We start from the raw sequence: 62,683 nt of genomic DNA on the forward strand, positions 1-62,683 counted from the left end.
TGTAAATTTCACGTGCAATGCCAATCCCAGATTATTTTCATCATGACCGTTCTGTTACATAACAGGAGAAAAAGGGGAATCTGTATAAGGCCTTCAACTTTCAATGTGAGACAGCCCTTAACCACACCCATTCATGTTCGCTCATGTACGTATCCAATCTTATACTCAAAGCTTTCAGAAGTATTTGTTTTAATATGATCTCGTAATTAATTTGATCTTTGCATGGTACAACCCTGTTTCCAAATTAACACTACGTATTTCCTTTTTAGCTCGCTTGGTGAGGTGCTGTCATTACTTAGCGTCTGTCGTTGTCTTTTCAACTTTTCACATTTTAATCTTTTTCCCAGAAACCAATGGATCAATTGAAGTTTTTTTTTTTTTTTGAAATCATTGATAATAGAATATCTGTATCAGTAATTTCTTACCAATTCAACATCTGAGATATGGCTGCTTGAAAAGATTATATTCACTGTTTGGCAGATTTTTTTTTATCGATAACCACTTAGATCATTATATCAGAACTTAGCGAGAAATTATCAAAATTCGTTTGGATTGCCCGAAATGTAGATAATCTAGTCAGATTCATAGTACGTTGAGTAAAGCAGAACTTCACACCTAGGAGTAAATGGATAGCATGTCTTTGTTTCTAATTGGCAGAAAGTAAATAAAAAAAAAAAACGAGTCTTAAGAAAAGCTGGGCTAGTGTATCTTAACATTGATAGCAAAGATCAGATAGTCTTTTTAACTTTTTTTTCTTCTATCCAGCATCTAATATGGCCACAGTGGGTCTTTTTTTTTTCACTTTTTCTCTTTGATCCAGCATTTCTAGTATGGCCACCATTGGGTGACAGTGGTCAGTAGCCAAAATTTAGAAAATCCTCTTTGAAGGCGATTTTTTCTTTTTCTTTTTAGAAATGGTCCTCTGTCAAGTTTCCTCATTAGGGCCCAGTGAAAATTAAAGTTTTAAGGTGCCCATGAGAAAACTTTCTCGTCTGTCTGGTCTGTCCATTCACAGTTCATTTCCACAGGATTGAAGCAGAACCCATTGAAAAGATTTTTTTCTTTGAAGAATTGGGATGGAGATACTCTGGAGGAAAACAAAGAATACTCGTCTTAGGGGTGTGATAAGGTCACTGCTGCATTTATGAATTGCATTGTTGTGGGTGTTGTATTCCTTATATCAGTAGCCATTATGTGGCAGCATAGATATCTACCTTGCCACAGGTTACTTTCAGCCTTAACACTTCAGAGTTTGCTTTGGTATTTAATTTACCTCATATAATGTTGAAGGAATACTACAAATTTGTTATTTATTTATCCAAAAGCTTGCCGAAGATTTAAGGTATAATCTAAAATATTTATGTTCTTAAAAACTTATAATTTAGAATATTTATGATCCTAAGAAGTTGTAAAGCCTTGCAGATATAATTTGAAATACATATGTTCTTAAAAAGTTCTGAAGCCCTGCATAATATGAAATATTTATGTTCTCAAAGTTATAAAGCCTTGTAGGGGTCACAAACATAACATATGAAAGCCTAACTCATCCTTGTAAGGTGATTGAGACTCATAATTATTTGTATTATGGTGTTGAATATACCCCAAAACTATTTTTATTTCTTTTTCGAACGAGACTTGCCTGGCCAGTGGTAATTCTTCATGTATTTCTTATTTCACATAGAAACTTTGTATAATTCTTACTGGGAGAAAACAAGATCAGTGTCTTAAGCCATTCTTTCATTTTGCGCAATATGCCTATCAGTATAGTTTCTCTTGCTATGCACACAGATTTTGGATGTTAGAGGTAATTCTAGTTAAACTTTACCTTGGAGACCTCCTATCCGCATCAAACACTATACCATCAACACATAACAGATTCAGATCTCTTTAAGATTTTATAAGTAAAGATCAAAGTGTAGATTCAATCATAATTCACAAGTAAAGCTCAACTAAGGACCCACTAACAGTCACAGTACCCAAGAAAACTTTTGTGAGAATAGCTTTCCCGTTAGGTTGAATTAGGATGGGTAAAATACATGATTATTTTTTAATGTAGCTGATCAATTTTCTTACTGAAAATATTGAGAACAAAATAGAAGTCCTGGCCTAATCTTCAGTATGCAGATTCTGATTAGGGGCACTCACATGTAATTGATATTCAAAGTGGTTACAACTGATTTTATCTTGTGAGAAATCTACCTTGTTGATATGTTTACTTTAGTGTGAGGGTGTGGTAACCTGGGGAATCACAGGGCAGAATAGAAGCCAAACAATTGACTCCTGACAAATCAGGATTTATAAAATTTGTTTCTTTAAAAAAAAGAATCTGCCTCAGTTCATAGCATAGTCTTCACTTAGACCAACCTTTTCCTTCTGGGAGCTCCAGGCTGTCTCTTTTGGGAACCTCGACTTCAAACTTTTCCCAAAGCTTCGAGCTCTAAGAAGACCTGGGGGCATACTTTCTAGAAAAATTTGAAAATTTATAGTGTATGGGACAGCATTCCCTGCCTTGTGAAGGCTGTCATATGATAGTTGCTTTCTAAGGGCTGCCATATAATAGTTGGGGCAAGGGGGACCCTTATCTGTCAGAGTTGTAAGGAGCAGCCCTGGTCCTCACAACTCAATAAAAAGGAAATCTTTTTTTTTTTAAAGAGATAGACTACCCCTTTCTTACTGCTTATATTAACTCTTCTTATATCTATCATAACATTCAAAATATCCTGGAAAAATTTCTTTATTCAAGTAATTGGGATTTGATATGACATTACTCTTTCTTTACCATGATAACTTAGTGAATTTCAATGTGATTACTTAGTAAATTTCAATGCGAGTACTTTACTTACACAAAACTTACCTTTTAACCCCAGGCAGTGATGGCAGGTGACTACATTCTCTCAGTTGCTGCCACCATGCTTGCCAGGATACGAAATGAGGAGGTCATTGTTGTACTCTCCCAGGTAAGTACTCCATCAGTCTTATCTGTTTCAGGTTTGTATTATTCACTCCCAAGTCATTGCCTTCTGAATCCTGAGCAGTGCTATTTACCCTGAAATACTGTCCTGTTCTTATGCCAGTATCATTTATTGTTAGGTCACTTCCATTCATCTGTGGTCATTGTTAGATTCTCTACAAGTATCATTCACTCTGAGATCCATACCATCCACATCAGTTCAGAAGCCTCAGCTGAGAGTTATCCATCCTGGTTGATTTTAAAGTACTCATAGTAAGTGTGAAACACCTCATTCACTTCAGGTCACTGTTAAGAAGCCCAGGTCCTTTATTCATCCAAGGCTAGTATTTTCGTTCCCTATATGAATAACATTAATTGTAAAATCACTCGCATAACCCAAGTCTGTACCATGAAATTTCAGATCTGCCATGCACTCCAGCACATTCCTAGATTACTATAACACACTCCAAAGTTAGTATTTGCCAACCATTATCTTCCACTCTAAGGTTACAGTTGTTATATGCAGCAAGGCATATATAAACCTGGATACCCACACATACACAAAAAAGTTTTCCATTTGTGTCATCCATCATCATCTGAGTTATTAATTCCTCTATGAGCAGTATGTAATCCTGGATTGGATCATCAGCTTTCAGTTATTTCACCCATTTGAAATTGATTTCATCCACCCAGACCTACATCATTCACACTTAACTGGATTATATAGAATATTTGAATGAATAAATGTCATCCATTCAGTCTAAATTATCCTTAAGGTGCTGTGGTGAATTTAACTTTTATTTGCCAAGTCACTTGAGCTGTTCTCTTTATTGATCTTCACCATGTAATTTAAATGTTATACTATGGTATATGTGGAAAAGTGAAAAAAATGGGATAATGCTTGCTTGCAAGTTTTTATATACATTACAACAGTGTGGTTTGAACAGCCAAACACCAGCACCAGTATGGTTTTGAGATATACTGTTAGTGTTATTCTATGATAGAATTTTGCAAAATAATTTAAAAAAGGTTAGGACCATTTTGCCCAGATTATGAGTTTACTTACACTCCCAGCCTGATTTGTATCTGTATTTAATCAGCATGCATCAAAAGTGGATTGTGCTGCTTTTATGGCAACTTTCTGGACATCTTCAGTCTCACTTCTTCCTTTCATTATACTTTTGTGTACTAGCATTATTCTTACACTACAGTACTCTTTTCAATCATCATTGTTGCAGTTCTTATATTTGTTACTCTTGTTTAACTATAATTCATTCAATTTACATTTACTACTACATGCTGTCAGAAGTAAACTCTCATTTGAATCTTTCAGCAACATTGAACAAGTAATATTTTGCGTATATTACATCCAAACCTGACCTCATTTTTAACCATAGTGCTACTCATGAGAGCTTTGTGATCGCTCATGAATTAGGATTGCATCTCACCCATCATACATTTTGAGCACATTTCTTAAACCTCTCATTTTCAAACAGTTAACCAACTAATGTAATTACAGGTACTTGCTGATTTAGTGCAGGGTGAATTCATGCAGCTTGGGTCCAAGGAAAATGAAAACGAGAGATTTGCACACTACCTCAAAAAGACATTCAAGAAGACTGCTTCGCTCCTGGCATATAGCTGCAAGGCTGTATGTACCTGAAGTTAAAGTCTTATAATTTTTTCAGAAATTATATAGTTATTATTACAACTGTTATCTGATTATTGTTAGGGTTTTATTCATAGTGAATCTTTTCTGAGGAATACAGTAGCAATTTTATCATTACTTGTATAGTACATGAGACAGAACTCAAAACATTTTATAAGAAAACTTGTGCTTGAAATTCATGTATATCTCAAGAGTTTGCAGATGTATTACTAGTAGAAATCCTCCTCAAAAATTGAATTCTTGAATTCTAATCTTAAGGAAATGAGAATTGACTTATCCTTTTCGTGGGATTTGCCAATCACTCGCTGATTTCCTGGGGCTACAAATCGGATCCAGTGAATGATGGCTGAAATTTACATATCAGTCTCTGATGGTCATGGCTGGAAGGTACAAATAAGCCATATCTGATTGCTATAGGGTAAAGATTATCCACAGGTGATGATATCAGGCTAGCAAGTACACAGTGAATCCAGTTGTTGATACAGATAGCTAGTAGGTAAAGATTAGCCTCCAACCAAAGATTAACCTCATGAAATGATGATTAGCTCAAGGACCCTGCTGTGGTTGATACATATTTATGGGTTACATGTAGTCTGTTGATCATGTTTGAATATAAGATCCTGAATTGCTTTTGGCAAAATAGCTACTTTACTTGGGGTCAGAGCAAGTTTAATTCGTGTATGTATTTTTCAGTAAAACATCTTGTAAACTGAATTTTAGAAGTGGATGTTAACCTTTTGCAGACTTTATCATATTTGTCTGTTTTAGAATTTATGATGTCAATTTTTAATAGAACCTATCAATTAACATTACGTATGAATCTTATAACCTAGTGTTATCAGGGTTTGTAGTAATAGTATGTATTTGAATGTCATTTCAAGTTTCTACATTCTTGAAAATAGATATTAGATTTGCTATTATTTTTTTATTAAAATGAGGATAGAAACATTAGTCGTACACCTATGAAATACTCATGTGATCATTATTAACAGCTCATTTTTCATTACTTCATATAAGGTATGAATTAACAGCTAGAAATTATGAGCTGTAAAGGCATTGATTACCTTTTTTCCCTTCATTTATCAGCAATCAAGAATCTAAGCCTTCTGGAAAAAAACATAGGAAAATGTGTGAACTATAACCGTCCAATTTGGATTAAGAGAAGGCTGATGGTAAAGTTTAAGTACATGAAGGAGAATTATGTTAAACTATGTCAAAATGAAAAAACTTCAAGTGTTGGTATACTAATAGTCTCTATTCAGTATCTTTCAGTATAATAATTGATTAACATATTGTGAGCAAATTGTTGCTTTGTTGCCAGAAGCTAGTGACAGAGAAATGTATCATCCACGAGAAACTGCATCCAGATTGGCTTGACATTGGCAACTTATTTTTATTGATTATTATCAATCCCTCTTTTAGATATTCTGTAGTTTAACACTTCTGTTATGAAGTGTTCTTCATTCACAAAATAACTCATTTGTCATTATATTGTGCTAATAATTGGTGTGCATTCATATGTTCCGTAGTGTGTTCATATGCACTAACTTTATTTCAACATACATAAATGATGAATTGATTGTATTTGAAAAAAGAATTAAACTGGTCTCTGCTCATTAATTGTGGTAAAGAAATTATATGTTCCAGGCTACAACACAGTAGAGTCCTGTATGGGATGCATCCAATATCCTTAAGTAATAAGTGCAGTATTAAGAAATACTTAGAAAAGCAAATGGATTTGTATGTAGCATTTATGGATCTGGAGAAGGCATATGATAGAGTTGATAGAGATGCTCTGTGGAAGGTACTAAGAATATATGGTGTGGGAGGCAAGTTGTTAGAAGCAGTGAAAAGTTTTTATCGAGTATGTAAGGCATGTGCACGTGTAGGAAGAAAGTGATTGGTTCTCAGTGAATGTAGGTTTGCGGCAGGGGTGTGTGATGTCTCCATGGTTGTTTAATTTGTTTATGGATGGGGTTGGTAGGGAGGTAAATGCAGGAGTTTTGGAAAGAGGGGCAAGTATGAAGTCTGTTGTGGATGAGAGAGCTTGGGAAGTGAGTCAGTTGTTGTTCGCTGATGATACAGCGTTGGTGGCTGATTCATGTGAGAAACTGCAGAAGCTGGTGACTGAGTTTGGTAAAGTGTGTGGAAGAAGGAAGTTAAGAGTAAATGTGAATAAGAGCAAGGTTATTAGGTACAGTAGGGTTGAGGGTCAAGTCAATTGAGAGGTAAGTTTGAATGGAGAAAAACTGGAGGAAGTAAAGTGTTTTAGATATCTGGGAGTGGATCTGGCAGCGGATGGAACCATGGAAGCGGAAGTGAATCATAGGGTGGGGGAGGGGGCGAAAATCCTGGGAGCCTTGAAGAATGTGTGGAAGTCGAGAACATTATCTCCGAAAGCAAAAATGGGTATGTTTGAAGAAATAGTGGTTCCAACAATGTTGTATGGTTGCGAGGCGTGGGCTATGGATAGAGTTGTGCGCAGGAGGGTGGATGTGCTGGAAATGAGATGTTTGAGGACAATATGTGGTGTGAGGTGGTTTGATCGCGTAAGTAATGTAAGGGTAAGAGAGATATGTGGAAATAAAAAGAGCATGGTTGAGAGAGCAGAAGAGGGTGTTTTGAAATGGTTTGGGCACATGGAGAGAATGAGCGAGGAAAGATTGACCAAGAGGATATATGTGTCGGAGGTGGAGGGAACGAGGAGAAGTGGGAGACCAAATTGGAGGTGGAAAGATGGAGTGAAAAAGATTTTGAGTGATCGGGGCCTGAACATGCAGGAGGGTGAATGGTGGGCAAGGAATAGAGTGAATTGGATCGATGTGGTATACCGGGGTCGACGTGCTGTCAGTGGATTGAATCAGGGCATGTGAAGCGTCTGGGGTAAACCATGGAAAGTTCTTTGGGGCCTGGATGTTGAAAGGGAGCTGTGGTTTCGGGTATTATTGCATGACAGCTAGAGACTGAGTGTGAACGAATGAGGCCTTTGTTGTCTTTTCCTAGCGCTACCTCGCACACATGAGGGGGGAGGGGGATGTTATTCCATGTGTGGCAAGGTGGCGATGGGAATGAATAAAGGCAGACAGTGTGAATTGTGTGCATGTGTATATATGTAGGTGTCTGTGTGTGTATATATATGTGTACATTGAGATGTATGGGTATGTATATTTGCATGTGTGGACGTGTATGTATATACATTGTGTATGGGGGTGGGTTGGGCCATTTCTTTCGTCTGTTTCCTTGCGCTACCTTGCAAACGCGGGAGACAGCGACAAAGTAAAATAATAAAAATAAAATAATAATAATAATTAAGTTTTAACATTTTGCCGGTTTGCAGCATTTGTAGTGAAAGTATGTTTTATCTTAAGAAAATAATCCATGAAAGGAATTACCTTGAAAAGGATAAAAGTGCAAGTATACCTAAAGGAAATGGTAGATATATCACCTTAAAATTGCATTGAAAATTCATGACATGTCATGTGGGCACTACACAAATATATATCTAATGATGATTAATGGCATGATGTTCATGTTGACTTTTTTGTCCTTCAGATGTATATCAAAACTACATAGAATTTGATTCCATTATATCAGTGTATGAATTAAATTGATATACATCAATATATTGATTCATCGTTGGTCCCCAGAGTATGCGTGAGAAAGGATGCATAGAAAATTTGTATGTCCAGTGGAAATATGTGGGTAGAATTTGTATGGTTTGTCATACGGAAAGGTAAAGGTATTGGCTTTTTGGAATATAGCTTGATAGGATTGGAAAATGAGACTTTTTGTAAATGAGTTAATTCAGATAGATAAGATTTTCTGGTTATTTTAGCTTTAAGAGTGCATAATTCGCAGGTGGCAATTTTATCTGGTGCTGACGAAAATGTGCAAGAAACAGCCTTCCAGTATGGACGTAATGTTGGTATAGCCCTCCAGATTGTTGATGACTTGCTAGACTTTGTATCTTCATCGAATATGATGGGGAAACCAACTGGCACCGATTTAAAACTAGGTCTTGCCACAGCACCTGTTCTTTTCGCATGTGAAAAGGTATGCAGTCCTTATTCTTTTAAGATATTACTTTTGCACATAATTTTAATAAAGAGAATATAATTTGTACTGGCAAGAATTGCTGACCATGAGTCATGTACAGGCCTGCCAGGGGTTGAATCCTGAGTGCAGTGGTTGACTCGCAGCCAGCCCAGCCATTTATCATCCCATCAGGACTGGTTTGATAAATGAGTACCTGGCTTCAGCTGGGGTAATCTATATTTCATACTCGATCACCATTTCCTGCATTAGCGTGGCAGCACCAAGGGCAGATGAATCCACTCACATTTATTTGTAGTTTTCTTGGGTGATGCACCAGAACCACAATCAAGCCCCACTGAACTTACCATGGTTTCCCCAGATGCTTCACATGCCTTGGTTTAAGTCCATTGACAGCACATTGACTCCAGTTTATCACATTATTTTAATTCACTCTATCCCATGCATGTCTTTCACTCTCCTGCATGTTCAGCCCCATTCACTCAAAAAAATTCACTCCATCCTTCCCTCTCCTATTTGGTTTTCCTGTTCACCTCGTTCCCTCCACTTCTGCTGACACATATATCTTTATCAACCCTTCCTCCCTCATTATCTCCATATATCCAAACCATTTCAGCATAACTTCCATAGCTATTTCAACCACACTCTTTTTATAAACACACATCTCTCATACCCTTTCATGATTTATTAATCAGACGACCTCACACACACACACACACATGCACACGCACACACACACACACACACACAAAGCATAGACTATGCCAGGTACCCATTCTGTTGACCAGCCCTAGGAAGGATGAACAGTTGGGCGGACTATGGACCAGCTGCCACGACCAAGATTTGAATCTAGATAGGTTGATTCAGTTTGCCTGTGTGTGTGTAGCATATGTGGTGGCAATTTAGCTGAGTTTGGAAAAGTGTGTGAAAGGAGGAAGTTGAGAGTAAATATGATTAAGAGCAAGGTTATTAGGAACAGTTAGGTGAAGGGACAAGTTAAGTTGGATAAATGAATGGAGAAAAATTGGAGGAAGTGAAGCGTTTTAGATATCTGGGAGTGGATTCAGCAGTGGATGGAACCATGGAAGCTGAAGAGAGTCACAGGGTAAGGGAGAGGGTGAAGGTTCTGGGAGCGATGAAGAATGTGTCACACAGGAAGGAGAGAACTTTATCTCAGAGAGCAAAAATGGGTATGTTTGAAGGAATAATAGTTGCAACAATATTGTATGGTTGCAAGGCATATATATATGAAGCTGTATTATATTATATTATTATATATTATATGAATTATATGAATTCGGATTAATTTTGAACTTGATGATCTTTTGCAGTTCCCGGAGCTAAATCCTATGATAATGCGAAGATTCCAGGAACCAGGAGATGTCCAGAAAGCCTTTGAATTTGTGCACAAAAGTGATGGTTTGGAACAAACACAGTTCTTGGCCCGTCAACACTGCCAGGAGGCTATAAGGGTCATTAGTTCCCTTAAAACCTCTAGTGAACAGAAAGCTCTTATCTCCATAACAGACAAAGTGCTCAATCGCATGAAATAGTGCTTATCCTGTGCTGCCCATAGGACTAATGCTGCTGGTCTGGTCTACAATATATAAAAGGTGGCAGCTGTAAGCTCAGGATGTCAAAAGTCTCTTGAACACTTCGTCACATGGTGCTGATGATGCTGTTGGTTGTAGGATGTAGTGCTGCCAAGAATCATGAACCGTGAAACAGGAATGATAACTAAGGAAAGCAAAACAAACACTGCAGCTGTAATAGATCACATAACATTGATTGACCATCCTCATTTGGTTGGAATTTACTCCATTTGTTCAAAAAATATTTCAGTAATGCAAATTACTACAAAGGCAAGATTTTAGAAATTTCTTCATGTGGGTATCTTACATGAAAAAAGAATGTGTGTTTGTGTATGTTCTATTCAGAAATTATGGTTTTCATTGTGACCCAGGTCAAAAATCTTTTCACGATGGTTAACACCCTTTTTATTTTGATTTAGGCTTTCACTGTATTGTTGTGTTACTATATGTAAAATAGGGCAAAAATTGACAGTTTTTAGATAGCACAAAATTTAAATAACTTCTTTAACAATGAGCACTTCTTTTACCCAGTTTGTTCCAATTTAGTCCCTCTACAGTATTTCTTCATCTCGTGTAACATGGATGATATGGAAAACATTTGCTGGTACAGGATCTGTTTGAGACTGAAGCAATTTCCATTTCTTTGAACACTTCTCTGGTTGTCTTTATTCTGTTTTAGGTTTCCATTGCAGTATTATGGCACAGTATGTAACATAGGAAACATAAGAAAATTAGTCACTTATGTAGCTAATTTATCACTGGTTTTAGTGGTCCAACAGATGCATTCACCATGTTCTAAAGCTCAGCTACTGTAAATTGCATCCTTAACTGCAGAGACAGAGAATAGTTATTTCTTACTGTACTGCAGTAGCTATACTAAGGCAGGCCCATGTGAATAAGGTCACCATACACAATTACCTTGTAGACCACTGACTATTTTAATATTTATTGTTTTACTGCATAATAGGGCTAAGGACATGTAGGGAGATGAGGCTCCTATATTTTGTTAGAGCTTTACTTTCCTTCACATCCCTTTTATGGGGCTTGCTTATTACCCCTGTTACCTCCAGTTTGGGGTCCATTACCTGCTTGTCTTATTGACCCTGTTATATACTGTAATTATGTGAGAACAAGGTGTAAATACTTTTGTTATTTTATACACATGACTAGTAATGACATAAGTTTATGTTTAATGTGCATTTTATATATACATAAAGGATAGTAAACAATGTTGGGATTTTAGCATATTGTGATGTGTGTGGGTCTGTGAGTGGGGTTCCTGTGCCTTAACGGCAGCAGCCAATGGTGCTGCTGCCAAATGTGGCTTGTCATACAACTTGATACTGGAGACTAACAGGCCTTTAACAAAACCACTTTCAAGAAGTAGCCATTAAGACTGGTATGTCTATTACTTTGTACCAAAGATACTGTAAGGAAGATAGGATATAATCAGGGATCAATCCAAATTGAATAACTGTCCGCTCATATTTTATCTAATGTATTGTTTCCCACTATCCGCTATGGTGGTTTATGATAAGGATCTTTTGTGCATATCTCTATGCAGTTTCATACCCCTCTACATGAAATAGCTATCTTACCATCATCCTCCCTCTTTCTTTCCACCCCACTCTTGGTTTCCATTTTTTGCCCTACTTACCTTCACGTCATTTTTATACACCTGTATCACCCTTTCAGTATCTATCTTTTCCATGTGATCTCCAACCTCACTTTTTAGAACCACTCCCTTTTCTGTTATATGATTCCCACTCACACAATCTGCTCTTGCTACCCAGAGTTCAGGTTTTAGGAAATTTATAACTGATCATTGCACTATTTTTCTCATTTCACCATTAAATACTCACATTCTTAACTATACACCAAAGTAGTTAGAATTATTCTTTTAGATATGCTGTTCCTTATCTGCTAACCATTGTTTTTAATTACATAGAGCTCCAGTCACTTCATCTATCTTTCAGTATTTCTGATGTTTTAGTATCCATTCCTCCGTCTCCAGTAAACATACTCCCCAGATATTTGAATTCAGTAGCTCTTTCCAGTCTCAAATTAAATCTCCTCGTAGACACAACCACTCTGCCTTTTACTGTTTTACCTTCTCTGGCAATGTCCATCAACTCTGCAGTTTCACCCAAAAGCATATATCAGCATTCAGGGGCTTCCATCTTTTTCCTATGTTACACTCCTCAAATTATATTACCTGTTTTAACCTTCCTTAATTTTATTTATTTTATTAATGATTGCCCCAAGACTAATTTCTATGAAATAGTTTTGGTATATTACCCAGGACATTTCTAAAGGCTCTTATAATAAGCCTAAGGCTGTGCTACTTTCATTAGCAGGGAAATTTAGACTTGTTTTTTGGAGAGAGGGTCTTCGATAAGACTTTACTTCTAGTGATACAGTAACACCACCTCCCTTAATACTTGAGTCATATGGATGTTGAACAATTATGGCCTATGTCTTAACCATGCTTCATCTCTAAACTACTCATTCATAACTACATAGTCTTGACATACATCTTACACTGTATCATAATCCTTCAGTGTTTTGAGATGATTCATAAGTTTCATATGTCCACAACACATTTTATTAAAACTTTCTGTGAACTCTATATCAAATGCTTTTCCAGAACCCTGCAAATGTATATATATTTTTTCATTATGGTATGTTCTTAACTATGAATCTCATGATAAAAATTTGATAAGTACACATAAAATGAAAAACAGTAGAACTTCATTATGCCACATAATCCAATAGTACAAAACAAGAAGGCAGTAGAGGTAATTATATTGTCATTTGCTATACAGTTTACATTTTCAGGACCATTTTTGTCTTGAGCATATTATTCTGGAAAGCACCATCGGTTCTTATGAATACATTCAGGCAAATGATACTTTCATTAATGTTTTTATAAGTCTAAGTAAATTAGAGAATGCGATATTTTAAGTAAACTTAGAGCATTACTAGTTCTTGAAATAATGGGACATTAGAATGTTCTTTCTTTTAATATTTTCCCTATTTACGTGGGGTTTTATTTTCATGTCTTTTTTCAAATATTTTTTTCTAATACCAGATATTTAGTGTGAAAATATTTTAATCATTATGCTTCCTCAGATGTACTGTACCATTGCCTGATAGGGGCTACTCAGAGCTTTATGAGGAGGTATTAAACAGATGTAAGTTTTTCTCAAGATTTTTACTATGTGGAGGAATGTTTCTATATCTTTACTTATTGAATTCAAAATGAATTTAAGATAGGATCATAAACCATTTCCATTAGAGATGGGGTCATTAAGTGTATGCCCTTTTCCCATTATATGCAGATAGATGATTACAAATTAATTTATGTCCTATATCGCAATAATGATTGGAAAAGTATAGTTAAGCACACTCTTGATGAAGTAACTAATGATTAGAAGAAAACTGTGCTTGTTATATGATACAGAAATATGTCAGCAATAACAGACTAATTGAGGAGAACCATCTTCCTTGTAAATTCGTTAACTACTCAAAATATAGTAACTAACGAAAAAAATATCTGAACAGATTATGTTTGTGTGTACCCAGTGGAAATCTGTCTGATTTTTATGTAAATGATTAACATAACTGTATCTTATACTTAGCCATTCAGAGATTCTACAGTTACTGAACTGAATTGAATAGTCTAATGTCAACACAGGTAAATGATTTTGCTGTAACTGGTAGTTCACAGATGGTGCTTGAAGATATGCTTATAATGGAAAAGAAAATGCAAATTACCTTTTCTGAGCCTGTAGATTATTCATTTATTGTGAATGTGGTTTCCCATCTCCAAAACTGTATCTTTGGTTTGTAATTTTAACACAGTATTTTGTATGATTCTGTGAAAAAGAAACATTTTCAATTTATTTTTACCAATCCATGTAATTAGTAAAATTTAGTGATTGTTTGCTTAAAGTGAATAGGTGGGTAAAGTCTGCTAGTTTCCACATGGTGTGCCTGCCACCTGCTGTCCTTTGTTGCTCAAAGTAGATGTGACTTGTGGCAACGCTCAGCTTTTTCATTATGTCCTTTGGTGACTGTATATATTATGTTGTCTGCTGCAACTAGTTAGATGTAGTTTATTATTTATTTCTTATTTATCCCGGGTAAAGATTAACCGGTGTGTAAAAAGCCACTAGCTCACTGATTTGTACTTTAAAGTATTTCATATGGATTAACTTATTCAGTTAATGTCCCAATTTAATGCTTATGAAAATCATTAAAGGACAAAATAGTGTTCCTATTAAAAGCTTGTGTGCATATGAACATGTCAGCTGTGCGCAGCCTCAAATCATTACCCACTCATTTGCCTCACTACCCCACACCAATTGTTGTTTTGGTACTCTCAAAATTGTTGCCAATTGATCGATAATATACATATACATTCATCAGCAGCAGCAGTGGACCAATAATTATTTGCAAGTCGTGTTTCAGGCAGGAGTTGATGTTATTGGTTCATAGTGTCCTGTTCTTTCTTCAGACAGTTACCTTATATGTTGAAAAATTTTACATTTGAATACTATTTTAACTTACTAAAATGGTACTTAATTACTCGCAATCTCAGCATTCCAGACAACAATAGGCAACAATCTTGTACGGTATCTTCATTTATTCATCAGAGTTTATTTTCATAGAATTGTCTAGGTAGAGGTTGTGGGACTAATGTATACTTGTGTAACAGGCACAGAGCTTGGGCTGGTCAGTACATTTCCAAAGAGAATTTCACAAGAGCTTGGCACTGATTGCAGATTGCTATACCATGGAAATAGTCCGTTTGAGTGCTTTACTGTCACTCTTATCTCTCCTGTATTTCTCATTATGTTTGAGATGAATTGTGCAAACCCTCTACTTTTGAAATAAGGTATTGTTACTGCCTGTTATGAAATGACAGTAAGATATGTCACAAACTTAGATGGGTGCTTTCACTAACAAAGCTTCTGTAAGTAAACTAAAAGTGTTCAGATGTCGCACACATTTTGTTAATACTGCAACAAATTCATATTATATTTTTCTCATTTCATATATTTATGTAAGGTTAAGGCCCAGTATTTACATTGTAAAATATTTGTTTTCTCAAGTATTAAAGTTTATTTACAGGTCAATAGACCCAAGTTATGTAAGGGTAAAAGTGAGTCCACAAAACCTGTTACAAGTAAAATGTCAGTCTTTTGTCTTTGATACAATGCCTACTATGTTTATTTGTGATTTTTTTTATAGCTTCTCTTTTCCAGTGGATTATGCTTTGAATGAAGAAGTCTCCAGTACTTGGTTCCATGAGTACGAGTGAAGTTCATCATAAAGATATGTTAGTTTTTAGGCAAATTTGAACTTTGTAGCAATTTTTCTTGTAACAAATTGTATTCTTCAACAAATGTTCCTTTTATAACGATGTTGATTTATGGGATGAGTTTGTACTCATGGTGCTTTTTGTATGACTTTTTATTCACTTCAATTTAAATATATGAAACAAAGTATACTAATATTTTTGAGGAAATTGCTGTAGGATAGAAACAGAAAGGTAAATCCTGTTTTTATACTTTAATATAGTTTAAATTGTAGCTGATATAGATTTAATGTCATGAAATATTAGTTTTGTTACAATTTTCCTTCAGTACACACAGGTTTAGAGGATATTTATGCTGAAAATTATCTTAAAGCTCAATAGGAGGGATAGAAGTGACCACAAGCTACATGCATGTAAGGAATTGGATCTATATGTCGGGGTGGTGGCTCAGGGTGCTGCTGCTTTATGCCACTGCATCTTCCAAGTATGTGGATAGTTGGTTGTGAATATAAAAATCTTCCACTCTTAAATATATAGAATATTATTGTACATTTAGAAAAGAATATATTCCCTTGTACAGTCAACAGCAAAAGTCTTTCCTTAGTCTTAGCAATATTTGACAAGTATCTGTTTAATATAAACAGTACAAGTAGTTGGTATACCTTTTAAGTAGCTTCCTCGCATTTACTGATAAACATATCAGACTCCATTTTCTGAGATATGCATCAAGCTGTGGATCAAAATAACCTGATGTCATCCAGAATCAGATAATGTTAGAATCTCTGTTCCTGTCAGTAGTTTGCTGAATCTTGCACATCAAAGTCTACTAACTATTCTGAAAGCATGAGAAATACTTGTCTGTGATCTTAGTCGTCTTTCATGGATGGAAAGGGGAAACATGTATGCCGTTGATTGAACCTTCATAGCTGATAACTACAAATTCCCTTAATTTTTGCCTCGGCATATTTCTTAATTCCCTCTGTCACCATTTTGTTTTTATCCTTTGCAGTATATCTTCAGTTAAAAACTGTAGGCAGGAAATGTTGTTTAGGAAAATGTCATACTTTAAAAGTATTGTTTAGTCAATTTTCTCAGTAGCAGCGACAATTAGTATGCCTGATGACTGGCATCCTCAATACTGTATTGTAATTACCTGTGATGTAAAGATATTACTTTGGACAATAGCTTTTGCAAATAAAAGAAAGTTGCTGAAGACAGTATGTAAATATGTTAGTTGTAATATGCCTTAAAATAATTCATCTCATGAGAACGGACTGAATCCTTTTTGCTTTCTTTGTCTTCTTTAATAACTTCCTGTTTATTGCTTCTTGAGTACAGATCAATTCTAGTGCATGTATTGATTGTTAAATTATTAACTTTTAATTTGTAGCCATACACATCTGTAGGTAGGTAGGTAGGAATTTTTCACTTGAAACTAAAAACTTGTTCATCATATGTTCATTAGATTAAATATGAATTCACTGGATAACTTGTGTTTAAGATTTTATAAATAAATTTGCTACCAGGTTCTTTAATTTGCTAATCTGACATGTGGACTGCTTCATTATTCTAAACTTGGCCAGCCAAGCCCTGTGCAACAGTATGAACATTGTTAATAAAATAATATTCTTTTATATATCATAGTCCTTCTTAACCATTACATAAAATTTTCAAATTGATATGCTTAACACCTAATTACATTCTATGTATCCAAGGTTTTTGCAGTTAGGCAAGTAGTAAAGTTTTAAGCAGGTTACACACAATCAGTATTACTGTCAATATCAATAAACATTATTTTTGGTATTGTTAGTACTTTGAACACACTTTTATTAGTAAGTATAATCATCAGTGACCCCTTGTGCAGACATCGCTTGGTTTTCTCAGTGATTATTAAAGTGAAATGGAAAACAAGGACAAAGCTTTTATTGCAAATATTTTGGCATGTTCACTGAAGGAAAGATGGGTTAAAGACTAGATTGCAAAATGTAGAACTTTCACTCATTTAAACCTCTTGAAGGAAATAAAATTAACAGATATGAGACTATTTATGGTTGAATGAAGAAACAAGAATTTTTTTTCATCTCTTCTCATATAACTATCACTATGCACATGCCACAACTCTATAAATCTCTGTTTGAAGCAATAAATTGTTGCAATAAACTTTTCCGTCTTGTTTCTCCAAATTAGCTGCCAATGCAACTATTCTGTGTTTCACATGGTTGTGACAGTAGAGCAAACAGACGATCAGTAATTAGTCATTCCATAGGCCCTGCCCACATACTGATGCCTGGATTTCAAAATGTTTGAAAATCCATGGGTGCAAATTTTCAGTGTTGACAGTACATCAGTACAACACGCTCACCATCAGTAATACTGACAGTTCAGAAAATAGACTAATACTGATTGTGTATACCCTGCTTTAGAAAGAAAGTGTGCACTGCATTTATGTACTTTAAAAGGGTACATTGTAAAAGTATATGAAACCTCTGTAGGAAGTCATGACTGTACTTGGTGTTTCAGGAAGGCTTCTGAAAGTAGTACATGTAGTGGTAGTACGAGTGATTGCCAGTGAAATGAAAACGGAAATGTGTTAACATTATGTGATTTTACCATGATTAGGTAATTTCATAAATGGACCATTATGTAAGACTGAATGACTGTGGTATAATTTGTACCATAGATGGCGTATGTAGGATGAGGATGCAAATAACATGTTCGTTTTGGAATGAGATGGGCACTTGCAGTGCATTATCAGTTTGTGTGGGGAAATTCTGGAAGTTGTTTTTGCATTAAAGTATTTGGGATTAGATATTAGAATAGTAATATGATGGCTGAAGTAGAGTCAATCAAGAAAAAAATTGCAGCACTGAGATCTTTGGGGAATAGGGAATAAAAATTAAACGTGCAAGACGCGTACAATGGAGTACCTTTCACAACTCTGATACATGGAAGTGAAATCCAAGTCTTTAATGTCTTTGGGGCCCTATATCACTTATCAAAGCAGTGAGTGAAGAAAAACACAGAGCCTTGTGAGAAAATAAGTACAATCTGTGTAACAGGTTCCTCACCTCTATTGGCCAGCAAGGTTGGGGTTTGGACCTCAGTTCAAAAACATTCTATGAAAAATTGCAAGTGTAAGCTCTTCATCCACCCTATGGAAAAGGAAATGCAATGTTATGAAAAACAAATTATAAAATACAGAAATAATTGATGCATAACTAATTCTTTTGCAACTTGGGAACATGTTGGACCAGGACTTTTGCAATATGGCTTCCTTCTCAATTTGGGAATTTGAGGCACCATTTTTCAATACACTTACTTAATTTACATTGAATTTTGAGACAATAATTGAGGATAATTAAGCCAATCACAAACGTTGATTCACCTTCTGCTAGCTCAAACACTTGTGTGTCAGTTAAGGATCTTTCTGAACATAAAAGGGAAAGCTACACAACAATGACACTTTAGAATATCTTTGCATTCCTCAACTTGAAGCCTAAAACCTGTGTTATGGGTAACCAATAAAAAACATATATGAATACTTTTTATCTTGCAACACTGCTTCTGTAAGAGTAATTTTAATAAATGCAAAAGCTCAATTTTAGTATAAATGACTGTTTATTCAAATAAATAAAAACCTACACACTAATTCAACCTCACCTGCCTGGTTGTCCATCCTCTCAAAAGCAAATGTAGCAAAGCTGCAAACCATGTGAAATCGAACACTCAATAAAACCTTTTTTGTCTAGAAACTACAAACACTCAACACTTGTCTGAAAATAATCCCACATTAATGTGCTCCGCACTCATTTCTTAGCACCAGTACGAGATACCTCTCACCCAAATCACTTCAAAACTAATCTCTAACCCCTAAATGGTACTAAAAAGCTTATCCATCTCTTACACTTCAGCAACCTATGTTACAGATCCCCCAACCCTAACAAGAAAACAAAAAAACATATACATCAAAATGATCCAAACACCACACAATCTCCCTCTTAACTGTCTTAACTCCGCTCCATCAACATGCAGCTACCTAAAACCACAATCCCAAGACATACACGACACTTTCTCAGCTATGCTCAGGACATTACTCTCCCTAAAACACTATTAACACCAATTCACCATACCTGAACAATCACAATGAAGACACCAAATACTTACTGCTCACTTGCCGAGCTCTCTCCACACATACAACACACAATATTTCATGACCTGTGTACTGCCTGATGGATGTGGCAAGCTTCCTGAGTACTGCAGGAGTCCTATATAAAATAAAAGGGACTCCTGGGGCAGGAATTAGGTACTACCACATATGTACAATGGGGCAAACTTACAAAGTTTATTTACAGTGTTCAAGTTTATTCTTAGCAGATCTACAACTAAAATTAATTTCATATATCATTTCAGTAGGTAAGCTGCCTACCAAAGGTACATGGAAACAGTTAAAAAGCAATTTAACAATAATATATAAAGTTATTCAGTTCCAAGGGAACCTCATTTAAAATTAAATTGTAGCAAATTTTTTAATAAAACTTTTCTTGCTATAATTTTATCTGAATAACAATATCCGATTTTTAATTTTCCAGGAAAAATAAATACCACCATAAAGCAGCAAGTACAAAATAACCGTAAGTAGATATCATTTGGGAATAAAACGTGTTTTGACACTAGCTAATAATGAAAGTAGATACTTAGAATAAAGCTCAGTTAATGAATTCATGAGTATTAGCAACTAGGTTATCATAATGCAAGTCTGATTCCATGTTGGCTTAATTTTCAAGAAAGGATTCTGTGAAGAATTACTTGATCATTAAGAAACTTTCAAGTCTTCATTATACTAGTTTGGATATCTAGCTGCCCAACGTTTTTGCACTTACAGGAAAGTACATCAATAAAATGCTTGCATCTCATGTATATCTTTTGGCTGCATATTTCATACACATCTATAACATTAACAACTCATGAAATAGTAAGAAGCCCTTCAAAGTTTATTTTTTTCTTTTTTTTTACAAAACTCTAAGTTTTACTAATCTCTTGCTTCATAATGATATGGCTGCTACTTAATACTTGCAAGTCCTAACAGTACACTGGGCTAGATAGTATCCGTGTAAAACTCATTCATTAGGCCCAGCTGTTAGGTGGCAGTCAGTTTGATATCTACACCTAATGACAGCATAGAAAATAAAAACCAGGGAATAAACAACTGAACTACCTCCCTGTGACATAAAAGAGTTCAAGATATTGTACATATAGATCACACCAGCTACTGGCATAAGCATCCACCATTTCTGTCACACTAGAAACTCATCAATTGATATCCATGACTTAATAATCAAAACATGATCGCAAATTGTAAGCCGTTCTAACAATTATTCCTGGGAGAAGAAATAGACATTCATTGAAAAATATGTTTGAAGGGTAGCTCTCCTGAACATCTAAGGAGAAGCACGACATTTTACAAACAAGATGCAATTTTGGTAAATTATTTGAAAAAGATTCATTTATGCTGTTACCTCTTAAATCACACACTTTTTTTTTTTTTTGAGGCTTTGTGGCAGTATTCTTACTGGTATCTAGTCAAACATATCACTTTAAATTAACATGACAGAACCATCTTCCTTTTTATTATTCATTACAAAGACAGGGGATACATTCATCAAAATGATAAGGCTGTTCAAGTATTTACAGAATCAATGATAACACAAAACTTACAGACGAGGTGGGGATAAACTTATCTATAACATTTTATGCAAAATCATAAAAGTTTATTAAAGCCACATGAAATAAATATCGGAGGAAAATTTCCAAAATAAACTGGATAGAATAATCACCTCCTGAAGGGCAAACTGGATAGAAATAATCACCTGAAGGGCAAGCTGGATAAAATAATCACCTCCTGAAGGGCATACAGCAGTGATGATTCATAGGTTTTTGCCTGCAATAGCTTTCCTTTCTTTGGAAACATGAAATCTAGTTAAAAAGCTTTTCTAGTCATTCAATAAAACAGTTGATACGCCAGTGCAAGTTAAGGCTATTTTTCATAAAAACATAATGATTGTAGATGTGAAGGTCAAAGAGTGGTCATTACTTTTTCTTTCAGTCATTAATTGGCAATACCAATATCTTGGTCTCTAACTACAGTCTATCAGATATTTCATATTTATTCATCATACTTGACCGCCATTTCCCGCATCAGCTAGGTAGTGCCAGGAAAGACAAAGATCGGCCCATCCACTCATATATAATAAATGCCTACATACGCACATATATTCATAAACATAACATATATACATACACAGACATATACATATATATTCATGTACATATTCATACTTGTTTGCTTTCATCCATTCCTGGACCTACCCCGCCCAAGAGAAAACGGCATCACTACCCCCTGCTTCAGTGAGGTAGTGCCAGGGGGGGGGAAAAAAAAAAAAGGCCACATTTGTTCACACTCGGTCTCTAGCTCTCATGTGTAATACCTAACAATATTTCTTCCACCAAAGTTTTCTCAATAGTAACTACCCGTACTGGCATCTGGACAAATTGGTGAGAAGTTAACTGTAAGTTACGTCTTTTTCCCTAAAGGTCCATACTGTCTGCGTATTGCTTTTTCTAAGTGCATGTAACTGCATGCATGAGCTCTATAATATACCGTAACACATCTCAAAATTCAACCTAAAATTTTACATGAACAAATTATACTGCAAAAATACTCAAAAAAAAAAAGCTATAAACTAAATACCTTTCATCAACTACCAAATGAGTAGTCAGTACTGTAACTCAACTGCCAAAGAGTGCATTTGCTCATCGTGATTCACTGATGTTCAAAACATTTCACGGTAATTTTGAAATACATGATAATCCATTTGAAAAGCACAAGGAAACTTTCAACACATGTAACATGCAGAATTCCAGAAACAGATTCAGCCGATTCTTTCTGTAAAGAAAAGCCAAAGCCATTTATTGAGCAAAATTCACCTCTGCCACTTACATTCTACTTGCCAGCCCATTACACTACCATACATTTCATTACCCTTTTCTTTCCAGTAACCATGTCGGCATCATATAATTTACACTCACCTTTAATTACTATTTTCAGTGGAAAGGCAAGATGCGTTAACATTCTCATTTCTAAATGTACTTCCTAATTAATCAAAATTAGAGCCCACTCCTGCTCATAATTAAAAGAATTTTTGAAAACTATTGTAACCTTACATTATACAAATAATTCTTATTAGGAAACCCATCTTATTCCCTTTCTTCTCTGATCCACATCTAAATGTAATTTTGTCTTCAATGTAAAATTGCATAGCCAGCAAACTCCTATCAAATATTTCTATACTTGTTTCAAATAAACCTTTAAATTTAATTACTTTCCTTTCCATCACAAGACAGATTTCCCATCTATGTTTTTACTCCACTTTATTTAACTGTAAACTTACTTTTTTCCAATTCAGCTTCTTTTATACCAATTCTCACAATTTGGTTCACTCGTCAAACTTACTACCTTTTACTTACTACTCCAATCCGGAGTATTTTATAAATGTACATGATGCTCCACCATGGATCACCTCTCTCCATTCTGTAAGGTCCTTACGTCATACAAAACCACATTCCATTCTGTCCTCATTCCTTCATGTTCCCCAAGTATAAAACCCTTATATTTACTCTCAATACCACCTACCACATAATTTCCTTTTGTTTCCGAGTTTTTCCTTATATTATCTTCATCCTCATAAACTTACCTTAATAGAAGCTGGAAAATAATATATACAGATACATTTTCTTTTTTCCTACTTGTTTGCCGCTTTCCGTGTTAGAAAGGTGTTTGTGTGTTTACCCCATACAAGAGTGTACAGAGGAGGGTGAATGCACTGGAAATTAATAATATATGTGTTGTGAGGTGGTTTGATTAAATAAGTAGTGAAAGGGTGAGAAAGATGTGTAATAATAAAAAAAAAAGTGTGGTTGGCAGAGCTGAAGATGGTGTGCTGAAACAGTTTGTACATACGAAGCTAATGATTGAGAAAAGGTTGACAAAGAGGATGTGTCAAAAGGGGAGGGAACAAGGACAACAGGGAGACCAAATAGGAGAGTGTAAAAGATTTTGAGTGATCAGGGCCCGAACATGCAGAAGGGTGAAAAGCATACATGGTACATAGCGAATTGGAATGATATAGTATATCAGAGTCAACATTCTGCCAATGGACTAAACCTGGACATGTGAAGTGACCACAGTAAATCATGGATGGTATTGCAGTAGAAGTTATTAAGGGGTTGACTGTGCTGTTGATTGATTGGCAAGGATACTCAGTGTATATATGGATCATGGTGAAGTGCCTGAGGATTGGCAGAATGCATGCATATTGCCACTGTACAACGGCAAAGGGACTAAGGGTGTGTTCAAACAACAGAGGCACAAGTTTGTAGAGTATAACTGGGAAATTATATGGGAGGGTATTGATTGAGAGGGTGAAGGCATATATAGAGCATCAGATTAGGGAAGAGCAGTATGGTTTCAGAAGTGGTAGAGGATGTGGATCAGGTGTTTGCTTTGAATGAGAAATTGAAAAACATGGATTTGTAAGTAGCATTCACGGATCTGGAGAAGGAATATGATAGGGGAGATAGAGATGCTTTGTGGAAGGTCTTAAGAGTATATGGGGTGGGAGGTAAAATGCTAGAAGCAGTGAAAAGTTTTCACTGGGGATTTAAGGCATGTGAGCAAATGAAGAGGGGAGAGCGATTAGTTCCCAGTGAATGTCAGTCTGCAGCAGAAGTGTATGATGTCCACATGGCTGTTTAATTTGTTTATGGGTAAGGTGATTAGGGAGGTAAATACAAGAGTTTTCGAGAGATGGAAGAGTATGCAGTCTGTTGGGATGTGAGGGCCTGGGAAGAGAGTCAGTTGTTGTTCGCCGATGAAACAGCTCTGGTGGCTGATTCGAGTGAGAAACTGCAGAAGTTGGTGACTGAGTTTGGAAGTGTGTGCAAGGAGAAAATTGAGAGTAAATAAGAACAAGAGCAAGGTTATTAGGTTCAGTAGGGTTGAGGGTCAAGTTGACTGGGATGCAAGGTTGAATGGAGAAAAATTGGAAGTGAAGTGTTTTAGATATCTGGGAGTGGGCTTAGCAGTGAATGGAACCATGGAAGCGAGTCACAGGGTGGGGGAGGGGGCAAAGCTCCTGGGAGCGATGAAGAATGTGTGGAAGGAGAGAATGTTATTTCAGAGAGCAAAAATGGATATGTTTGAAGGAATAGTAGTTCCAACAATATTGTATGGTTGTGAAGCATGGGCTATAAATGGGATTGTGCGGAGGGTGGATGTGTTGGAAATGAAATATTTAAGGACAATATGTGGTGCGAGGTGGTTTGATCGAGTAAATAATGAAAGGGTAAGAGATGTGTGGAAATAAAAAGTGTGTGGGTGAGAGATCAGAAAAGGGTGTGCTGAAATGCTCTGGACATATGGAGAGAATACGTGAGGAAAGATTAACAAAGGATATATGTGAATAAGTGAGGACTGACAAAGAGGATATATGTGGCAGAGGTGGAGGGAACAAGGAGAAACGGGAGACCAAACTGGAGGTGGAAGGATGGAGTGAAGAAGATTTCAAGCGATCAGGGTGAGAGGCATGCAAGGAACAGTGAATTGGAATGATGTGGTATGCCGGGGTTGATGTGCTGTCAATGGACTGACCCAGGGCATGAGAAAACATCTGAGGAAAACCATGGATGTGGACAGGGAGCTGTGGTTTCAGTGCATCACACGACAGCCAGAGACTGTGAATGAATGTAGCCTTTTTTGTCCGTCTTCCTGATGCTACCTCGCTGAAGCAGGGGGTAGTGATGATGTTTCCTGTGGGGTGGGGTAGTTCCAGGAATGGATGAAACCAAGCAAGTATAAATATGTACATGTGTATATATGTATATGTCTGTGTATTTGTGTGTATCTGTCGATATGTATATGTGCGTGTACGGGCGTATGTATATATGTGCGTATGCGTGGATGGACCATTCTTTGTCTGTTTCCTATGACAGACATTTCACATGCCCCTTGGGATTAGGGAGAAAGAATACTGCCCATGTATTCCCTGCATGTCGTAGAAGGCAACTAAAATTTGTGGGGGTGGGGGGACTGGAAATCCTCCCCTCCTGTTCTACTTTTCCAAAAGAAGGGACAGAGTGGGAGGCTAAGCGAGGATTTTACTCTTAAACCCTCAGTCAGCTGTTCCTTAGGCTACCTTGCTAATGCAGGAAATGGCAAATATGTATGAATATAAAAAGATTTTTCCAAAAGGAGCAGAGAAAGGGGCCAAGTAACAGATATTCCCTCAAAGGCTCAGTCCTCTGTTCTTAATGCAGGAAATGGCAAACATATATATATATATATATATATATATATATATATATATATATATATATATATATATATTGCGAGGTAGCGCAAGGAAACAGACGAAAGAAATGGCCCAACCCACCCCCATACACATGTATATACATACGTCCACACACGCAAATATACATACCTACACAGCTTTCCATGGTTTACCCCAGACGCTTCACATGCCGATTCAATCCATTGACAGCACATCAACCCCGGTATACCACATCGATCCAATTCACTCTATTCCTTGCCCTCCTTTCACCCTCCTGCATGTTCAGGCCCCGATCACATAAAATCTTTTTCACTCCATCTTTACACCTCCAATTTGGTCTCCCACTTCTCGTTCCCTCCACCTCCGACACATATATCCTCTTGGTCAATCTTTCCTCACTCATTCTCTCCATGTGCCCAAACCATTTCAAAACACCCTCTTCTGCTCTCTCAACCACGCTCTTTTTATTTCCACACATCTCTCTTACTCGATCAAACCACCTCACACCACACATTGTCCTCAAACATCTCATTTCCAGCACATCCATCCTCCTGCGCACAACTCTATCCATAGCCCACGCCTCGCAACCATACAACATTGTTGGAACCACTATAGATATACATATATATATATATATATATATATATATATATATATATATATATATATATATATATCTTTTCTTTCTTTTAAACTATTCGCCATTTCCCGCGTTAGCGAGGTAGCGTTAAGAACAGAGGACTGGGCCTTTTTTGGAATATCCTCACCTGGCCCCCTCTGTTCCTTCTTTTGGAGAAAAAAAAAAAAAAAAAAAAAAAAAAAAAAAAAAAACGAGAGGGGAGGATTCCAGCCCCCCCGCTCCCTCCCCTTTTAGTCGCCTTCTACGACACACAGGGAATACGTGGGAAGTATTCTTAATCCCCTATCCCCAGGGATAATATATATATATATATATATATATATATATATATATATATATATACAGTATAGACAGTATGAATTATGTACATGTGTATATATGTATATGTCTGTGTGTGTATATATAGGTGTACATCGAGATGTATAGGTATGTATATTTGCGTGTGTGGACGTGTATGTATATACATGTGTATGTGGGCGGGTTGGGCCATTCTTTCGTCTGTTTCCTTGCGCTACCTCGCTAACGCGGGAGACAGCGACAAAGCAAAACAAATAAAATATAAATAAATATATCTGGGGATAGGGGAGAAAGAATACTTCCCACGTATTCCCTGCGTGTCGTAGAAGGCGAATAAAAGGGAAGGGAGCGGGGGGCTGGAAATCCTCCCCTCTCATTTTTTTTTAATTTTCTAAAAGAAGGAACAGAGAAGGGGGCCACATGAGGATATTCTCTCAAAGGCCCAGTCTTCTGTTCTAAATGCTACCTCGCTAATGCGGGAAATGGCGAATAGTATTAAAAAAATGTATATATATATATATATATATATATATATATATATATATATATATAATCCCTGGGGATAGGGGAGAAAGAATACTTCCCACGTATTCCCTGCGTGTCGTAGAAGGCGACTAAAAGGGAAGGGAGCGGGGGGCTGGAAATCCTCCCCTCTGGGTTTTTTTTTAATTCTCCAAAAGAAGGAACAGAGAAGGGGGCCAGGTGAGGATATTCCCTCAAAGGCCCAGTCCTCTGTTCTTATCGCTACCTCGCTATTGCGGGAAATGGTGAATAGTATTAATAAAAAAAAAAAAAAATATATATATATATTTTTTTTTCCATACTATTCGCCATTTCCCGCGATAGCGAGGTAGCGTTAAGAACAGAGGACTGGGCCTTTGGGGGAATATCCTCACCTGGCCCCCTTCTCTGTTCCTTCTTTTGGGAAAAAAAAAAAAAAAAAAAAAAAAAAAAAAATTATTTTTATATATCCTCCCCTCCATTCTACTTTTCCAAAAGAAGGAACAGAAAAGGTGGCCAAGTGAAGATTTTTTCCCTCAAACGTTCAGTCATCTGTTCCTTACGCTCCCTTGCTGTCACGGGAAATGGTGAATACATATATGAAAAAAATATACATACACACACACACACACACATATATATATATTTTATCCCTGGGGATAGGGGAGAATGAATACTTCCCATGTATTCCCTGCGTGTCGTAGAAGGCGACTAAAAGGGAAGGGAGTGGGGAGCTGGAAATCCTCCCCCTTTTTTTTTTTTTCCAAAAGAAAGAACAGAGAAGGGGGCCAGGTGAGGATATTCCCTCAAAGGCCCAGTCCTCTGTTCTTAACGCTACCTCGCTAATGCGGGAAATGGCGAATAGTATGAAAAAAAAAAATATTATATATATATATATATCACTTCAACCACATTTACAACACAGTCCTTTTTTCAAAACTCATTATTTTTCAAACCCTCAAGTCAGGTACCCCTTCCAAATTTAGTCTCTCTGCCTCTTGTATCTCTGTAACTTGGTATCTTTCTTACACAGATTACTTCACCTAAGGCAGGCAACTACATCTCATCAAACATCAGAAAGTTTCTTTTAATATAACATTTGCTTCATGTTTAATATTTATAAAATAATATTTCAAAAAGTTTCAAGATTTGATGAAGGGTTTTAAACACCAATAAATGAGCTTTTGGAGATTTCATGTATCGTTTTCAAGATAATGAATTTCTAATGAGATGATTTATAATCATATGTTTTGTGTACAGTTAACATCATCAGCAGTTTCCTACTGGGAACATATAAATGATAAATTGTAGGAAACTTGTTGCTCTCATGTTTAAATACCTTCAATCAATACTATGTGCTGGGCAATGCTGGCAGGTGTTGATAATTAAGGTACACTAAGAGCTGGTCACTCATTTCCAGACAATGCTAATTATTTCTTGGCCATAAGGATGCCATTTCACAATGAACAGTAGCATGACCTGAAGGTAGCTTGGATCTTTTTTTATAAAAAAAACATTTCATCCACTGGTCAGTTCTGAAGAGATATGATGTCACAAAAGTCATATTTAAACCATATTACAATACTCTGTGCAACTCAAAGGAAAGTAAAAGAACTTATTGTGTTATCCTTTAACCTGGAATGACTTACATATGAAAGCATACAGATGTCAAAATAAGTTGGACAACTTGCATATCCCAATGATGGAAAGCTGTGCAAAAAGTGACCAGCAGTTTTAGCATATAAGTACAGTACAAAAACAATATGACATGCTAGCCAGATTAAATACCAAATGATAGACCCACTGATCAAGTTACAATAACTTCTCAAGTATGCTAACCCAAAGTGAAAATTGAGCGATGCAAGTAGTTGCAACAGTGTTTGTCAATATGTGTTGTGTGACATATGAGCTGCAACTTGGTGCAAGTCATACATGATAATATTAAAGAATATTTACCACACAACATTTTTTTTTTTTATTTCACTCATGATTTTGTCCTCCCATGATCATGTCAAGATTCTCTCAAAATAGTGTGATCTCTTGCCCTCTGCCTTATGCCCAAGATAACCTGATATGCCTAAACTGGACTATACATGTATACATAAGGTTTAGACTGAGGAATGTGATAACACAGGGTTCAAGGTCACATACATACCAGATTTGACTTTAAATATTTCATAACCATAAAAATCCTTACAAAACAATTGTCTAATTTCTTTAGCTACTCTTCATAATCCTGACTGCCATGATTTTGTTTTTTCGACCAGCATTACAAGTATAAACATCAATAAAAAATCCTCAAATACCTCTCACTGCCATCTACTGCACACAGATAATGCCAACCAAGAAAGCAGTCGTGGCAGCCACTCTCATAACGCTTCCAGGGGAAGGTAACAAGCAGTGAACTAACAATATCAAAGCAGCCTTAAATCATTACAATTCACTAATCAGCCTTTTCTACACTGTATAGTGTATATTCACAACATTAATTACAAATCTCTCCAAATGCAATAAAAAAATTAATCAAATAACTCATTACTTTGGTATAAACACATGAAAAAAATCCTGATGATTGTGTACATGACTTCTTCATGAAGCATCTGAGAGCTAGCTCTAAGATCACAATCTGGAGGTCCCACTGCCAGCCAGTTTAGTAAGGAATGCAGCATTCACACTGGTAATGGTGATGACTTGTCCAAGACCAAAGCTGCACAACCTTTAAGCACCAGCCAGCTGCTGAGTAAGCACATTACATATCTTCATCCCCCAGATTATGCTTCACCTTACTGAAGTCGAAATCTTCTCCTATACCTCGACGGTAGATTGAGAGAACATCCAAACATGTAGTTTCAAAATGAGAGGTGGCATCATATGATTCTGAAATAAATATCTGGCTTTCTTGACCATCTTCAACTGGCTTATAAATGGGGGAGACAGTCACGAACCTATAAGAGAAAAAATGAAGAGCTTTTAGTGTTATATCCAACAAAATAAACGAACTTCTTTCAATCAAATTTCATCTCACCCAAAGTGCTGAAGAAAAACAATCAGCGTACACTTCAATTAAAGTATAGCTTCCCACATTCAACATAACACTCTCAAAACTTACTTTAACTAAAAGTTGTAGTCTTCTTTTATTGGCTATACCGAAAACAACCCAACTATACAATATATAGTTTCTCTTTACATAATCCTCACTAAAAACACTACATCCTACAAACTGAGGTTCACTGAGCATGAAGCACCAAGCGCTGGAGGTAAATCTTTACAATTCATTATTACCACACTTTACACTAAAACACAGGTAGTTTCAGCAAAAATATTGTATAATCCCATTCAAGTATTTATTCAAGTCAATTAGGATAGAATATTATAATAATACAAGTTTTTCTTTAACTGAAAATCATTCAAGAAGAGATTAAGGTAACACCTTTTGAACTATGTAAGAAAGCAAAAGTTGATTGTTTGTCATGATATCCCATTTTCCAATGTAATACATACATCATTTCAGTAAAAATATTACATTTCTGTGAATGTATTATATAAAGCACGGTATGAACAGAACATCATTGTAAGATACAAGTGCACCACCGATTTTCCAGCAACTAATGGTTTGGCACCTCCTTTAGTCCGGACAAAATTACATGAGGGAACTTGAAATTACCGCGGCTACCAGACTAGTTTACAGGGTGGCCACAGATGGCGTTGTGTGTAGGGTGCACTTATTTACATTCTTTACACTGCACTTGTTGGTAGCGATACCACAATTCTGCGAGATTCTTAGCTTATTTTGCTTAAATTCAACCCTAGCTATGGCTTCTAAGACATATGAGAGTGTCAGGCGTGGTGTCAGATGTAAACAACAGTCCATATCGATCCAAGATAAAGTAGAACTGTTGAAAAAAAATGGACTTTGGTGTTTCAGTGAGTAAGCTGTGTGACATCTACAGTATTGGTTCATCAACTGTTTATAATATAAAGAAGCAAAGGGTTCATCAATTGTTTATGATATAAAGAAGCAAAGGGAGAAAATATTGAAATTCTATGCAGACAGCGATTCCAAGACGCATATGATGATTGGAAAACTATGAAAGATGGTAAGAGTACTGAGCATGATCGAGTGATGATGGAACGGTTTTGACAGCGTTGGAGTGATGGAGTGGACTTTTCAGGTAGCATGATAATGGACTAGGCTAAGTTATTCCATCAAGAACTTAAATTACAACATGAGCGTGACTATAGTGAAGAATGGCTTCAATATTTATTCAATTTAATATTTGTTTAATTTAAATTTCTAGCAGTCCATGGTATACTTTAGACACATGGAAAATGTTTAATTAGTGGGTTAGAGGTGTGTTGAATTATTATATGTGACCACAGTTGGTCCAGCAAAATGGCTAACCTGGCAAGGCTTTGGAACCAAGAGTGCTGGAAAATCGGTGGTGTGCCTGTAACAGTATTCTAAAAAAAAAAGCTATCAAAAAAATGAATAGCATCTCTTGAACATCGATAGGTTAGGTAAAGTCTTTTGTTTTCGCCACATATTTTATTCTTTTTACACTGGAATACATTGGAGAAAAATCACAGTTATTGTGAATGAAAGTAAGGGTATTAAGTTTAGCTAGGGAGAGAGACAGGCTGGTTGGAACTTGAGTTTGAGTGGAGAGAACCTGGAGAAAATGGAGTGGTTTCGATACTTTACCTGGGAATGGAAATGGCAGCAAAAGGAACCATGGGAGCTGAATTAAGCAACAGATAAGGTGAGGGGTAAAGTTCTGGATGCAATGAGGAGTGGGTAGAAAGGTCACTATGTAAAGGTAAAGAAAGGTACATATGAGTGTATAGTAGTCACCAACATTGCTGAAAAAAAATAATGTGGAGAGGGAGGTTGATCGAGAAACAACAGGATAAGATACAGGCATGGTAGTAGGAAGACCATGGTTGTGACAGCAGAAGAGGATGTACTGATATGGATTGGGTATATAAAAAGGATTGTGGAGATAATGTCTATGGGTCTATGGGCTATCAGGGGTGGAAACAAGGAGACAATAAAGATGGACGACAAGATAGATGAATGGAGTGGATGCTGAGTAATCAGGGCCTGAACATGCAAGTGGGTATGAGGCATGCTTGGGTAGAGATAATTGGGGCAACACTGCATATAGTTGAAATGCTCTTAATGAGCTGAACAAGGGCATATAAAACTGATGGGAAACCAAAGAAAGGCTTGTGAGGCTTGGCTGTGGATTAGGGCTCTGGTTTTGCTGCATTATACATATTAGTGAGCGAGCAGATGTGAGCAAATGAAGCCGTTCTTTGTTTCTTCCTGGCACCACCTCAATGCATGGGAAAGTGAACAAGTGTGACAAAAAGAATTATTAGCCATGTAATGAGCTAATAATTCTTTCACTTTAAAAAAGCAAAAATAATATTTTACACTTAAAGAAAGCAAAAATAGTTTACTATTTTTTTCTAAGTGCATCTTATCAATGCATAAGTACTTATGTGGAAATCCTTGACTGGTAAAAGCATATTTCAAGTAAAAAGAGGTAAATCATGTATATGTGAATCGGTCTCTTTGTCAGTTCAGAACTAACACTCTATCCAATCACAAGTGCATATAATTATGCAGCTTTGTATGAATTACTTCTGCAGAACTGCAGTCCTCAATCCTGAGATACTGAAAACCAAAGATACATATCTGTTTGTGCCACTTCCCACTACTGAAGAAGCATTCTGTAGCACAAGATGAACTAAAGGTTTGATGCACGAACTAAAACTACCAATCCTGCCAATCCCAGAATGAATTTTGTATTACTGTCATAACATATCCACATTTAACTTCATTAAAATGTTATATATGATAAAACTGTGGTGACAACTTTTTATCAATAATTTCAAAGAGCAATCTTCCCTCACTTCTACCTTCACCTCCAAGCATTATCCTAATTTTTTTCAACTTAGACTTTTCTTCCAATTCTTCGAAGAACATAATACAATATAGAGGGATTGAGGGAAAAAGAATGAAATAATACTCTTTCTTAGTGGGCATGCAATAAGGAATAGATACATCATTTTCCTTTCACTGGTGGTAACTTTTTATGTTTGGGTTTGGTAGCAGTCACCTCAACAGGGTAAATTTCTGACCAACTGCAGTTATTAAATCTGCTACACCACTGGTGCACTGTATAATGCCTTTACTGACCACACAGGATGTACAAACAATAGGAAGACATTATGTCCTTATCAGAGTAAAAATCTTGGAAAATGGCAAAAAATAATTTTTCATTCAAATTTTCCTATCCTGCCACACACTAAACACAAATCATAAAATGGTTTTTAGCAGCACTAGCAATTACTTGCCATCTTAAATGTCTTTCACTGAAAACATCTTAAACAATACTCACTTTTGCTTAATGGGTCCCAACAGGTTAAGGCCAGGTAAGATCTCTGCCTCTGGGTTGTCAGTCTCAACGGTAGTGCTCACCATAGCAATAAACCACCCCTTGGCTGCTACTTGGTGTGTGTATGACACCAAAGATACATAGATATCTAGCAAAAAAGAGAGACAGAAGAAGCATTCAAGTAACTTCCAAACTTGATTCATAAAACCTATTTCATCAACACTTAACCCTTACACTCCAGCATACAATTGATATGACACTGACTTACGACAGGGAGAGAGACTTTACAGAATATATATCTATATCATACGTTACTGAAGAATACCAGACCCATAAGGGAGGAAGGACAGCTGGGTGGACTGTGGATCAACTGCTGTGACCAGGATTCGAACCTATGTAGGCTTTACCCTGGGCAGCCCATGCATGTATCACGATCAGAAATATTAAGGAGATCTCCCAGTATTGCATTTAATGAGCTTCTTCACTAAGGCATTCATATAGTTTTTTTCTGGTACCCATTTGTTAAGTTACCAATTTAATGATTCAGTAACTTCCTTACAGTTTTTGTCTGGTTTTTAATGTTACTCTTTATGCTTTATATCCATGACCAGGTATATATTACCATGAATCTCTCTCTTCTTCATTCTCCTGTGTAGAATTCAAGTTCTGGTTTTGCCTGTAAGGTGTTTCTCTGTTCCCTCTAACATGTCTATTTCCATCTACTTAATTGGTGACCATTCAATACAACAGTATTCATTTTTACTTTATAGGTATTAAACATCATGATTAGCTTCCTGTTGCTTGTTGTTGAAGTACTCAAGTCATTACTTGGCTTAAAAGCATTATTTCAAGTTCAAGTGTTTCTTATAAAAATAATCCTGGCATTGAAATATTGCGAACACTGTTACATGACTTTTTCATTATGCTCTTTTTTGCCCATTCATATTTCTTTCCACATATCTTTGCAATGTTTTGTAAGTCTTTTCATCTCCCACTGTTTGTATTCTCGTCTCTTCAGCAAAATATAACTATACTCTCAAACATCCTTAACACTGTCTGATATCTCAATTACAACGTCTGATATCTCAATTACAAAGAATACTGAAGCTAGCACCATCCTTGCAGGACAACTGAAAACAAATCTTGTCAATCATATTTCCACTTGCAACCAATCTGAACTTTCTTTTGGTCAGAAACCCTTTGACCCATTTTTCTACCTTCCTTTTAATGTTTTGTCTTGCAACTTTCAGTTATACTCCACATTTTATAAAGGCAAACTCTTAGGCAAAATCCAGAAAAATTGTGCTCATTCTCTTGATCACTTTCTAAAATACCTGAATTAGATGCAACATTAGGCTTCCTAGTGTAGCTACAGTGGTTCTTTAGCAATTTGAACCCCCCTTTGTGTACTTGTGCAATATGTGCCATCTTATGTGCATTCATCATGCTGAAATGATTTGTTCTTCATCTCAAAATCATTATGAGAAGTTATACTAATGTATTCATCTTTTTCTAGAAATATTACTGGAATTCCATCAAGCACCAGTGCTGAGTTCTTTCCAAGTTTATCAGTTGCTTCAACTGTATGTCTTCCTGATACATTAATGCCTACAAGCTCTTGTTATGTTATAGTATTAAATATTTCATTATCAATATCTTCATTCTCTATATCTATTCTATCTACATCTTTGACACCTGTTCCTAAATGGAACTCCCTCAAGGGGGTTGCCTCAACAATAGTCTCATGAGGGTGAACTCCAGTGCCGTATTCTACCCTTTAGTGCCTTGCCCTTATCAGATCAGTGGCAGAGGGGATACTAAGTAGGTATACAAACTGGGTAGTAATAGTTGGTAGGATAGGTAGAAGCCCAACAAACACTGCACTAGAGCTACCCTCTGCCAATGGCATGTTAAGGGTGAGGCACTAAAGGATAAGAGGTAGCATTGAAGCTCACCAGTTATGTAGACTGCCCTTGAGGGAGTTCCTGAAGGGAACAGGCATAAGATATACAGATAGATAGATAGTGGAGAAACCAGTGGGCAAATCAATCTTATTTCCAATAATTCTTACCTGAATTCCTGTTAACTTGTTTCTGTGGGATGATGATCTGTGTAGAGAGGGCATCTTTTGTGTTGGTTACTGGATGATCCATCAAGCAGATTGCTCGTACCACCTGCCCAACCTAATAGGCAATATCTCTTAAGTTAATACAGAGTTAACGAAAAAATTTAAATATACAAACTAAAGAAGTTAAGAGTAAATGTGAATAAGAGCAAGGTTATAAGGTACAGTAGGGTTGAGGGTCAAGTCAATTGGGAGGTAAGTTTGAATGGAGAAAAACTGGAGGAAGTAAAGTGTTTTAGATATCTGGAAGTGGATCTGGCAGCGGATGGAACCATGGAAGCGGAAGTGAATCTTAGGGTGGGGGAGGGGGCGAAAATTCTGGGAGCCTTGAAGAATGTGTGGAAGTCGAGAACATTATCTCGGAAAGCAAAAATGGGTATGTTTGAAGGAATAGTGGTTCCAACAATGTTGTATGGTTGCGAGGCGTGGGCTATGGATAGAGTTGTGTGCAGGAGGGTGGATGTGCTGGAAATGAGATGTTTGAGGACAATGTGTGGTGTGAGGTGGTTTGATCGAGTAAGTAATGTAAGGGTAAGAGAGATGTGTGGAAATAAAAAGAGCGTGGTTGAGAGAGCAGAAGAGGATGTTTTGAAATGGTTTGGGCACATGGAGAGAATGAGTGAGGAAAGATTGACCAAGAGGATATATGTGTCAGAGGTGGAGGGAACGAGGAGAAGTGGGAGACCAAATTGGAGGTGGAAAGATGGAGTGAAAAAGATTATGTGTGATTGGGGCCTGAACATGCAGGAGGGTGAAAGGAGGGCAAGGAATAGAGTGAACTGGATAGATGTGGTATACTGGGGTTGACGTGCTGTCAGTGGATTGAATCAGGGCATGTGAAGCGTCTGGGGTAAACCATGGAAAGTTGTGTGGGGCCTGGATGTGGAAAGGGAGCTGTGGTTTCAGGCATTATTGCATGACAGCTAGAGACTGAGTGTGAACGAATGGGGCATTCGTTGTCTTTTCCTAGTGCTACCTCGCACAAATAAGGGGGGAGGGGGATGGTATTCCACGTGTGGTGGAGTGGCGATGGGAATGAATAAAGGCAGACAGTGTGAATTGTGTGCATGGGTATATATGTATGTGTCTGTGTGTGTATATATATGTGTACATTGAGATGTATAGGTATGTATATTTGCGTGTGTGGACGTGTATGTATATACATTGTGTATGGGGGTGGGTTGGGCCATTTCTTTTGTCTGTTTCCTTGCGCTACCTCGCAAACGTGGGAGACAGCGACAAAGCAAAATAAAAAAAAATAAAAATAAACTAAAATCCCTAAAATACAGCCTGGGGTTGTCAAGTGAAAAATCTGAACTGCAACAATAACCCTTTCAAGCATGCTATTGTCTCAAAAACGTAATTACAAAATAACTTAAAAATGATAACTACAGTAATAACCAAGCACATTTAAAGAAGGTCAATAGTTGTGGATGGGCTGTGTGTGTTGTTGGAAACTTGAAACCTATACCCCTAACCCTCTAGTACCAAAAAATACAAGAAGCAATTGTGTTCCTTACGGTTCCCCCTGCAAGATAAAAATATAACTTGCAAAAAGGCAATGATATTGTCTTTTATATGTGCTACAAATTTAATCAAGCTTCCCACCTTCAGCACTCTTAAGTTACATTACTTGTAAAAAATAATTTTTTCTAATAATTAAGAAAACTTGCTCAAATATGCACCTCAAAACCTTATCAGATTGTTGTCTTCACACAGTTTACAAGATGAGTAGAGGTCTAGAGGGTCAAAAAGGCTAAGATCTCAGTTACATAAGCATATTCTTAATTTTGCTGCAAGCTGGATTTGAGGGTCATTAGCGAAGGGGTTAATGGTGGGGTGAGTAATGGTGGCACACACACATACACAACCTCACTCTCTACATTTCTAAACACATCCAATGACCTACCGAGTGATTCTGAAAACCATTTTAGTATATATGACAAGGTACAAGTCATACAGCACATGGACCTACCATAGCCTAATCATGGGTTTCCTCATCCCATTTAGTTTATGATGAAAGTAATGTGTTCTCTACAATATATAAATTTACAAACAAAGCATTTACCTTCTATCTCCTTTTCAATCTACACAAATCTTTCTGAATCTTTCAGTCTAATCATTTTCCCTTTAATATTATACATTTTCCTTTGTCCTATACAAAACTTTGATTGCAATTATTTTGCTCCTCCTTTCTCTATTTTCTAATTGCTGCCTGGCTCCTGTTTTGTCTATCTTTTCCACAGAAAATTTCCATCATCTTTGGCCTTTAGTTCTTTCACAGAACTATCTCTCATCTTTGGCCTTTGGTTCTTCACAGAACCATCTCTCATCTCTGTCCCCTTTTCTTTATATCATAACAATGTAATCCCTATAGAAGCATGTAAAAGGTTTGACTTGTGACTGAAATCTGTCTCAGATGAACTAAGAGTGTATAACTATATCATGCTGGTGGCAACAGAAAAGAATAGTCTTATTCATCAAACATGACCTTCAATGAGCTGATCTTGCTGGCCAACACAGCAAAAGCTCAACAAAGATAGGTAATCTTCTGGCTCCCTTAATATAGACTTTGCAAACTTTTATAATAAAATTATTTAGCAAATATAAACTTTAACTTCTTGATCATAATACTATAATCCATGGGTATGATAGCATGACCTTCAACCTGACCCTTATGGGTGGAGTTACAGGCCAGACCTCTTACTCATGGGATTAACTTACCTTTTCCACTCTGTCAGGCACATATGATGGATCGCAGTACACCTGCTTGCATTTGGCCGTCTCATTTCCAGATCGCACACCAACTACCTTACCATCCTCCATAACTATTTCATCGATTGGCTTGTCCAGCATATAGGTACCTCCATAGATTGCAGACAACCTAAAAATGGACATATGAATAGACCAAAACAAAAACAGTAAACAAATTCTAAGAAAAAAAATATACTCAGTTCATTATGAGGCAGGGATAACTATAGCTATCTTGAAACTCAGAAGCATCCTCCAAGAATAAACATTAAAATAGGGTTTCTTAACTAGGAGGTAATTTCCCAGAGAGGAAATACTTAATAAGGCTGATCCTGAATTTTCATATTCCACATCCTTTCCAAACCTCAACATTCACATGTTTCAATGAAAAAAAATTTCATATGTATTTTTTGTCCACTACTTTCACTGTAATAACATGTAGGAGTTTTGTATATGTTTCAGTGCAATGCTCTTAAAAAGTGCAAGAGTACCTTTTTTTCCTATCACAATCAATATCATTCATTGATACTATTTTCACAGCAGAAAAAAAATAAGTTTATAAAATTACCAGCCACACAAGTCAGAGACAGTGTTGTCAAAGTCAGGCACTGGCAATACTGCAATCCCGCCATAGTCATTAGCTGCCTAACCCTCAAAATTCATGTAACATACTTAGCGGCATATAAGTTACTTTGGTTTATAATACGAAGCATCCCTGAAGTGGTCATGAATATGCTGTAAAAAAAAAAAAAAAAAAAAAAAAAAAAAAAAAAAAAAAACTGACCATATCTGAAATGTGAAACATTATTTCTATTCAAAAGATAAAGATCTGAAATAAGAATATGTTCACAACTCAATGGTTTGCCTAAAGAAACAAAAACCCATTCTAAAAGATTTGCAGTTCACGAGAAATGACCCCACAAAACTATAATATGCATTGTAGAATCTGACAACTTACCTAGCAAAACCTTGAGGAAGTTCACCAAGACCATATAGAGGATAGAGGTATGGTGATTTACCATAGCGAGCAAGTGAGTCACTGTACAACTTGATTCTCTTCAAGGTTTCACCGGCTGGCCAATTCAAATATTCATCATCTCTGAAGAAAGAAATTAGAAACCACTTAAGTAATTTTTTCTTTGCAAATTCATAAAAATTATCTTCTGTATACAAAATTATCAAACAGATGATGTGTGACATGTTGTGAAACAAAGACAAGTAAAAAATGAGTATAGAAAAAGTACAGAAGGAAAAAAAATGAATGAGCCATCTAAATACAAATACAGCCTAAACTTCTCACCTGTAAAGTGCCAGAGCATGTCCTGTGAAGTCAATGGTGTTCTTATCAAGATTATAATGAGTAAATACTGCACTCATAGTGGTGGTCTTGGGATCAAAACATGGCATAGCTTTCCAGGTACAAGGATCATCATCTCTGTAATCCTGGGCAAACACTAGGAAATTCTTGAACCTCCGTTTCTCAAACATACCCATCAAATCTGTAGCAAATAAATTTTTCATTCAACTTAATACACTAGAATGGGAAAAATTTTGTACAATTTTAAGAAACAAACTATTCAATTTAGGTTAGTATCAACACGAAGATATCTATTATTTTCCACTGGTCTCATTTATAAGGAGCTATTCAAATGCACACTTGCAAAAATTAATATCCCATATATCCAGTGTCCTTAAGCAAACTGTCTTCAAGACTAATAAAAGTGCTTCTAAATTTTTTATTCTGCAAACTTCATCTTTCTAATCAAACTAAGGTCCCTATTGACACTTATATCAAGTCACAGAATGAGTCTATTTCACATAACTAAAAACCACTTCTTTGACATCACCTTCTAAAGTAGCTATGACAAATATTTCACACATTTGCCCATCTCTTATGGTTTACCTCTTCACCCTGTATCTTCAACTGTATTATCACAGATCTTCCTAACCAATCTACTATCATCTGTTATGCATAAGACTATTTCAAGGGAAAGGTGATCTCATTCAAGTAAAGATGATCCCTCTTGGTAAGGCTTTTCCTGCATGGCTAATTTTAATGAGAGGAAGTGGTTCACTATTCAAGGCTGAATTAATATCAATCTGGGATTAAAAGGGTGATGGTAGACCAGCAGTTCTTCAGACAATGTCCAAAACAACATATTAGTTTATGTATATGTATGTATGAGTCTGCATGTATACTGTATATACATACAATACTTTTTTATTCTCACCCTTCTTAAATGTTGAAGGCTCCAAAAAAGTTAAAGCCTCTCACTCCATCCTTCCATCTACTTGTTCTCCCACCCCCCACCACTTCCATGTATATACTCAGTCTCTCTCTGCTTATCAATTTTTTGATATGTACATAATTTTAGTCAGTCTCTCTTTGATAATATCCGTGTGTCTAAACTACTTCAACATGTGAATAAATCCTACCAGAGGAGTTATTCAACTCTGCCTGTTCAAGGTCATACTACACATGGAAAGCCACCTTTAGCAAGGTTGTATCACTGGGAGTACTATCTTCTTAAAGAACTTCTCACTCCAAAGGAATCTTATTCCCTCTGCCACGTAAAGGCATGCTGCTTTAAGCAGCAGGAGCCTTTGTAAGGTACTTAACACAATCTTCCATAGAAACTGGTCTTAGGGTACTTATAAACAAATAAAAATAAAATCTTACCAGATGTTAATGCTTCTTTCTCATCAGCAGGAACTTTAGATATTCTGTTACCCTTATATACATAACTACCCTCAACAGATTTGAACTCCAGGTAACGGGTGACACCAGTGTGGATGAGAAGCTTCACTAGTTGACCATTAGCCATCAGAAATTTTGGAATGAGATCAACATTCCAGTCCCTGAAAAAAGTTAAGCAAGAGACAAAAGTCACAAGTGAACATTTTTCCAACAATCTTGGCATACAAAAATTCTTAATTCATATAGGCAAAACTTCCTTTATCTTTTACACATCTAAGTTCAATCTACTAATCAATCTCAAACTAAATCCCTTCAGTTTGAAACATTTTATCACACTTTCAGATGCAAAGTAAACACCATCATACTATGGAAGAGAATGGTCATGTCAGCAAAAAGAAAAAAAAAAAAGGATAAATAGGAGTAATATATACATTTGGACCATTCAAATACACTGCAAGAGGGGTTCCTTCCAATATATACATAAAAATTCTACCAGTGCTAAATAACGAGGTGTTCACACTTATCTACTACCTTCACACACACACACAGAAAAAAAAAAAAAAGAAAATGCAGCTAACAGTTCAAGGTCTTTTTTCAGCCCAAACCTTTTTTGTTTTAAAATTGAAATATGGCAGTGAAAAGCTTCTATACTTGAAATAATCATAGGAAATATATCATAATGGGGACAGATACCCAATAAACAAAAACTGAAAAATCACAGTCTTCCAAAAAGAGTAACAATTACTTATTTATGGGCCTTAATATCCCCAACATATATTTCAATCTCATTTAAATTCAGCATGAAAAACAGTCCTTATGCTAAGGTTTTGAAGCAAATCTATTACCCTCACAATATACCAAAAATTCAGGGAATCTTCTAGCCCAAAAATCTTTGTGTTCTAAAATTCAAATATGACAACAATGAAATGCTCTCCCAAGCTGACAGATACCTAATAAATACAAACCAAATAATTAGAATCTTCTAAAGGAGTCACCATCAAATACTTATTTAAAGGCCTTAATGTCCTTGACATATTTTTCAATCTCAGATTTGAATTCAGCGTGAAAAATTGTCCTTATGCTGATTTTTTCAAGAAAATCTAATACCCTCAAAATAATACTAATTGCAAGTAATAGTTCAGAGAATTCTTTTGCCCAAAAACCTTTTCTGTTTTATCTGTTGCCTTTGGGAAGCATTGTGAGATATTTTCCATGATTATGTCAAGTAAACAGGCATTTCATTGTCATATTTCAATTTAAAAAAAAAAAGTTTTTAGGCTGACACAGAGGGCAACTCTAGCAATGTGTCTGCAGAGGCTCCTACCTCATGAATCCTACTTACTAATACTACCTAATGAGTCTACCTAAAGTGATGATTACTCTTTTACAAGATTCTATTCGGTCCATATTTATTGGGTATCTGTCATCTTGGGGAAGGGCTACATTATATTTTCTGTGATTATTTCAAGTACAGAATTGTCTCATTGTCATATTTCAATTTCAAAACAAAAAGGTTTTTGGGCTAAAAAAAAATTTGAATACTACAATTTTTGGTATTTCTGAGTTGGTAATAGGTCTGCTTAAAAATCAAAATATTAAATATAAGAGCTCATTTTCATGTTGAATTCGAATCTGGGGTTGAAAAATAAGCTGGGGAACAAAAAAGCCTGTAAATAAGTAATCAATGGTTACTCCTTTAGAAAATTGTTAATTATTCATATATGGTTCATATTCATTGGGTATCTCACAATGATGAAGCATTATCAGATAATTTTCATGATTATCTTAAAGTATAGAAGCGTTTCATTGTCACATTTCAATTTCAAACAAAATGGGTTTTGGGCTGAAAAATTCCCTGCAATTTTTGGAACTTCTGTGAGGGTAATAGATTTGACTGAAAACCTCATTACAAGGATTATTTTTCAAACTGAATTTAAATCTGGGGTTAAATTTATGTTGGATGACATTAAGGCCTGTAAATAGGTAATCAATCATTACTCTTTTCAGAAGATTCTGCGGTTATTTGGTTTGTATTTATTGAATATTTGTTTGAAATCATGATATATCTACTTTGATTACTTCAAGTATAGAAGCATTTCATTGTCATATTTCAACTTTATATGAAAAAGATTTCTGAGCTGAAAAATTCCCTGAAATATATATATTATCTGCAATTTTTGTATGGGCAATAGATTTGCTTGAAAACTAGTTTTTTTCATACACATTCACCATTTCCCGCATTAGTGAGGTAGTGTTAAGAACAGTCGACCGAGCCTTCGAGGGAAAATCCTCACTTGGCCCCCTTCCCTGTTCCTTCTTTTGAAAAAGCAAAAACTGGAGGGGAGGATTTCCAGCTCCCCACTCCCTTCTCTGTTAGTTGCCTTTTATGACAAGTAGGGAATGCATGAGTAGTATACTATAAGGACAAATTATCATGCCCAATTCAAATCTGGGGTTGAAATATATGTTGGGGTATAATTAAGGCCTGTAAATAACTTTTCAAAAGAGAAGGGGGCCAAGCAAGGATATTTCCTCCAAGGCTCAGTCCTTTGTTCTTAATGCTACCTCCCTAACACGGGAAATAGCGAATATAAAAAAAATCAACAATCAATCAGTAGCTGTTTCAACTGTGGCTCGAACGTTGTGTAAGCTACATCTTCTTTTAAATCTATGAAACCAACCATGGCTTGCTGTGAAGTTCTTGAAGAAATTCTTGCCCACTCTCGCCCCTTCAAAGTCTCAAAAAGACTTCTAGCCTTTGTCTGAATGGTTAGCAAGATTAGTGGTGCATGTTTTTTAATTTGATCTTCCATCTACAGCATCAAAAACTTCATTTCCTGGAAAGGCCCTTGTCATTGCTTTGTTATCATTATGGGCTTCACACTTGCAAAACTGCTTCACGTATTTTTTTTCTGTCCTTTAAAATTAAACATCGAATGGGAAAAGTGTAGATAATGTACAATCACATCCCTTTTCTTCCTTTATATTGGGTGATTACCTTCATTTTCATTTCCTAATAGTGTGTCTTCCTCAGCTTCTTGCCAGATCTATCAACATGTGAAGGGTTTTTCCTCTTGCTCATCATCTTCCTTGGGGTTTATTAATGATAGATCTTGGATACTCTAACTTGGATCTAACAGAATATACCTTCTCAACCTCATCATTAATAAATCCTGGAAATCCATACGTAATATTGTGATGTCCATTTTTTTTAATAGAAAAAGTGCATCTCAGGATCACAATCTTATAACTAAGATCTATTTTGCAAGTAGTGATAAAGAAAAATAACATAAAACACTTGCTGACATCAGTTGTAGCCTTACTGACACTGATGCAATCACCACCAAGGGAGCTTGTTACATGTTTCAAACCTAAAAAGGAATAGTCAGATAACGCCATGAAAGGCAAAATAATTTCTAAAGCCAATAACCTAAAGCTGAATAATGATCTGCAACAGTCATTATACCTGAAAGATACAAGTAGTATCCCACCAAGCTCACTGATCCTGTCTGTAAAAGCCAAGACCCTCGATATGGACACCACTGTCGAATCTCGAGCAAAGTTACAAGACGTCAGCTGACTACAGCCAGCCGTGGGGCTTTACATAGACTGAAGCTAGTGCCCATTTACCTAAAAAGCAAAGGCAAGGTGAAAAAAAGGGGTGGGTTAGGTGCCACCTGCCAAAGATTAGGAGCCCATCCCAGGGGATGTGAAGCCAGCAAAGCTAGTCATTGCACCATCTCATGTGAATATTGAAGAGATATGCCTTCCTTCACAGCCAACTTAGTGGTGCCCTCTGGAGCCATTTCCACTAGTTCTCCCATGCCTAGGTACCCCAAAACATTCATCTCACTTCATTAAGAAATCAAAATGAGCCAGTCTCATATTTGACCGGGTAAGATGAAAATGCCTGTACTGCTAATGCATCTTTCAAATACTGTAAACTAGGAACCAGCATTGACAAAATGATGGACTGGGCTCACAGGTGACAAACTAATCTTAATATCAATACAAGCAAAGTTTTATATACTGGTAACAAAAGCAAAACGGCAAGCTACAGTATGAATCTGTTGAACTCCAAAAGGTAAATGAGGAAAAAGACTAAGGCATAATAAATATCTGGTGGCCTACAACCAGATAATCAGTACACAGAAGCAGTGAAAAGAGCAAACAAAAATAGTTGGATTCATAGGTATGTCCTTTGAAATAAAGTCCAGGGAAATAATTACTCTTGACATTCACTGGTTCATCCTAATCATAAATTTTGTGTTCAGTTTTAGTAACTTTACCCCGCCCCCCCAAAAAAATGACAATGGAAAGAGTGCAGTGTCAAGCTAAAAAGATGATTCTGATAATCCTGACTTGTCAAGTTACTGAAGACTTGATTCATATGATTTCACCTGTTGTAGTGGATACAAACTCGTGCGCAAACTTTTTACCTCAAATGAGCATAAGTAATTTTTCTTCAAAGGGTAAACATCTGAAATGATATGCCAACTCGAGTGGCTGAAGGCCGTACTATAGGTAAAGGCAAAGTACTTTTTCTTCAGCAGGACTGTTAACATATGAAATATGCCAATTAAAATGGCTGAAAGCTGTCCTATAAATACATTAATGAATACACTAAATATCTCACTTCAAGTACACAACTTATATTGGTAGTACCTCCTTTGTCACACTGACAATTTGCATGTTATCCTCTATGAATTCTCTGTATATCATCTGACTTGTACCACACAAATCTGCGAGTTTTTGATATCTTCCACTATCACAAACATCCTTGAAAGAACCCAATGGTCTGTTGCTTCTTGAATCTCTCTCTATCCATTGTATTCTTTACTGCACATTGTTACTCCATACTCTAGAGAAAACAGTGACATGTTAAACAGGCTTCATTATACATTTTCCTTCTCTGATATTCATAAAATATATCTACAAACTGGGTGTCTGCTACAGTCTAGAAATAGCATAAAACCAGACTTTTCCAGTTATCAAAGGTTTTCCCCTCAAGAACAAGGTGTATGCAAGGTAGGGTAATTCTAGTCTTCTAAGGTCTTGCAAGTCATTCTAATATCAATCAGCTGGCTTAACAAAAAATCAGATTTAATTAGTGTTTTAAATTTCAGGCATTAAAACATACAGATGTTCACTTCATATCTTACATATCTCTACATACAGAAAAAAAAGTACATCAATTAAATCATAATACAACAAACAGTGCTCAAATCATATTACGATTTTTTTGGTTTACAATGTATTCATTTTGAAATATGCATTACTCCAATAAATACTAACTACAGCTGCCATAACACATTAAAATGAATTAACACAATTTACCTGGTACGACCATATGACTCTTCAGGTAGTGGGAGGCCAAATTTGGTGAAGAGATCCTCCAATGGTGTAATCGAGGCACTCTCTCCACCATAATATTTGTTTCGGTCCATGTGCAGCACCTTCTTCCCCGACACTGACAACATTCCAGATATGATGCATTCCTGCAAATACACAACAATATATCTTTCACACTCATTAAACCAAACGACAAAATCTCTTCAAAGCGAACATATATGTAACACACATTATACACAAAGTACAACCAGATAAACACTTTAAAGATGAAGATTATGCTTGTGAAAACTTGCTTTAAGGTGTAGTATTTTGGAGCAACTATAAAGTGAAATGAAGTTCATAAAGTTATTCCAAGTGAATAAGATTCATAGTTTCCTAACAAAACCTAAGTGAAGACAAAGTTTGATCATTCGAACCAGTTTCCTAACAAAACCTAAGTGAAGACAAAGTTTGATCATTCGAACCAACAATTACTGAAACACCAGTTTACCAAGATTTTTTTTTTATAGTATTCAAATACTAGAATAACATGAGACTTTAACAATCTCATATCCCACTGCCAACATAGATGAGCCACCAATATCAAAACACTGAAAATCTGTTTTTGGCCATTAAGGTTAAATACATGTAAGTCAATAAATTTTCAGAGCATAGTTTATATATAGTTTATGTGTGGTGTGAGGTGGTTTGATCGAGTAAGTAACGTAAGGGTAAGAGAGATGTGTGGAAATAAAAAGAGCGTGGTTGAGAGAGCAGAAGAGGGTGTTTTGAAATGGTTTGGGCACATGGAGAGAATGAGTGAGGAAAGATTGACCAAGAGGATATATGTGTCAGAGGTGGAGGGAACGAGGAGAAGTGGGAGACCAAATTGGAGGTGGAAAGATGGAGTGAAAAAGATTTTGTGTGATCGGGGCCTGAACATGCAGGAGGGTGAAAGGCGGGCAAGGAATAGAGTGCATTGGATCGATGTGGTATACCGGGGTTGACGTGCTGTCAGTGGATTGAATCAGGGCATGTGAAGCGACTGGGGTAAACCATGGAAAGCTGTGTAGGTATGTATATTTGCGTGTGTGGACGTATGTATATACATGTGTATGGGGGGGGGGGTGGGCCATTTCTTTCGTCTGTTTCCTTGCGCTACCTCGCAAACGCGGGAGACAGCGACAAAGTATAATAAAATAAAAAAAAATATATATATATATATATATATATATATATATATATATATATATATATCATCCTGGGGATAGGGGATTAAGAGTACTTCCCACGTATTCCCTGCGTGTCGTAGAAGGCGACTAAAAGGGGAGGGAGCGGGGGGCTGGAAATCCTCCCCTCTCGGTTTTTTTTTAATTTTCCAAAAGAAGGACCAGAGAATTGGGCCAGGTGAGGGTACCCTCAAAGGCCCAGTCCTCTGTTCTTAACGCTACCTCGCTAATGCGGGAAATGGCGAATAGTTTAAAAGAAAAAGAAAAGAAATATATATATATATATATATATATATATATATATATATTCTTTCTTTCTTTTCTTTCATACTATTCGCCATTTCCCGCATTAGCGAGGTAGCGTTAAGAACAGAGGACTGGGCCCTTGAGGGAATATCCTCACCTGGGCCCCTTCTCTGTTCCCTCTTTTGGAAAAAAAAAAAAAAAAAAAAAAAAAAAAAAAAGTGAGAGGGGAGGATTTCCAGCCCCCCGCTCCCTCCCCTTTTAGTCGCCTTCTACGACACGCAGGGAATACGTGGGAAGTATTCTTTCTCCCCTATCCCCAGGGATATATATATATATATATATATATATATATATATATATATATATATATATATATATATATATATATTATATATATATATATATATATATATATATATATATATATAACTTTAAAAGTAAAGTTCATGGTCACTAATTCATGATTCAACTTTCTTGGACTCTTGAACTTCACTCCAAAATACAGTGGTCTCTAAAACATTTAGTTTGTTGATGCATCAACCAAGTGCAAAAAGCTTTATCCCTGAAGCATAATTCATATGACCAAAAATCAACTTTACTTCAGTCCCTCTCTATGCTTTGATGTTACATAAATGTAAGCAGTGTTCTAGTGAGGAACTGACAGACACAGTGCAGACTCATGCATGACTGACTCCACACCAGCCACTGTGACTCATAGGGGGTTGCCAGATACTCACTGGACTTCTTTACTCCCCACTTCCTAGATCCCTTCCACCGACCAGATTTTTATAAGTCACCTGTAATATAATGATGTGGATACATGAGTATCTGAACACACCAAATCAATTTCAATGTTCAATCAACATAAGAAAAAATTTCCTCCATAATGCCAGTATGCCTTCCGCCCAATGTCCAGCACCAATTACACAGCAGTTTCACATCCACATGGATGAAAAGGTAAAAGGCTGACATATCAGCAACAGCTCTACCTTTACAATAATAAAAAAATAATCCCAGGATAACCGTCTCTCTAGCGGAGTCCTTCACCTTCAAGGTTGTGCTAAGCCTTTCTCCAGGGAGTCCTTAACCTTCAAGGTTATGCTGCATTAAGCAAGAAGTTCTCAGATGAAAATGTCCTGTGCTTTCTTTCAACTGACAATGATAAAGCCTTCCCAAAGGTGCGCTGTAAACCTAAAGCAAGCACAGTAAAAGTAACGCCATAGTAATACCTGTGCTGAATAACCATATCTTCAGTGAATGAACTCTGCCCTATCAAGAAAATTTTATATTATTTTTACTTTGCTTTGTTGCTGTCTTCCGTGTTAGCGAGGTAGCGCAAAGAAACAGACGAAAGAATGGCCAAACCCACCCACATACACCTGTATATACATACACATCCACACACGCAAATATACATACCTATACATCTCAACGTATACATATATATATATATATATATATATACACCCACAGATATATACATATATACACAATTCATACTGTCTCCCCTTATCTATTCCCATCGCCACCTCGCCACACATGAAATAACAACCCCCTCCCCCCCCATACGTGCGAGGTAGGCAGGAAAATACAACAAAGGCCCCATTCGTTCACACTCAGTCTCTAGCTGTCATGTAATAATGCACCAAAACCACAGCTTCCTTTCCACAGCCAGGCCCCATAGAACGTTCCATGGTTTACCCTAGACGCTTCACATGCCCAGGTTCAATCCATTGACAGCACGTCGACCCCGGTATACCACATTGTTCCAATTCACTCTATTCCTTGCACGCCTTTCACCCTCCTGCATGTTCAGGCCCTGATCACTCAAAATCTTTTTCACTCCACCTTTCCACCTCCAATTTGGTCTCCCACTTCTCATTCCCTCCACCTCTGACATATATCCTATTGGTCAATCTTTCCTCACTCATTCTCTCTGACCAAACCATTTCAAAACACCCTCTTCTGCTCTCTAAACCACACTCTTTTTATTACCACAAATCTCTCTTACCCTATTATCACTTACTCGATCAAACCACCTCACACCACACGTTGTCCTCAAACATCTCATTTCCAGCACATCCACCCTCCTGCGCACAACTCTATCCATAGCCCAAGCCTCACAACCATACAAAGCAGAAATACATGATGAGCGAGAATTTGGGAACAACTTCTGACAGTTCTTCACTTGCCTAATTAATCAATAATTACCTCATACAGAAGTTGAAAAAATCACTTGCACAAAGGTTACAAGTATTTCATATGTCTGAATGAAAAAACTCCGATTTGTTAAATATACCAAAAAAAACTTTCCCCTTGTTTCATTAAGTCAGGCAGGACATGGTTAATTTTCTACTACCAAGAGAAATGAATACAGTATGAGCACCAGGGCCATAACCTTTCATCACTATTTGTTTACGGTAATTCTATCTTATGGATAGCCACAATCCTTCCTTATGCAAAATGCCATCTCTTTTTCTTGATACAAAAAATTAATAAATACGAAATAAGAGTAAAGCAAAATCAGCAAAGCAAGACACCACTTTTGTTAACAAAAGGGAAGAAGGATCAGAAATGGCACATGGAGATAAAAATGCATAAAAGCAATTAATCCTTTTACCATAAACCATCCTTAGATATTACAACCTGTTCCTTTTAATTTTTTTATTGTGGAAGTTGACATAGCTGGGGTATAAAAATGCCCCAGTCATGGATATCTTGGATGAAAGGAAAAATAGTCAGGAAGAAAATAATGTACACAGAATTAATTCTAGTCATTCCTCATGCAAATGGTATCAAGCTATGGGAAGCTGCAGACAGGACTGTACATAGATCCAGGCCTTTTTGGCTGGGACACAGACAAAACTCACAAGAACTACAGCCAGGATAATAAATGTCGGGCAGCAACACCACAGCAGAAACAAAGGAATGGCTGAGGGTAGGTGATAGGGGGAGAAAGAATACTTTTGACTATTCCAGATATGAAAGTATCAATCCACACTTGGAGGTACAAGACCCTAGTTCATAACGGAATGCTACTCAGGGGAAAAATAATTCTGGCACCCATACAACAACCTATGTTTTTGTGAAGCAACCTAAACAACACACTAAGCTTTTGTGGAGTTTTTGTTCATTATGTCAAGTTTCTATAACAAAGCAGATCATATGGTTAAGCACAGTATGTTCATCAAAGCCCAGTATGTTTACTACAGGATTGAACTGTTCTGTTATGAAATATTTATCCTTTCATCAGCCGACACTACCCACACAAAGACTAGGGCTCGTAAGGCATGGCTTAGTATCTGGTTGCTCAGCTAAATGAGTAACCTCTCAGATACAAAAGATATGTTAACTGTGAGACACAAGACCCACAATTTCATATCACAACCAATATAATCAGCTTGCAAGCAAATGAAATCTGTGCAGCACATCAAGCATCATCAGCTAGCATTAGTGTGGAACTTGCCCAACATGCCAGAACATGAAAGGACTAATAGGGCATACCATACACACTTAAACCTTGGCAGGTAATCAACATCCAAAACCATCACATAACAAGAACACCCTGCATTTTCAATTTCCTATGCTCTAATAAAATAATGATCAAAATCTTTCCTCTAATACATAAATCACTTCTCACAGTATTTTGGCATGTCCAAATACGATAGATGGCATCTATTAACACCTGGACGCAACAAATACTTATTTGCTTATACTGTAACACGGTGGAGACCTATGTGCTTCATCCTTCCACCATTCTTTTCAATAGGTAAGTAATCCTTGTGGATATTTCTGAATGATAGCTACAATAGTAGATGAAATATGACAACATATGGTTGTGTGTGCATATGTGAATTGGGGGAGGATGGTTCCTTTCAATGGAAGAGGAAAAAATCATACAGCACACATAATTAGGACTACTGATAAGTCATTTATTGCAAGCAGTTATGTCTGAAGGGATAAGTCGTTTCATTTAAAGCAAGCCCTTTTGAGGAATGCATCTGCTCCTTCAGTCCCTAAATTGTGTCACTCATCTGAAATGAAGTTCATCCAGAGACAAAAAATTAAAGAATATTCCATATCAAACAGTAAGTTTCAAGAGGGGAAGGGGGCATGAATAAAAAGTCATCAAGATATGCCATCCTGTATGCCAGATAAAGTCCTGGAGCTATGTTTAGGCTACAATTTCATTTTATAAAGGATGATATGTATACACCCAAAGAAGAGGAAAGAATGTTTATAAAGCACCTAAGAATAAGTGCACTCATACTGAATATAATAAATTGCCTTATAAATTATATAATCAAAGATAAAGTAACTTTAAATCATTTAAACTGATGTGTGGTTGTGACCACTTTCGTTCACAGAAATAATGGTCTTGGTGCAATACATACAGAAATTAAATGAAATGCTAATTATCCATATTCCACAGAATAATTCTTTTATGTACTTTTCTAAGTGTAATAATCTTGTTTTAGAGTTCTACTCTTGGTTCAATTCCCTACAATGGCAGCAGATCCACACTAGAACAAGTTGTTAAAAAGGAATCAACATGTATTAGTCCCATGTTTTTCAAGAAGTATCACTTTCCAGCAAGATGATGCAAGTGAACAAGGAGCTAATAATGACTGTAATCACTTATGCTTGGGATAAAGTATTTTACAATTATACATGAACTGTGACATCCTTAGTTTGGGAACAGGGAAAAGAGGACGAAAATAGAAAAGAATTCTCTTTCAGCAGCTGAGCCCCAATGCAAATTTCACTCTGGTTTCTCAAGTAAAAGAGAACTATTCTTTTATAACTTTTTCTTAAATGTGCAACTGATTTACTTGCAATGAATCATATTTGGCTTTGGACATCAAGTGACTCCATTTTGTAAGGGAAGTATTTATTTCATTTATTTAATACTTTGCTGCTGTCTCCCACATCAGCGAGGCAGCGCAAGGAAATAGACGAAAGAATGGCCCAACCCACTCACATACGCATGTATATACATACACGTCCACACACGCACATATATATTTCAACGTATACATATATATACATATATACACATGTACATCATGCGTACTTGCTGCCTTTATTCATTCCCGTCGCCACCCTGCCACACATGAAATGACACCCCCTCCCCCCGCACGCATGAGGTATCGCTAGGAAAAGACAACAAAGGCCACATTCGTTCAAACTCAAGTCTCTAGCTGTCATGTATAATGCACCGAAACCACAGTTCCCTTTCCACATCCAGACCCCACAAAACTTTCCAGATGCTTCACATGTCCTGGTTCAATCCATTGACAGCACGTCGACCCCGGTATACCACATTGTTCCAATTCACTCTATTCTTTCACCCACATACCATCTTTGTCAGTCTTTCCTCACTCATTCTCTCCATGTGACCAGACCATTTCAAAACAACCTCTTCTGCTGCTCTCTCAACCCCACAATTTATTACCACACATCTCTCTTACCCTTTCATTACTAACTCGATCAAACCACCTCACCATGTATTGTAAGGGAAGTATAATGTTTAAAAAATATGAGATGTATGTATGTAGTAGAATGTCATATATTATCAAACTTTATCCTGCATCATAAAAAGGATAACAAACAGCCAATCTTTAAATCACCATTCCCATGGTCTACTGTTGGGAACATGGAACAAGTTCTTGAGGCACAAAAAGCCACTTGATGCATCATTGTTTGTTAAATTTTTGTGGATAGCTGGTGAGGTATTCAGACAATTTCTGACCTGTATACTTTGACGAGAATATTTCAAATTCATATAAACCTTAGCTACAGGGGGATCAATATGCAAGAGGGTTTCAGTACAACTGACTTTTTATATGCATCATATATTTTCCCATTATTCAAACATTTTCTCTGATCTTCACATTCTTCACCAATATTACCTTACCATGTTTCTTGAACATAATACTTTGGAACACTTAAATCCCCAATTTCTTTCCTAACAATTATGTCCTGCCCATTTTTAACCCTCAGAGGACTTTAACCATACCTAAATGGTTTATGGCATCAAGACATGCTGTACTTGCACAGGTTGCTACCTTGGTACCAGGAAAAAATACACTAGAATGTAAATTACCTGTGCAACATGATGGTTGTTGCACAGACAATGGTGTTGGTACTCTGGCCATACTTAAATATGTTTTGCCTCTTACCACCCACACTTAAAAGCTGAAGGAATGCTTTATTGGTATGTGGAGATACCTAAATTCACAAGCAATTACAATCAGCACGAAAAAAATAGTGTTAGTTACTGATTTGACATGATGGGGGAGAGTAAGACCCTCACATGAACATATGGTACACATCAAGCAAAACAGAGGTAGTCTTTGTCTATCTATCTACATCTCTGACGTCCATTCCCTTCCGGGACCCCCAGGGGCCATGTGGCCATAGCAAAAATCTTCTGCTCAATTTTCAAATAGCACTAAAAAAAATTCTCTATGTATCATTCACACACTAGTCACGGCAAAGAAATGATGTGTCATCATATGTATAAAAAAAAAATTGTACAGTCCACCAAATTTATATGTCTGACAGCAACTAATGAGGTTAATGTTTATTCTTTTTTAACTCTTCTTGATTCAAACTACCAAGTAATAAGCCTCTATAATGTTTCTTTTGCATTCGTTTTATAACAATCTGCCTAGGCTACCCACTTCAAATTTTCTTGGCTACACCCTATAATTGATAAAATGCATATGCTCACCCATCTCCAAACTTCTTGCAATATTTTTCCACTTTTCCTATTCATTCCTCTGAGGCACTTTTCATAAAATAAGTAAAGCCTAGCCTCAACATAAGACTTGTCCACAGCTGCAACATCCAACAGAAAATAATTGTGCTCAACCACTCACTTTATTCTCTTATCACTAAACAAAATATGCGAAACTAACAATGATGCTGGGCTAAACTGGACTGTTATCAACAGAGGGATAGTTACTGGTTAAACTGTTATCAACAAAGAGATAGTTACTGGTTAAACTGTTCAATGAAAAAGGGACACATGACAACGAATATGACAATCACTATGTGTATCATGCTCTACACGTAGAGGGGAGTTTCATGGGAAACTTGCAATGCCTAAATTGTTGCATAGCTACTAAAGGTGAAATAGCTATGCATGTGTATGTTAAAAACAACTATTAACCAAAGCCCAAGAAGGATTTTTCAAGTTATGAGCCAAGTTCCACATTAAACCTTTTCATACCGAACATAACCCAAGCAAAATCCAACCCTTCTGATGCTGAAAAATTTTTGTGAATCAGCCTTTTCACATTACAATGAAGGTTAAGTTGCACAAAGCATGCATTCATAGACAATTTGATAAAACTATGAATCTCAGCAAAAGGTTCAAGAGATGGGACCCTATGAGGAAGACCTATGTAAAATCATGAAACCATAAAGTAATACAGTGGTTATCTACACACTTGGACACATACACATGTAAAAAACTGCTGACATACCTTAATACTTACATACATACCATTATGACTGTCACTACATCTAAGAATAAAATGGTAAGATGGCAAGACATGAAGCTCTTCACATACCTAAACACACAAAGGCACATGTATTACATACTAATTAAGATCCTGTCTGCTAAGACAGGTATTAGATGCAATGCATACTTATATAGCACAAATCTGGATACCAACAATCCATAATTGTTTAAAAATATTTCCGTCTCAAAAACCCACTGGGCATGTCTCCAGGTGAAACTAAGGCATCGCATTGGTTTACATATTTATCTTTACTATGCATTTCACAGCAGTAAAGAGTTGGTATACCAAACACAAGACAATATATTGCATTAACTAAAGTGAAGTGAAGTGTTTTAGATATCTGGGAGTGGATCTGGCAGCAGATGGAACCATGGAAGCAGAAGTGAATCACAGGGTGGAGGAGGGGGTGAAAGTTCTGGGAGCGTTGAAAAATGTGTGGAAGTCAAGCTGTTACCTTGGAAAGCAAAAATGGGTATGTTTGAAGGAATAGTGGTTCCAACAATGTTATATGGTTGCGAGGTGTGGGCTATAGATAGAGTTGTGCGGAGGGTGGATGTGCTGGAAATGATATGTTTGAGGACATTATGTGGTGTGAGGTGGTTTGATCGAGTAAGTAATGAAAGGGCAAGAGAGATGTGTGGTAATAAAAAGAGCGTGGTTGCGAGAGCAGAAAAGGGTGTTTTGAAATGGTTTGGTCACATGGAGAGAATGAGTGAGGAAAGATTGACAAAGAGGATATATGTGTCAGAGGTGGAGGGAACGAGGAGAAGTGGGAGACCAAACTGGAGGTGGAAAGATGGAGTGAAAAAGATTTTGAGTGATCGGGGCCTGAGCATGCAGGAGGGTGAAAGGCGTGCAAGGAATAGAGCGAATTGGAATGATGTGATATAACACGGTTGACGTGCTGTCAATGGATTGAACCAGGGCATGTGAAGCATCTGGGGTAAACCATGGAAAGTCTTGTGAGGGCCTGGATGTAGAAAGGGAGCTGTGATTTCAGTGAATTATACATGACAGCTAGAGACTAGGTGTGGTTTCAGTGCATTATACATGACAGCTAGAGACTGAGCGTGAATGAATGTGGCATTTGTTGTCTTTTCCTAGCGCTACCTCACGCACATGCGGGGAGCGGAGTTTATTTCATGTGTGGCGGGGTGGCGACGGGAATGAATAAGGGCAGACAGTATGAATTATGTAAATGTGTGTATATATATATATATATATATATATATATATATATATATATATATATATATTTTTCATACTAATTCGCCATTTCCCGCGATAGCGAGGTAGCGTTAAGAACAGAGGACTGGGCCTTTGAGGGAATATCCTCACCTGGCCCCCTTCTCTGTTCCTTCTTTTGGAAAATTAAAAAAAAACGAGAGGGGAGGATTTCCAGCCCCCCGCTCCCTTCCCTTTTAGTCGCCTTCTACGACACGCAGGGAATACGTGGGAAGTATTCTTTCTCCCCTATCCCCAGGGATATATATATATATATATATATATATATATATATATGTCTGTGTGTACATATATGTATACACTGAGATGTATAGGTATGTATATGTGCGTGTGTGGATGTGTATGTATATACATGCGTATGTGGGTTGGGCCATTCTTTCGTCTCTTTTCTTGCACTACCTCGCTAATGCGGGAGACAGTGGCAAAACATAATATATCAATAACTAAAAATAAAATAATCTTCAATGTATACAAATTAATATTTGGAAAGTTCATTATACAAGTTGTGAATTGCCCAGCTACTTAATTACCAATCAGAACACATTTTGTCAGAACTATGATGCCTTCCCTCCCTGCCTCATCTTACCAACAAAATTCAAGCTGCCTTTCACAGGCTTAGTAGTGTGTACAAATTTGTCATCACATACTAAAGTGTAAGACCAGAAAGATATGAAATAAATCAAACAGCACATTCTACTGCAGTCCTGATATCTCCAACTGCAAGCACAGTATAATGTAGTAATCATACTGATAAGCATGATTAGCATTTAATGCCAAAATGTTGAAGGTGTAACACCTGATACTGGAGGTTTTTGAAATATCTATTTTGATTACATGGCTGAGCAAAATTTGTTAACTACTTGAAATTAAACCATCTACCAGCATTGATCAAGTCATTATCTTTTTCTCTTGTAATTAAGTGTACACCATCACGATATACAAAGAGACAGTGCAAAGCTGTGATCAGTTAAAGCATGCTTAAAAAAATGAGGTCATATTAGATTTAATCAAAATTAAATCAGCATGTCTATAAACATAAAGAGGAAAGCTATTTCAAATAATCACTAAAGTACAAAATAACTTCATATCAAAGTATTGAATAACCATACATCAAAGAAAACTATTAGCATGTATTTTCTAAATATTACTTAGGTTGGTTTTGAGAGGAGAAATCACACATGTCCATGTACTTTCCTACTTACTACACCAATATTGTTTCCCTCTGCTTCACAGCCTTGCACACCTCCGTAGAACTATCAACATATGGGTGAAAATTTACCTGAAACTAAAATCTACATGGCAAAGTGTTCCAACAATATGAAATACATAGTTTATGATATATAGTTACTGAATAAATGTTACTAAACTACAAATTTACCTTTTTATACTATCAGGGCAAACCCACTTCCTCTCAAATAAATCATCAATGGATAAAGATATTTCAGTGAAATTTTTTTGCACCTGTCCTTGTGTGTTCTTAAACCAACCTTAAAAATAATTCTTATTTGAATATAAGTCACACACAAAGCATACAAACAATGCCTTCCTGCCTCTTTAAGAGGATTTGATAAATACATTTGTCTTAGATCCCAAATACATGATGCCACCTTAATATATCTAGCAAGTTATAACTGTTCCATATAATGTGCAAGTAATTCACATTTGTCCGTATTTTGGTAAAATTACAATTTAGGACATCTACCTATTTGTAAGTTGAAACTGTTTTTCCAGTGGTTTTTGATGTACTTTCCATGATTCTGACCTTCATTTCTACCACATATCACTACCTTAATCCACTAATAATGGAGGACCCCCAACAGTAACCAAGGTTTAGGGTGAGGTAAATCATAAAAAAAAAAAAGATTTATGATAAAGGTCATAATATTTCAAGACAAAATAGCGGAAAAACAATTTTAACCAAACCAAATTCACTTACTTGAAAATGTTGTGTAACAGAGATTACAAGATAAAATTGTGGGCAATATACATTAATTTTGGTCAAGCTTCCCAATTGCTCCTTTACTTCTCATGATAGATATATATATATATATATATATATATATATATATATATATATATATATATATATATATATATTGGCATTGTCTTTCACCTACCGACAGTTAGTAGAAGCAAGACAGATTTACTAGACTCAAAAGGTATCAACCAAATTCCTCACTTTAACCCATAAAATCATGTGGGTAGCGAACACCAAATTCCATTAAACAATAAGAATTCCGTGGGCTCTGCTGGGCAAGAAAATGGGACCTCACTGACTTCGGCTCTTCAGTAATAAGCACGGAATATCGACGACCAACTCAGCGCCTAAAAACATAAAATGCACTCCCACGTAACATACCTAGAGATACACTTGCCAACACACACACACACACACACTCTCTCCTACATTCATGCTTGCTGAGTAACGAGTTACATAATAAAACTACGGCAAAATTTATCATCCCATTGGTTCTCCCTTGGGGTTGCCCGGCACATGCCCGTGGTTTGGCGTGCACCGCGTGACACCAGGTCCTGTGGTGCGGGAGGCAGGTGAAGACATGAGGCTGTACAATGGGCGTGCTTGCTGGGGCGGAGACTTAGATCAGCTGATCACGCTTCCATGCAGTTACTTAAACCACCATATTTTGCATAATGAGGGTCCTAGGGAGGTATAATAAATTCATCAAGGAAGTAAGCGTCCATCCTGGGAATTCTAACATTCGGAGCAAAAACTGTAAAACTCTGAAGACATTCATGTGTGCCTTGGCTGGAGCATCCTACCACCACAGAAATGTCAAGCCATACCAGGTTCGCGGCGCCGATCGAAGCCAACTTTTGTTATAATTAATGGCCAAAGTTCATTTATTTCAACAACATAAAATGCTCCTTACCTTCAGGCCAGTGCCAAGGACGATACAGTCGTATTCCTCATCCATGATGGTTTGTATTTGATACTAAACAGAGAAATATATATACACCGTTTCTACCCCGGTGACTCCCTACGACAAGAGGTTGTCACGTCCGCCGCACCGCTGATGGTGTGGCCACCACGCTACCAGAACTAGTTCCGCACTGCACCAAATGGATTTTCATGGAAATTATATCGACCCGTGAGTTTCGTGATTTACTTATTATTATTTCAGCTTGGAATTAATTTTAATACTGTTCGCATATTGTGGTATCCCTTATTAAAACGCGGAGGAATACATATTGCTGCGGACGTCAACAGATGGCAGAGCAGTGGTAGTTGCTGTCGTCTGCAGTTTGACAGAACATCAACCAAGCGTATCATAAACTGTCACTTTCTCCTCGATGAGGCAACTTAATTCTTAAAGGGGTATTTGAATATACATGCTGCCCACCACTTTAGTGCAAAGGATACAAGTGGCATGGTATTATTTATGAAAAAAGTTCCGATGGGCGGTTCCCCTTGTCATGGGAAATGCTGAACAGATTCCATCTCTTCCCTGTATCACAACCCCCAATCTCATGAAGTGAATCAGATACATAAAACAACATATATATGAAAAACATATTATATATTCATTTACATAAACTAATGAAGATAAAGAAAGATATATGGATTCATTTTGTTCTGCCACTTTTCATGGATATATATGAATGATAAATTCATGGAGGCAACTTGATACAGTTTGGTAGAAATAATATGGTAAATTTTCTCAATATTTTAATTCCCTCCTCATATCTTACAAATATAATACTAATGAAGAAGAAGAATGATGATAATGGCGTTTTAACCAACAAAAAATTTACCTGCCTTTACGCTATACAATAGATTTCTTTAGGAAAATGTAATAAAACAAAGGAAACATAAATCAAAAGTAAAGAATAATACCTTAGATCCACTTTGAAATGCAAGAAACTTCATATGTATACTTCTCTGCATATGTTTCTGCTCAGTCCTGGTGACACAATGGAGCAGGGTTCAGAAAATAGGTAGACGTTCTCTTTGAGTCCCCACAATTCCCTGGGTTTTCTTTTTCCCGGAATATTTATTCTCTCTCTCTCTCTCTCTCTCTCTCTCTCTCTCTCTCTCTCTCTCTCTCTCTCTCTCTCTCTCTCTCTCTCTCATATTTCAATGAGTTAAATTTCTCATTCGAGGCTGCCGTAATTTATTACCATTCTTGTTGAACTGAGGTAAGAGCATTCCTCTTGTCTAGTATGCCATAAGTAATATGCTTTATATTATCATTATCAGAATCTTTGGGGCGATATCAAAAAATCGTTACGCTTTAGTATCTATTCTATAACTTTAATATTCGGAATCGACCTTTGCTTCATGAAGCAGTTATAAAAGAAGTGATAGGGGCTTCTTAACTCAGAATCCTACTTCCTTAAACTTGAATTATTTTACGTTCAGGTTACAAGGGCGACTATTCAGTACCGTTGAATTATATGTTATTTTTCCGACTACTTAATTTCGACTATTCATTTTCCTTTGCGCCATTTCTAAGCAGAAATAGGATAACTGGGGCTTCAGGAGACGGAGTCCCTCGGTTGGAGGTTAGATAAGACAGATAGTTTAACTTTCAACAATATTTGGAATCAATGCACTAAATTCCATACAGATATTGAAATTCCTAATGTAAGGACGATTATCGTTATTATAGAAATCTTAGCCTTCCTCTCAGTTCAGTTACAATTTAACTGAATGCCATAAAGTCGATTAAAGGTTATTTTGATATCAGATTTGTATTCAGTAGGAAAAATACTTATTATTATGAGTTTTTAAAAGGAAATCTATTTTTCTGACACAAATACCAAAAATTGAAGGTAATAGTTCAGGGTATTTTTTAGCTGAAAAAGTTTTTGTTTTAAAATTGAACCATGAGATAATTCAAACACCTCTATACTTGAATTAATCACGAAAATATATCATAATGCTCTCACTTACCGATACATACTCAGTGAATACGATGCAAAGGAGCAGAAAATATTCTAAAATTGACTTCATTTAACAGCTTAAATGAATGTCATAAAGAAGACTAAACGATATTTTACACCAGATTTGTATTCAGCATGAAAAACACTTCTCATAATGAGTTTTTAAAGGAAATCTTATTTTCTGAGAAAAATACCAAGAACTGAAGGTAATAGTTACAGTGGCGTATCTAGGGTATAGCAGGTGCCCCGGCGCCACTTGAAGGGAGGCGCCGCAACCCAACAGGTTTGTTTTTTGACATATGCTACTCGATTGACATTTTTAACGGTTTGGTTGTGTGAGATAAAAATGAAACTCGCCTACTTTTCAACAATAGTAATATTTTGCATCTATCAGTTGCATTACCACTTCTACGTTACAATTTTGATCAAATAAGTCTTTAAGAGTTTATATAAATTTAAGTTTGGCATAACCCTTCAACAGTTTATAATTACACTGTATATATTTTTATATACATCCATTGTATATACATGTTTAATCAAACCAGGGGCACAATTTCAGTGCTTGCCATAGGCAGTATTTCCCCTAGATACGCCCCTGCTTCTCACTCCATAGGAGTTCATCATTTCCCTGCTCCTGATGGAGCTGCAGCCTTGATGGTTCGTTAGATAGTTAGTGTTTAATCCTATGAACTGCTAGAGTCATTAGGGCCGTCAAGGTCAAGTTATAACCACCACCAGATAAACATTTTTGATGCTTTATTTCGGTGTTACATGTAATAATTCATGGATCAAATACGTTGTCACTAT

General features: G+C 36.5%; 2 protein-coding genes across 2 annotated transcripts in view; one reads left to right on the forward strand and one right to left on the reverse strand.

Moving 5' to 3' along the window:
* The window catches only part of qless (decaprenyl diphosphate synthase subunit 1 qless), a 120,518-nt gene extending 99,921 nt beyond the window's left edge, over positions 1-20,597 (forward strand). Inside the window, exons 5-8 of the mRNA XM_071674594.1 lie at positions 2,868-2,957; positions 4,470-4,601; positions 8,478-8,672; positions 10,004-20,597. Coding sequence (XP_071530695.1) covers positions 2,868-2,957; positions 4,470-4,601; positions 8,478-8,672; positions 10,004-10,225 — 639 coding nt within the window. The 3' untranslated portion in view covers positions 10,226-20,597. The remainder of the gene's footprint in view (positions 1-2,867; positions 2,958-4,469; positions 4,602-8,477; positions 8,673-10,003) is intronic.
* An 8,428-nt stretch (positions 20,598-29,025) lies between these two features.
* Gdi (GDP dissociation inhibitor) lies at positions 29,026-60,035 on the reverse strand. The gene is made up of 9 exons (XM_071674596.1): positions 59,863-60,035; positions 46,726-46,886; positions 41,371-41,549; positions 39,991-40,189; positions 39,649-39,789; positions 38,664-38,823; positions 35,886-35,997; positions 33,818-33,962; positions 29,026-30,355 (listed from the first exon to the last, which is right to left on the reverse strand). The coding sequence occupies exons 1-9, from the start codon at positions 59,905-59,907 to the stop codon at positions 30,160-30,162; spliced, it is 1,338 nt and encodes a 445-aa protein (XP_071530697.1). The 5' UTR covers positions 59,908-60,035; the 3' UTR covers positions 29,026-30,159.
* Between the last annotated feature and the right edge of the window lie 2,648 nt (positions 60,036-62,683).

Source organism: Panulirus ornatus, chromosome 20, assembly GCF_036320965.1.
Source record: "Panulirus ornatus isolate Po-2019 chromosome 20, ASM3632096v1, whole genome shotgun sequence".
NCBI classification, from domain to species: domain Eukaryota; kingdom Metazoa; phylum Arthropoda; class Malacostraca; order Decapoda; family Palinuridae; genus Panulirus; species Panulirus ornatus.

What these genes read in the sequence shown, in the direction of transcription:
- Gdi (XM_071674596.1), bottom strand. Translation starts at nt 59,907, where the DNA reads ATGGATGAGGAATACGACTGTATCGTCCTTGGCACTGGCCTGAAG. An exon ending in TCCTTGGCACTGGCCTGAAG is followed by an intron (nt 46,887 to 59,862) that starts GTAAGGAGCATT and finishes GTGTATTTGCAG; the next exon opens with GAATGCATCATATCTGGAAT. An exon ending in CTTCCTCAAGGTTTTGCTAG is followed by an intron (nt 38,824 to 39,648) that starts GTAAGTTGTCAG and finishes GTCCATTTTTAG; the next exon opens with GTTGTCTGCAATCTATGGAG.